This window comes from Gymnodraco acuticeps, unplaced genomic scaffold (genome assembly GCF_902827175.1).
Source record: "Gymnodraco acuticeps unplaced genomic scaffold, fGymAcu1.1, whole genome shotgun sequence".
Lineage (NCBI taxonomy): Eukaryota > Metazoa > Chordata > Actinopteri > Perciformes > Bathydraconidae > Gymnodraco > Gymnodraco acuticeps.
In genome coordinates, this window is record NW_022989747.1 from 403740 (window position 1) to 475828 (window position 72089).

Here is a 72089-nt window from a genome sequence, read left to right on the forward strand (position 1 = left end):
CTTTGCCCAGTGTCCCCTCATTTCATGTGCAGTGTAGTCATGTGTTTTTGTGATTCTGATGCATGGTTGACAACCAAGATTGTTGCATATAATATTATCTTATCCATAATAGTTAATGGAATACATTCTAATGATGTTATTTTCTGCCATATTTAAATAATACTTGTTTGGGAGGAAGTGCCATATGTGTTCATAGCGATAACTCATTGCTAATAAACATCAGGCGGACCCACCAATCCAAACATGGACCCCACCCTTATCAGCTCATAGCAGACTGTTTCCCCACCCAAACATCTCGTACCACCCAATCACACACCACAGGGTGTCACATCAGAACTGGTGGTGGTGCTGAAGAGATCAACACTGTTCAGGTTCAGATATGCACCGACCAGAACATCTAAGCAGACCTTCCAAAATACCAGCTTTTCTCTGGACCAAAGAGACATGAGGTAAACAAAATATTTTAATATGTTAGTTATATTGTTCATTGTGCTAGTTTACCAGAATTGTTCAAATTTATATAATTCCAGTCAAATTTGTGATCATATGGGAAACACCAGTTTTAAATGTGTATGTGGATATGTACATATATATTTGGAAACCATGGTATGGGAGAGTGTGGTAAGATGAGCCAATTTTAAACATGTTGCCCTCAGGGGTTGGGCTTTCAACTAAAGACACAGCCACGCAAAAAATGCGGCTTGTGTACGGCTCATTATGGGTACTGGTACTGCAATTTTTTAGGTGCCAGACCTGGTTGTCCTCTAGGAAAGGAAAAACCTTTACTTCAGGATGTCTTCTGTCAATCAAACTGAGAATAATGCATCTATCACAAAGGGCCATGAAAATATGACTTCTAAAAAAAAATTGTCTTCTGGCTTAACTTGCCCCATCATACATTGATCCGAGACAAGGTAGTACATTGAACAATTGACTTTATCAACTTTAAACCCGAGTTGTTTGGTACAGGAATGTTGTTTCTGTCTGTAATTTAAAGGCCAGTTCACAGCTATTCTCTGGAGTAAGACCATGGAACTGGTCAGCCAATTAAAAATGTTTCCTTCTCTCTCCTGTGTGAAGACCCTCTTTCCTCTGCTGTTCAACTGTACCTACTTTTTTAATTTCCTTTCCCCCTTCCCGTTTAAGTCTTTATGCAGGCTGTCGATATTTCTGTCTTTTGCCACTGCTCTGATGGATTTTCCAGCCTTGCCATCAGTGGCTCTCTCCATCTCCTCAGTATTTATTTTGGACTTTCTTGGCATGATAGCTTTTGTACAATGTTTAAAACATAAAAAACACATCAGTGGTGTAAAACTACATTTAGTTAGTGAGTTAACTTAACTTCAGTGCCTCAGGGGGGATTACGTTGAACCACTGATTCACTTTGCCCAACAGCCACTTTTTGGAATAAAAACGGTCTAATTTAGTCATTCATGCTAATCTTTGGCTAAATTATTGACATGGTTTTACACCTTGCTAAATAATATAATAATATGAATAATATGATATATATTTTCAGACCTGAATAGATTTACTGTGACACCACAGTTATCATACCTGACATGTTAACATTTACTTTGACAAGCAAAACATGGTTTATTGTGTAAAAAACACATTTACCACATTACCATCACGTTAACCTGCTGTCATGTCAACTTCCACATGTTTTACATGAAAATATACTCTGAAAACTGAAAGAAATGGTAAAAAGAGTATTCAAAGAAGAGAGCAAAGGCAGAAGAAACAACAACTGATAATAAGAATTATTGAATTGTAATGTTCTGGCCAGTGTGAGAGGAGTGGCCTGCTAAACAGAAAATGAGCTTGTTGTGATGCTAAATGTGTCATTCTGTTGTGAACAAACACCTGTGTCACCAAAGAAGACATAGATACTCTTTCTTAAATGACTCTGTACTTTGACCATCTCATTTGTTGTCCAATTGGAGAGGAGAGTTTCTGTGACTAGGTTTGACACAATATAGGATGCAGTGTTGAGTAATATTCTGTCCATTTTCTTGACTGACAGAGCAAAGCAACAGAAGATTTGGATGAGCAAACAGAACAGAAGTGGACAATGGAAAACTGTAAGCAATTAGAAGATGAACAAACCATAGTGGACATGAAAACCAAAATGGAGATTATTAAAAGACAAAGACAATTGACATTGGAAGTAATGGGGAAGATTGAACAACTTTGGGAAGAGGCACAAAGAGAAATAAATGAAACTGACTACCTGGAGAAAAAAGCAGAGCAGCAACAGGAGGACATCGTCAGACTGAGAACTGAAAATCAAAAGCAGCATATATTCATAAATAAACTGAGATCACAGATAGAAAATCATTTTGAGAAACTTGAAGAGGATAAAAATGAAGCGGCTCAAGAAAAATTGCTACTTCTTAAAATGAGAACTGAAATATATAGAGAAAAAGAGACCCTGGAAAAAAGACGTAATGAGCTCATCAATGAGCGACATGAGTTAGAAATGATCAAGGGTGATAAGACAACACAACAAAGTATTGATCTAAAAGAAGCCATGGAACAGATAGAAAGGAAGCAGGAGATAACAGACAGTCTGCTCAGCCTCATCAACAAAAATAACAAAGTAATGCTTGAAACAAAGCAGGAAAAAGAACATATGGAGAACATCATTTCAGACATAAAGCAAGAGTTGATTATTATTAAAAAATAATAATTCTCATCAACTTGAGCACATCAAACATAATATACATTTGAAAATGAACACGATGAAGAGAAGGTGGGCAGACATTCAAAGAACTGAGAGAGTTGAGCTGCAGGAAGCCACAGTCCCAGAGATGAGGCACAAAGAAGGAAGACACACATTTGGCATTGTGAAGATTCACCTCTGCAGATTCCAGAAGGAGATGAAGAAGCTTTCGGATGAGCTGGAGGTGACTTTAACAGAGGAGCAGGAGCTGAAGACAGAGAGCAGTCAAATGGCAAACATTCCATGTGACAAGTTGGCATGGGCCAAATCTGAAAAGGATGATATTGATCAAATCAAGACTAACATACAAACTGAGAGAGAGGACATTGAGAGAGAGAGGCAGATAGCTAGAGCCGAAATGATTGCATTGACGTGTGTGAGGGAGAGTACTGAAAGGCAAATGCAGGAGCTGGATGACAAGTTACAAAGGACAAAGAAAGAAATAAGAGAGAAGGAAGAGTTGAACACTGAGATTGAAATAAAGAAAAAGGAGCTAGTAAAAAGGATAAGAATGAGCAAGAGATAATAAAGAGTTCAGCAGCATGATGGAAGAGGCTGAGCCTGCTAAACAAGACATGCAGGAAGGACAATATAAGACTAAGGAGCAGGTGAACGTGGAGGACACATCTGATGAGCAGAAGAAACAACTTCCTCTGGCTGACAGAACCACAGACATAACACAGGAAGTGAATACTGACATGAAGAGAGTGATTCTTGAAGGAGAAGAAATCAGAAAGAGGCTGTGTGGGGTAAGAGAAGATACAGAGCGAAGCAGGGCAGACTCTACAGAAGAGAGGAAAATCCAATGGATGCATTTTCAATAAAAAACAAAAACAAAGACAGCTTGACCAACAGCTGGAGAAGACAAATAAAGAAAGAGATGAGCTGGATGTCACGAAGATAAAGATACAGAAACTCAGAGAAGAGGTTGAACAAAAACTAAAAGATACAATAACTGCATTTCTGAATATTGATGAAATAAAAGCTAGCATTGAAAAAGCTACTACAGAGATGAAGAAAACCAGGGAGGAGATGCTCAAAGTCCAAAGGGAGATGGATCAGAACAACAAGTTTAGGGTAAGTCAATAAGTAATAAATATGCCTTCTTAACATAGAATGTCTACACTTGTTGAATTCAACATAGTTAGATTCTAAGACTATGTACATCATTTATCCGTAGTTGATAATTGACAGAGTAGAAGGATATAAGTCGTCATCATCCATAAACATTCAATGCATTTATTAATCCAAATGGATAGATCATTTATACATGCTGCATATTACATTTTATAACTGAATCACCTAATATTTTGTCGTCACCATGTTTTGTCATAACTTCGTAAATGTCCCCCCAGATGCACCAAGATGTTCAATTATTGGTTATAAATCTTAAACTTACATCCAATAATTCTCCCCATTAAGCAATCAATTGCAAACGTGTAACTACTGGGCTATAATGTTTCATACTTCAAAACATCCAAACAGACCCTGCTATTAAAGTGGATTTACCTGCAGTTAGCCTTTGTTGAATAAGTGATAATGTGCAGCCAGCTGGTCAACAGGGTGAGCAGGATCAGGTTTTTTGGAATAATGTTCTCTTATTCTTCTTCTATTATTCAAATATTTGTATTGAATTGTCATTGTACAACATTGTATTAATGGCAGATAACTCAATCTCAAAATATCCAATCCAATGCACTTTATTTATATAGCACATATTAAAAACAGAGGGTTGCCAAAATAGGACAAAAATGGTTGCCAGACGTTATAATACTTCTGGATAGAGCCCCAGGCAGCGTGCTTTAGCTGTTCAAGCTTAAGATGGGACATTATTTCCTCCCAGCGCTTATGAGATGGTGGTGCAGCCTTCTTCAAACTAAGGAGTAGCAGACATCTAGCAAGTAAGGTAGAGAACGCCACAGCCTCAGCTTGAGCAGTTGTTATTCATGTCTCCTTTGGGACCATGCCAAATAATGCAGTCAATATCCGTATTACACATATACAAAAAGGTTCTAAATATACCAGTCCAGAACAGGGTCAATTTTGGACAGAGCCAAAACATGTGACTTAGGCTGGCTGGGTCCCGACTGCGCCTGATGCACACTGCTGCTATAACAAAATAATTTCCCAATTTGTGATCGATAAAGTGTCGGTCTGTCTATCTATTTATTTTACAGATAAAAAACACATCTATGTATTTTCAAGCTAAAGGTGATACACAATATAAACTGTATACTGTTATTTTTTCAAAGACATGTTACATTTCAAAAGCATATATTGCTATGTTTAGGACAAACAATTAAAGACGGCTTTCATTTAACAAATTCTACAATATAAAAGTGGCAGATTTGCTTTATGAAACAGACCAGACCTAGGCTGCATATTTAGGACCATGCTCACATCTTACTATGTTGGTCTGAAGAGCTGAAGCATTCATACACAATGGATAACAACTGTGTTGTCTCATTCTATATCCTGTGAGAAAATGATATACATTTAGCATTAAAAATTCGACATAGGCCTACTATTCCTAGCCTGAGGAAGATATGAATAATCAACAGATTTGAATGGAATCTCTAACATTTTCATGTAGAATAAAGACAAAAGAGTGATTATACAAATTACATTTATTGAAATTTGAACCAGAAGATGAAGTCTCAAAGAATGTTTGAAATAAAAGGACATAAAACAAAAAGGTGGATAATAATAAAATCTATTAAATGTATATGTAAAGACATTTGGTCAAATGAAATGACACTGAGCCAGTGATAACAGCAACGCCAGCGTGGATGAAGCTGGTGCAGGTCTTTCTTCATGCCCCCCCTCCTAGGATCTAATGCTGTCCCCTCAGAGGAAGTGGGAAACGGGATAAGACTCTGGACGCCACGCTGTCTCAATGATCCACACTGTTAATATGAGAGGAAAATAATGTTTTAGGAAATGAAAAATATGAAGTTAACAAATAAATGGTTTCCATATAAAACAAAAACAAATGAATTGTGCCATTAATTGAAACACATTTAAAAAATTGAATTGGAAATTAATAGGAAGAGAGCTCAAATATGATACTTAAAGGTCCCCTATTATACTGTTTTTCATTACTTTAGTATAGGTCTCAGGTATATACAAATACAAAACATGTCTGTGAAGTGTTTGACCTCGAAATACCAAACAGATCATGCATTGTTGCATCCCATAAACCCCCCTTTTCAGCCCTTTTTCCAAAGTGCTAATTCTCTGTCTGTTACTTTAGATCAGTGGTTCTCAAACTTTTTCTGTCAGGCCCCCGCTTTGGAGAAAAAAAAAAGTCGGGCCCCCCCAACACAAATAGTCAGGCTCAGTGGCGGCGCCAGAGATTTATTTTGGGGGTGCTGTGGGGTAGCTTGACGTTTCATAGAGGGTGCTCAAACATTTAGGGTTTCCCATTAATGTACCAGCGCTACAGTGGAATGTTCTACTGCAACACTCCCCACGCATATACATAATGTACGCAGGGGTCAAGTGCTTTTTATAGGTGGTGTGTGGACCTCACATAGGGTGGTCCGGGGGCATGCTCCCCCGGGAAGATTTTAAAAGCATCAATCTGGTGCACTTTGAGAGCAAAATGAAGAGATCTATGGATACATCTCTCAACACAGAACTGTAAACAGATTTACTATTTCTTTATGGATATTTTACAAATCACTCCCCTTTCAAACTTTATTCATTTTTTAATGTCATATAGTATTTCATACCTGTGTTTAATGTATTCTCTTATTTTTTTATAATGATCATATAAACGTGTGCCTCGGAAATAATTGTTTACATTAATGGTGACCAAAACGTTTGAGACCCACTGAGATAACACTGAGAGAGTCCTTTAGTTCACTGAGTCTCTCAGTCTGACAGGAGAGGACTCTCCTCCACTTTGTTGTTGAAAAAACTCCTTATATCCGTTAGCGTAGCTCGCTAGCACCAGAAGCTAACATCAACGATCTCTGGTACCGGTGCTCTCTCTCTCTCTCTCTCTCTCTCTCTATCTCTCTCTCTCTCTCTCTCTCTCTCTCTCTCTCTCTCTCTCCTCTCTCTCTCTCTCTCTCTCTCTCTCTCTCTCTCTCTCTCTCTCTCTCGCTCGCGCACGCACACAAAATGGCTCGTTCCACACACACACAGAGCCGAGCTTTAATGAAACACAGAGACCCAGACGTAATAGTACTGTATCATATTATTTTCGAATCAATAATTTTTCAAAATATGTTTGTTTGTTTTTTTAATCTTTTTTTTTTTTTTTTTTTTTAATAACCATTTTTCCTCCTGGTCTCTCGCGACCCCCCCTGTCATGCCTCTGCGCCCCCCACTTTGAGAACCACTGCTTTAGATGGAAATAAGGAGCCCCTCCCCACGCCCCTCTGGGGGGCTACGTTGGTTGGTTATTGGCTAATGGTTACACAATGGGCAAAAAGTGAGCGAATCTTTTTTCCTGAAACTTTCAGAATCTCCTTACACAGAGACAGGAAAAAGTGGATTTTACATAAAAGGTGACCTTTAATACGAGTATCCTATGTGTAGAATTTTGCAATTCATAGAAGAGAAGCCAAAGCTCCGGAGTGCCGGAGCGGCGTTCTGGTGCTCTCCGTCAGCACTACACCCCTGTCAGACGAGACATACCACGTGTTGACACGTAAGGCTCGTGTTGTGTTTCAAGGACCCTGACCAGGCCAGGAAAAACAGGCACTCGCTTGTTAATTATTTTGCGGTCTGGATTTCTTTAATTTTTTTCTTTTTTGCGTGTGTTTATAAATTACCTCGAGGGCCGTACCAAATGGTCTCGCGGTTCGTATACAGATGTAGCGCTTCATTTCAGACAGTTTGAAACGCGAGGGCCGTGATTGGTACGTGATCTGCCCTCGCTCAAGGGAAAACCTCCAGCTTGACTTGAGACCTCCCCCGTGATAAATAAATGTAATTATTATGAAGCCAGCTGCAATGGATCATTGATCCACCAGGGGGTGCAGTGGGGTTCCACACTGGAGCTCATGTGAAATAAAGTCAGATACAGTACGCTGGATGTACAGCGGAACTTTGTTAAGATCCATATGTCACGGATATCATACTCTGTGCTAAATAAGAGACATGTAATCATTCACAAAATATCACCATGTTGTTATTTAACAAAATAATGTTGTTTAGTCGAAAAAACGGGAGGAAATGCAGCCCAGCTCTCGATTTTTAATCCTAATTTAATCATCATCTTCACCACGATCATTTATGTTTATGTTCACCGAATTGACATGAAATCACTGACACATATGAATATACTGTTGTCAACTTCATTAAAACGTTATTAACGTGCCTAAACTCAGTAATTCACTAAAAATATTTATATTTTAATGGAGCCTCGTCGGCAGATCAGGATCCCAACGCGTAGCGGAGGGATCTTGATCAGCATGAAGTGTTATTTTCCCCATAAGGAACAAGTCGCTGCAAATTATCCCGCTTATTACATGGCCACATTCTCAACAAAGTAACGACATGACTCCCAATATTAATTGAAATGCTTTTATGGATTTAGAAAATGTTTTTATTGATTAAAAAAATAGTTGTATGTTGTAGTGCCGTGAAAAGAGAGTCGGAGGCTGTGTATTAAGAATGGAGTTCCAATCTTTATTATCCATTAATATCAGAGAGGTTAACACATGAACTGCTCTGCCTGATGAGCTAGCAGGAATGGCAGCTAAAGCTCAGGTGTTCCCCACTAAAGGGTCCGTGTGGCAACACAATAAGCAAGGTGAATTATGGTGTCACCACACAAGCCCCCCCAGAATTCACACATAAACAAAATCAGCATGGCGGGGAGGAACGACACGCCGACCCCCACGACTCCTGAGCACGGGAGTCGGAAAAGTGACTTCCGCCTGTGCGGCCCCCAGAAGGGGAGGGACCGGAACAACAGGTCTTAAATCCGTGACAGGGGTCGAGGCCGGGGGGCGGCCCCGTCGCGGAGGTCGAGCCAGCACCACCGGCTGGTCCAGGTAAGCAGCCTTCACCTGGTCCACCGAGACGTGCTCGGCCTTGCCACCCAGGTCGACCACCAGGTGCTTGTCACCGTGCTCCAAGACCCGGAAAGGCCCATCGTAAGGGGGCTGCAGGGGGCCTCTGTGCGCATCGTGCCGGATGAACACCTGCCCTGGGACACCTGAGTATCGTGCTGAGTAGTAGGGATCGGAGCAAAAGCCTCAGCGGCGTCCTGCAGGAAAGCCCGCTGGGCCGACGCCGACCAGGGAGCCGATGCGTTAGGGAGGAAATCCCCTGGAACTCTCAATGGCTGCCCGTAGACCATCTCAGCCGTAGAGCACTGCAGGTCTTCTTTAGGCGCAGTCCTCAGGCCCAGCATCACCCAGGGCAGCCTGTCGACCCAATTCCCGTCCGTAAGGCCGGCTTTGAGGGCCGCCTTCATGGAGCGATGGAAGCGCTCGAAGAGGCCGTTAGCCTGAGAGTGGTAAGCGGTAGTCCTGTGCAGCTTAACCGCCAAACCGCCTGCCACGGTGTTCCAGAGTTCGGACGTGAACTGAGAGCCCCTGTCTGAGGAAATGTCCGACGGGGTGCCAAAACGACACACCCACGTCGAAACGAGCGGGACCGCCTCCGGCCAACGGGTCGTCCTGTCCACCATGGTGAGGAGGTAGGAAAAGCCCTGAGAGGACGGCAATGGACCAACCAGGTCGATGTTGACGTGGTCAAACCTCCTCTCAGGCACCAGGAAACGCTCCAAAGGGGCCTTCGTGTGGCGGTGCACCTTAGCGCGCTGACAAGCCACGCACTCACCAGCCCTCACGTCCTTTTTCAGCCCATGCCAGACGAACTTCACAGCCACCAAGCGCACCGAAGGCTTAACGCCGGGGTGTGACAGTCCGTGCACACCGAGCGCCTCCAGCTGGCGGGAACGACTGCCCGCGACAGGCCCGTGGAAACGTCGCACAGGAGGGTAACGCCTGCGTCGCCGAACACCACGTCCTCCAAGCGCAGCCCCGCGCCCTCCACCTTCAGAGCCTGGACGCCGGGGTCTGTGACCTGGTCCGCCGCCATGCGAGTATAGTCCAGGCCCAACTGGACGGCTCCGATGACGACTCTGGAGAGGCAATCTGCAACCAGGTTCGACTTCCCAGCCACGTGCTTAATGTCTGTGGTGAACTCAGAGATGTAGGAAATCTGCCGCTGCTGACGTGCTCCGCCACTTTAGACATGGCGAAAGTGAGTGGCTTGTGGTTGACAAACGCCGTAAACTCCCGGCCTTCCAGCATGAAACGGAAGTGCCGCACGGCCAAATAAAGACCCAGGAGCTCACGGTCAAAAGCGTTCTCTGGGCGTCAGCTGGCGGCTGAAAAAAGGCGAGCCGCTGCCAAGCGCCCTCCACCCACTGCTCGTGCACCTCAGCAAAAGCGACGTCCGCCTCTGCCGTCCAGTCGATCGCCTGGACGGGGGTCTTGCCCTTCAACGCTTCATACAGCGGCCGCATGATGTGTGCGGCCCGGGCGATGAAACGGTGGTAGAAGGTCACCATCCCCAGAAACTCACGGAGCGACCGGGCTGTGAGCGGGCGAGGAAAAGCCGCAACAGCCTCCACCTTCGCCGGCAGAGGTGCCGCACCGCCCTTGGTGACGCGGTGCCCCAGGAAATCAATGTCAGACACCCCGAACTGGCACTTTGCAGGATTGATGATTAATCCATGTTTGTTGAGCCGCGTGATAAGGGCTCGGAGGTGGGACAGGTGCTCCTGCAATGAAGCGCTGGCGACGAGTATGTCGTCGAGGGTAGACAAACACAAACGGCAGTTCCCGCAGCACCGAATCCATCAGGCGCTGGAACGTCTGAGCGGCATTCTTGAGTCCAAAAGGCATCCGCAGGAACTCAAAAAGTCCAAAAGGCGTTATCACTGCTGTCTTGGGAATGTCCAGGGGGTGCATGGGCACCTAGTGGTATCCACGCACCAGGTCCACCTTGGAAAACACCCCCGTTCCGGCCAGATGCGCCGAAAAGTCCTGAATGTGCGGCACCGGATAGCGGTCAGGCGTAGTGGCGTCGTTGAGTCGGCGGTAATCCCCGCACGGGCGGAACCCGCCGTTCGGTTTGGAGACGACGTGCAGGGGGGAAGCCCAAGGACTGTCGGAGCGGCGGACAATGCCCAGGCGCTCCATGGTTGCGAATTCCGCCCTCGCTACAGCCAGCTTAGAAGGGTTCAACCGCCGGGCCCTGGCATAGACAGGAGGCCCCTCGGTAGTGACGTGGTGCTCCACGCCATGCTTAGTGGTAAGCGCAGAGAAGGTGGGCAATGACAGGTCTGGAAACTCGGCCAACAGTCTGAGAAACGTGTCTGCCCCCGACAGCGAGCCCGATAGCCCGTCATACGCTGCACTGCCAAGTGTGCACACGAGGGAAGAAAACGTTAAGGCATCAACCAGCTGAAACGCTGTCCTCCGATGCACAAACACATAGGCCTCACGCCGTACGTGCGAATGGGACCGCCGTTAGCCATCGTCAATCGCGGTCCGTGCCCACCCCGGGTGACGTCTTCACTCGACACTGGAACTACGCTCCGTTGAGCGCCCGTGTCACACAGAAACGGGCTCCCCGAAACGCTGTCGCTGACGAAGAGGAGCCTGCACGTGCCGCCGACGCTCAGGGCCACTACTGAGCGCCGGCCCCTCCGTTTCCCGGGGGTTTGTAGCTGCACGGAGCGATGCATATCTTCGCCATTGTCCCGAAACGCGCGTGGTAAAAGCACTCTCAGGTGTCTCCACGCCGGCTCGATACAGACGTGTCCTGCCTCCGCCACGCTTTCTTGACTGCAGATGGGCCGATGAGCGTCGCGGCTAACGTCTCTGCACCGGGCTGTTGTGTAGCCAGGAAAAAAAACGATCCGCTTCCTCAGCCAAGGCACGGGGCTCCGTGACAGTCGTGTGGGCCAGCGCCGTCTGGACCCGGGGAGGCAAGTGACGCAGGAAAATCTCCGTGAATAAAATCCGGGGATCTTCCCCCCCTAGCAGATTTAGCATTTTCTCCATTAGCTGGGAAGGCTTGCTGACTCCTAGGCCTTGAATGTCAAGTATCTGGCAGGCCCTCTTCTTAGCAGATAAGCTAAATGTCTTAAGGAGAAGGGCCTTAATCGCCTCATATTTGCCATGATGTGGGGGGGGCTGCGATGAATCCCACCAACCTGGACGACGTGGAGCTCCCCAGTGCTGCTACCACATGGTAGTATTTCAGGTCCCCGTCACGGACCTGTCGGCAGGCGAAGTGTGCCTCCACGTGTGCGAACCATGCCTCCTCGGCGTGCTCCCAGAATTCCGGCAGCTTTATGAAAACATCGCGCTCAGCCGTGTTCGTTAATTGTCCGGAAACTTACTGGGAAAAGTCAGGGTCACCAGTGTAGTGCCGTGAAAAGAGAGTCGGAGGCGGTGTATTAAGAATGGAGTTCCAATCTTTATTATCCATTCATATCAGAGAGGTTATCACATTAGATTAGATTAGATTAGATTACTTTATTGTCATTACAAAAATGCAAGCACAGTGTAACGAAATTTAAGGATGGTCTAACCAGAGTGCAAAACAGTCAGTTACATACACAATTATCAGAAGTATGTACCAAAATAAATGATACAAACATAAAGGTAAATAGATGGGAAATAGGAATAAATATTATATTTATATAATAAATATATAATATATATAAAAAATTATAAACAGATAATAATAAATACAGTGAATACAGAATTGCGCTTCAGCACAGCACACGACAACAACTAGGCAGTATGGGACAGCGTGGGGTTCATTGTCAGCAGTCTGATTGCTGAAGGGAAGAAGCTGTGCGTAGTCCTGTTGGTTCCACCCGGGAGGCTGCGGCAGCGTGTCCCAGAGCGGGTGCCACGTAGGGGGACAAACAGTGTATGGTTGGGGTGGGAAGAGTCTCTGATGATGTTTCGTGCCCTTCGCAGGCACCGCTTTTCATAGACTGAGGCTATGGAGGGGAGTGGCATCTTGATGATGCGTTGTGCGATCTTCACCACCCTCTGCAGTGATTTCTTGTCCTTGACCGTGCAGTTACCATACCATACTGATATGCAGGTGGAGAGGATGCTCTCGATGGTGCAACGGTAGAAGTTCATTAGCACCTGGGAGGATAGGCAGAGTTTTGCCAGTTTCCTCAGGAAGAAGATGCGCTTGTGAGCCTTCTTGACTAGGGCTGAGGTGTTGGTGGTCCAGGAGAGGTCCTCCGAGATGTGGACTCCCAGGAACTTGAAGCTGGTGACCCGCTCAACCTCTTCTCCACTAAGATGGACTGGGGAGTGCGTGCCGTCTTTGTTCCTTCTGAAGTCCACAATGACCTCTTTCGTCTTCTTGGTGTTGAGAGCCAGGTTGTTGTTAGCGCACCACTCTGCCAGATGCTCAACCTCTTCCCTGTATGCCGTCTCGTCATTGTTGCTGACAAGCCCGACCACTGTAGTGTCGTCTGCAAACTTAACGATGGTGTTTGAGCCATGTACAGGTTTGCAGTCATGTGTGAAGAGGGAATATAGGAGGGGACTTAACACATAGTCCTTTGGGAGACCAGTGCTAAGGATGAGATTTGAGGATGTGAGCTTGCCTATTCTAACATGCTGGGGTCTGTTTGTGAGAAAGTCCAGTATCCAGTTGCAGAGGGAGGGGTCGATGCCAAGGTCACTGAGCTTGGTAATCAGTTTTGAAGGAATGATGGTGTTGAATGCCGAGCTAAAGTCAATGAACAGGAATCGTACGTATGTGTTGCTCTGATCCAGATGGTAGAGGGCAGGGTGTAGTGCTGTGGAGATTGCGTCATCCGTACTCCTGTTCTGACGATAGGCAAACTGGTAGGGGTCAAGTGTGGGTGGGAGGCATGATTTAAGCCGAGCCAGGACCAGCCTCTCGAAACACTTCATGATGGTCGATGTAAGTGCCACAGGTCGGTAGTCATTAAGGCTTGTTGGAGAGGCGTGCTTGGGAACAGGCACAATGGAGGTGTATTTGAAGCACGTGGGGACTTTTCCTTGGGCCAAGGACAGGTTAAAGATGTCAGTCAGGACTCTGGTCAGCTGCTCAGCACAAGAGCTGAGTACACGTCCGGGGATGCCATCGGGGCCAGCGGTGTTATGGAAATCTGAGACCCAACACTGTGGAGAGTACAAGTCAGAGTGATCAAAACAAATAAATGGTGAATCAGACAGAGTTGTCTTTCTGGTTATTTATTTGAAACTTCAAATACATAAGATACAATAAAAATAGACACAGGTCTCACAGAGTATAGAATAGTCTGCGCGAGTGTGCGCAGATATAATAGGAAAGCAAAGCTTATATACAAGAAAGAGTGGGAAGTTCAGAAATCTGTCTTCACACGGTCATATTGTTATTAGACACCTGTCCTTGAGCTGTAGATAGTATAACGGTTCTTGTGTGACTTTGTGTGAGTCTCAACCTAGTAGCCAAATTAGCTCTGTGGCCTTGAAGTGTGGCCTTGAAGTGCTTGGGAATAAACCCACAGTGGAGTATAAGAAGAAAACAGCACATCTCAGGAAATGATATAGGTGTTTTACAATGTGTTGAGAAGCATTTGGTTTAAGCATATAAGGATATAATAAAAATGTCCACTACATTCTCCCCTTTTGATCATACTTGATCAATAAAAAACAAAAACAAATGACAGGATAGACTGATATAACACATCAATGAATACACTCCATCGCTGGTTTGAGTAAACACATCACAAATATATCATAGAAAACTGGCTGTTTTTGTGGAGGACAGACTCCAATATAATGTAAGCCTAAGAGGAGGGTACTCGATTCACATGGATTATTTTGCAGTGTCGAAACCAGACTCTTCTGATTCTAGCTGGTCTATCTCACTGTGGCGCAAAGGATTGTCGTGTAATGGAATAGCAGTATACTGAACGAAAGCTGAGGATACCATGCTGGAAACGCACTTCTTCAGTATTGGGATAATCAAACAGGTACAACTGATTAATAGGCCGAAAATGATCGCCAGGGCAAATATGCAGAGGAACCATTCTATGATTGTCCAGGCTCTCCAGTAGTATCCGCACATTGCACACGGTTGCATTGTCGTCTTTCCAGGCAAGCCCTCATCACGAGGTGGGAATGCTCCATGGGGTGTGTGTGTGTATTCCCTCGGTCGATTTTGTGACACGGACAGTCAGACTCCGCACACCGGTAACACAAACGAGGAACCAGAGAGCATATGGAACCGCTCAGCTGGCACTCGCTCGTGACACCTTGTGTGTAGTGTGTTTTGGTGTATGTAGTGCAAGTGTGGTGCTGGTGGTGACTTGGACACGTCACTTGTTGTCGTCTGCTTCCGTTGGTGACTAGGACATGTCACTTGTTGTCGTCTGCTTCTACCGTTTCTCCTTTCCTGTGACTACGACCTTGCAGTGGCTGGCGTGGACCCACGTAGCTCTCTCGGCGTCCTTGACTCGCTGTCTGGGTGACGAGAAGCACCTGGTAGGGACCTTGCCAACGATTGGATTTCCAGCTCTTTCTCCGGAAATCCTTGACCAGCACGAAGTTGCCGGGTTGGAGATGGTGAAGTGGACCAGTGGCAGTCGCTAAAGTGGATGGCAGGTTAACACAATATGACAACATAGCATCCTCACACAAAGTTGTGGAGGGAAGAGGACATCCTGGAGCCTTAAGTCCAATCTGTGGAGGAGCCCCAAAAGGATTTCAAATGGGCTGAGTTGGCTCTGTGTTCGTTCCCGCATCCGCATGTACATCAGCACAATGGACAGAGCTTGTGTCCATGACAGACCTGTGTCTGCACAGCATTTTGCTAGTTTGTTTTTTATTGTGCCGTTCTCTCTTTCCAACCCACCCCCACTCTGTGGATGGTACGCACAATGCTTTCTGATGTCCATGCCCATGTATTCTCCTATCTGGGTAATGGCCTCATTAGCAAAATGTGAACCGTTGTTCTAATTCAAAGGTTTTCGCTAGAAATGTTGTCTGGTAGTCCCCATCTAGGAATGATTTCCCTCAGTAGTGCCTTTGCCACAGCATTTGCTGTCTGTGCTTTTACTGGGAAAGCTTCAACCCATTTGGACCACATGTCAACCACCACCAGACAGTGCTTCTTACCCTCTGATGGGCTAAGCTCAATGAAGTCCAGCATTAGGTGCTCAAATGGCCTGGTGGGAGGTGGATGTGCTCCGGGTCCTGTAACCTTTACTGGTCTACCAGAATTTTGCACAATGCAAATTAGGCATGCTTCACAGTGCTTTTGAGCTGTTACTGTGAACCCCCTTGTGAACCACTCCTGATTGATAGACTCTAACATCCTCCCTTTTGACACATGGTCTAACCCATGTGTCAACTTAGCAAAATGAGGGAAGAAATGTCTTGGGAGACATGGATTGGAATTTGGACCAACCCAGATGCTGGAGGTTGGGTCAAAAACAGCCCCAACAGCCTTCCACTGAGCCTTCTCAACTGGTGTAGCTAGCTGCTGCATGGAAGTCAGTGACGACATTTTGTCAGTGAAGGAGGACACAGGGATTTTAACAAATGAGTGTGCGTGAGGTGCGAGAGTAATCAGAGCAGCTGACTTTGCGGCTGAGTCAGCAGCTAAATTAGCGGACCCAATTTCTTAGGGAAACTGGGTCTGTACTGCTTGCGTGTGCGGCACATTTACAGACTGCAACTTCAGATGGGAGCAGAATGGCGTCTAGTAAGCCTGCAACCAGTACATGGTTAAGTACTGGTTTGCCATCAGATTTCAGAAATTGTCTACACTTCCAAATAGCCCCAAAATCGTGTACTACCCCAAAAGCATAGCGTGAGTCAGTGTAAATAGTCACGGTTTTGCCTTCTGCAAACGTGCAGTCTTCAGTTAGTGCGATGATTTCTGCTGCTTGTGCTGAGAGGTGACATGGAAGTGGTCCAGAACGGAGTACAGCAGAATCTGAAACAACAGAAAAACCCACCCGATTAGTGCCCCCTTGGTCGCGAGAGGCAGATTCATACAAAATCTCGTCAACATACAAAATGAGGTCAGCGTTGGTCAGAGGAACGTCTTTTAAGTCCGGTCTAGGTGTGCACACAATGAGACAGTCGTGTTCGTCACCGTCTTCAGGCAAAGGCATAAGAGGGTTCTTACACCTTTTCCAAAGTCAAATTCAAGCACTTTTCAAGCATTTTCAAGCATCTTACAGCTGTTGTAAATTACATATTTATATGCACATACTCAAATGATTATTTCCCTACCTCACATTAACTCAGATGTTCTTTATGATATAAACAACCAAATGTGTGTTTCGTGATAGCATTGTACACGAGGATGAAAAATTAAAGAAAATAAATCTAAGTTTAATATTAATATCAAAATGAGTGATCTGTACGTCTAAAAACGAATTCAGGCGACTTTTCACCTCCACTTAATTAAATGCATGGTTGCAAGATTAAAATGTTAGTTAATTGATTTAGATAAACAAGTTGCAACATTAATTTATAAGTTGTGTTGACGTAATAATGTTGGTAATTACATCAACTTAATATTGTGTGTCATTTGAACTCTGATTTCTGCATTAATTGATTTCAAACTAAATTCAAGTTGAAGTATTGTAATGCAATTGGCTTGATAACTTAATTGTTCTACACCTTGAGTTAAGGATTTCAAGTCCACTCCCACTTAAGATGCCTGGACAATTTCCCACAGTTAAGACAAATAGAAATATACAAAGGACATTTTAAGGTGAGTGTCATCTTTTGTCATTCAAATACAACTTGAAATTCAAACTCTCCTGATTGAAACATCATGTGTTAAAATAACCAACTGCAGTTCAAAAATAAAAAGTGAATTGCCTAATATTTTTGTTGTGGAATCAATTAATTTATTTCTTTAAAGGCAAAACATGGAAAAGCTAAGAGAAAAACCCTATTGAATACAATATTATTTGGAGCAACTTAATTTACAAATGGCTGTCAACTTAAAAATATCTGTCCATGTTCAACATGTGGTAATTAAGTATACACAACTTAAGATTACATTTAAATCATACGGTAAAACAAGTTGGAACGTTTGGAGTAATCAATTTAAAACTTGTGTTTATGCTACCAATTATTAAGTAAGTGGTAATTGAAAACACCTGATTGTAGAGGAAAAGCCTTCTCCCCTAACTCAAATAACTTTGTTGCTTTAACAAAATTTCATTAGAAGTTGTCTTAACTCAATAACCATCGATGCAACCTATTGCCTTGATTTTCTTTGTTAAGCCAAGCATTTGTTTTTAGAGTGTACGTAGACTGGGCCTCCCATATAACCTGGCTGAGCCGATATAAAAACAATCAGCCAAATAACATTTCAAAACATCATTGATTACTATTCTTTTAGGTACTTTTAGGATGGCAGTGAACATAAGTCAGAGGTACATGGTGTACTTTTACTCCACTACATGTATTTAATCCCTTTAGTTACTTCGCAGATGTGGATGAATGATGTGAAATCTAATCAAGTGTTAAATCAGATTTGAGTTCCGCCTGGAGTACATCCACAAGCTACCCTGCAGTATACAGAGTCATTCAAACTAGCTGCACCTTTACCAGCTTTGAGAACAGTTTAATGATCAATCATTATAAAACATATCATATATATTATTCTGAAATGGACCAATCTGCACAATGAATACTTTTACTGTCTTTAACTATATTTTGATGAGAATACTTTTCTACTTTTACTTGAGGAACATTTTGAATGCAGGACTTTTACTGTAACACTCTGTTACTTCTACTTTTACTCAAGTACAATATCTGAGTACTTATTCCACCTCTGGTAGTGTATTAGTCTGAATTGTAGCTACAAAATCACGCAGAGCTGCATAAAAATAGCCTCACAATGGTAACAAGTGGAAAATAATATTTACAAATGTGTACAATGATTTGTAGGTAATTTTGACTACTCAAGACACCTGACTTATACAAAGGAAGACTGTGTTCATTCTACAATTACATGGGATTAAAGCAACATGTAGTTTTACTTGTATAGTACTTCCATTTTGTATAAAAGACAGTTTGTTTTCATCTGTTTTCGAATAAACAAAGTATTGGCTTTCAGAATATTAAACTTGTTTTTCAGCAAATTCAGATGATAAATACAACTTTGAAGCTTGTAACGGCATAATTACAAGCAGAGAACGGACTAATGTAACATCACAGCAAGCATAACAACAGCCGTGTGTTATGAACACATACGCCAAAATGACATCATCTGTCGCTTAGTGACAGGTTTTGGCAGAGCAGCCAATGATGCAATATGCTTATCTGAAAGCGCTTTCCCCTCTCCTGAAATGACATGACTCAAAAATGTAACTGTTCTTTGTACATATTGGAGTTTAGACAAACTAGCCTTCTGGCCTTTGGCTGCGAGGTATTTTAACAAGGAAATGGTATCAGCTCCACACTGTTCTGCTGTGGGTGCGCAAATCATGAGGTCATCAAACTGGCCTTGTATGAGAGCGGTGCCTTTAGAAACTTGGAGAGAGACCAACCTTGTACACAATGCCTGGTTGTACACAGTAGCCTTGACACAAACGTGTGAATGTGTAAGGTTTACCCTTATATTCAAATGTTAACAAAATTGACTGTCTTGGTGTACAGGAACACTGAAAAATGCATTTGAGAGGTCTTATGACAGTAAAAAATGTTGCAGAGGCTGGAACTTGGGAAATAATCAGATAAGGAGTTGGGACGAGCGTGCATGCACAGCTGCATTTACAGCTCGTAAATCCTGGACAAATCTCCACTCGTCAGGAGGTTTTGTCTCTGATCTTTTTTACAGGAAACACTGGAGTGCGTACCGGAATCGTTACACGGAATAATGACCCCTTGTTTAAACAGAGAGGTAACACTGGCTGAATGCCATCAACAGCTTCACGTTTCAATGGGTACGGGGGTTGATTTGGACGGAACGTGGACATTAAACCTACGTCATATCTGTGAGCTGCCCAGAGTGAGTATGGCACATCTGAAAGCGCGGCAGGAAGCTCAGAGATATGAGAATTACCTCATCATCCTCAACCAACAGCAATGTGCGCAGAACAGCTACGTTCGTGCACATTTTCATCTTATCCACGTCACATGACATAGAGTACATGACATATTCTGTGTGTGTAGGTGCCCAATCAGTGACTGACTCCCAATCTTTAACGATTGGACCCAAATCCCTCTATCTATCAGTGGGGCCCCTGGCTAGTGAATTGTGTAGACCGTCCCTGGGATTTGACACAGTTTGTGTTGTGTGGGTGTGAGTGCAACAGGAACCAGCACTGCGCAGCAAACTCCAATACATAGTTTTAAACATGAGCTCATTATTCACACATTCCAACAGAAAAACTCTCATCATAGCATTTACACGGATCATCAACAACATTAGCAGTACAATGCAAATGAGAAGCCTCCATGAACACAGCAGGTGGAAAACCACGTTGATCAGTCAAACGCAAACAACGCCTGAGAATCAGGATATGTCAGCAGCCATTTGATACACATTCACCAGTTCTTTATCATCAAATGCCAGTTTTTAACCATCGTAGGAGATGGCTGCCGGACTTTAAGACCCTCATTTGTGGAAAAATGAGGTCTAAGCCGAACCGGAGAATAAGATCTCTGCCCAGTAAATTTATTAGGCAGACAGATGATAAAAGGAAACTGTTTGTGACTGATGTGGCAAATGGATGACTATCATCACCGTTATCTCCACTCTGAAGTGATACACAAACTTCTCCTTTACAGTCACCCCAGCCGCTCCTATTGAGTGAATAAATCTACCACTACATTTGCAATCAGGCAAATCTGCCCTTTTTACCACAGAATGTGTAGCCCCAGAATCAACCAAAAAATGGAACATCAACACCCATGACAGCCAAAGTCAGTGTGGGACATTTCTCAAATGCTGTTTCACTGTCATATTTCATATATATACCCTCTTTAACCACAGACATGTCTTCTACATTTCCAATTACTCAATAGCATGATGTGTTTGTGTGTGTGTCACTTCCCTGGTTAGATGCTGCTGGCCTGAATTTCCGTCTCGCTCAATCGGGCCCCTTCCTCCCCATCTGGTGTAGGTCAGTCTGATTGTGAATGATGGCCCCGTCCTTGCTGTCCCCCTCTGCCTCCACTGCCAGTGTTCTGTGAGCAGTCCCATAATCCAATGTTCAACACTGCAACACTTGAAACATCTTTCGTCAAATGAAGGTCTTGCTTCTCGTCTTCTGCCTCGGAAAACCTCTTCTGCCTCTCCCTCGGTAATGTGAGCGGCCAGCATTCTGCGTAGCTTGCGCTGTGTCTGTGAGTCCGTTGAGAAAGGCATTATCTGAGGTGTGTCCCCCATCGGGTTTGTTTATCCCGCTGTTGTCCCCATCTACTTGGGGCTGATGGAGGTGGACGAGCTTACGGGGAGTCTGTTGACTGCATGGCTGGGGCTTGTAGTGGTGGTGGAGGTGGTTGAGGTGGGCCAGCCGGATTGCCAGGGTTGTACCCCGGGGGAGGGAAAGGATACCCAGTCGAGGAGAGGTCATTCAGGCCTGCAATGGAAGGACATAGAGATGTCTGGGGTTTACATGGTTTTGGAAATAATTTATTTTCCTTCTTTTCTTCACATTCATCTTCAACCTTAATGTTTTCTTTAATGCCCAAGGACAACTGCCTTCTTTCACTCCCCAGTATTATAAACACTTTCTGTGAGTGTCCAGTTTTCTATAAGTCTTTTACTTTAACTTTATTGTTACCCTTCATTCCATCTTCATGTTCTTGTAATTTATTCTTTAGATTCTTGATTTTTAATTTACTCAAAAACCCTCCCTTTGGAAATCCGAACATTTCCGTCCAGATATTTAATTTAGACAGACTGTTTTCACCATTTCTGCTCGCATGACATCCACAATCGGACCCTCAGGAGGGTGTACAAGCCCCCTACTCTGCTTTGCGTTCCATAACAAAGTCTTTAAGTGTTTACTCTAAACACCCCGTGTTACCAAAACACTATTTTTCACCCGTCGGTGATGTGATATTTTGTTCCTCAGTACAAATCACACAAAGACTGATCGTAAACCCAGGCTACGATGGATATCCCAAATATCCTACTTTCGAGCAGTCCCTCTCATAAATGTCATGGAGTTTAATTACGTTTAACTTTAAACAATTTAGACACTGTACATCTCACCGAGTATTGAAAGCCTTTTGAGTTCGTTGGATCTCGTGAAGTCAATCGGTTCCACCCCCGGCGCTGGTCCTCTCGTCCCGTACGGTTTCTGTCGAGGTAGAGGAGGATCCGAGGATCCTGGAGCTAGCGACCACCAGCGTCCGTAGGTGTTCCCAATCGAACTTGCAGAGATCCTGCCGACAACGCCAATTGTTATGGAAATCTGAGACCCAACACCGTGGAGAGTACAAGTCAGAGTGATCAAAACAAATAAATGGTGAATCAGACAGAGTTGTCTTTCTGGTTATTTATTTGAAGCTTCAAATACATAAGATACAATAAATATAGACACGGGTCTCACAGAGTATAGAATAGTCTGCGCGAGTGTGCGCAGATATAATAGGAAAGCAAAGCTTATAAGAAAGAGTGGGAAGTTCAGAAATCTGTCTTCACACGGTCATATTGTTATTAGACACCTGTCCTTGAGCTGTAGATAGTATAACGGTTCTTGTGTGACTTTGTGTGAGTCTCAACCTAGTAGCCAAATCAGCTCTGTGGCCTTGAAGTGTGGCCTTGAAGTGCTTGGGAATAAACCCACAGTGGAGTATAAGAAGAAAACAGCACATCTCAGGAAATGATATAGGTGTTTTACAATGTGTTGAGAAGCATTTGGTTTAAGCATATAAGGATATAATAAACATTTCCACTGCAGCGGCCTTACGTGTGTTTGTCCTGCTCAGTTCAGCATGCACATCTGTGGTGGAGAGTGTGAGGGGCAGATGGTCTGCAGGGAGAGTGGCCCTAGTGGCTACCTCATGATTGACCCTGTCAAAACGAGCATACAAATAATTAAGCTCATCTGGAAGAGAGGGGTCAGTGGACGGGGGGGAGGCCCGGGTGGGTTTGAAGTCTGTGATGGTCTGTAACCCCTGCCACATGCGTCGGGGGTCAGAGGTGTTAAAGTGCTCCTCAATCTTTAGCTTGTGGCAGTGCTTCGCCCTTTTGATGCCCCGTTTTCACATGAACTGCTCTGCCTGATGAGCTAGCAGGAATGGCAGCTAAAGCTACAGGTGTTCCCCACTAAAGGGTCCGTGTGCCAACACAATAAGCAAGGTGAATTATGGTCCCACATGGTGTCACCACAATGTATTGATTTAAATTGACATGCATCCGCTAAGAAAAATAGTCCGTTGTTACCGTTTTTTAAACAGTCTGAATGAAACGGCAGCTCTCAGCTGTGTATTTACACAACTAATGGCCCATCAACCACAGCTCTCTCCCCCCCCCCCCCCCCCCCCTGATCTTTCTTCTCCAGCAGCTAAATGAACTGTAGGTTACTCTGAGTGACAAGCTTACAGTTAGACACAACACTGTCATTGCAAGTGACCCTCAGTTAGTTGACTTTCATGTTCAACTGCTAAATTCGTTACTGATAAAAAAGGGCTTCTACTGTACCTAATTACCTTAACACTAGAACAACCAGAGGTTATTGTATAGGCCTACCTAACACCGTCAAATCCCGCTATTAGAATGCAATCTTTAACAACATAGGGTGCTACATAACACACTTTCAGGAAAAGTCACGGACTGGGAGACTTTAATATTTTATTGAAAAAAAGTTACATTGCACACACACAACACACATCACACAAATTGACCCGATTGGCGGTTCTAGTGTTAAATAAACTCACTAATGAATGAAACCAGTTCAATACGCATTATTATTATTCTTATCATTCTTTATGAGCGCAGAAATAGTCTTAAAATTACACCTGTTTTTTAAATGAAATCTGACGGCAGGCAGTTAGCTCTGATCACCTATGATAAATGCGCCACACCTAATCGCTGGCCATTCAGCCACAGAGCTCCCTCTATACAAATCAAATTGTAGACGGTGTGAAAGCACCTATTGTTTTAAATAATGGTCAGAATGTGACCTGTGAGTCTTCTGAATTACCGTAGGACAGCACATTATAAACTAAAATGTTCAATCAATAAAGTAACATCTTATCTTAATAATATATTCATATTAATAATAGTAATAATAAATCATACAGTATGTGTCCGAAAGGGAGCAGGAGGAAGCAAACACAAAAATATACAAAACATATACTGCATATTAAAGCAAACGATTGTAAAGGTAAAAGTATGAGCATAACAAATAAAGAAGTGTAATGTAAACATTTACATTAATATTATGATTATTTAATATATGAAGACTATATATTATTGAATTACAAGATTATATATACTTTAGTTGATCTAAAATATTGATGTGTTTAAATGCTCTTCAAAACACAACTGCAAGTCCATGAAACTTGTCTTTCTGTATTTGTGAATGAAGCGCCATCTCCTGGTTAAAACCTGAAATTGAAAATCTGGCAACGCCCTCTTGGAAAATACTGGGAGGGCTTAACATTCCTCGATACTGGTCTTTGGCAGGTCGTAGGCAGGAAGCTGTAAGCTGGAGTCTGAAATGAGGTGCTACATCTGTATGGCCCGGAGGCCGGAGGTTCCCCACCCCTGTCTTAAACCCTTCGTTTTGCTTGATTCTGAGAAAGTGTTGCTTTATCTTAATGACACAAAGGTGATCCCATATTTATTTAGGCAACGTTTATTTCCAAATAAAAGTAGAAGACATTTATTTCGGGCTAAATTATGGCCCCACCCACTTTCCGGTGAAAACAAGGAATTAGAACGAAGCGAAAATGATTGTTTCTTCAAGTCGTAAAGCTGTTGAGTCCTATATTGCACGTCAAACAACAAATAAATCCCGAGTTACGGATTCTTCACTAGCTCTACAGAAAAAGGACAGTAAAATAAACGATCTGATTTAGAAATCACAGTTTCAGTGCAAACCTTCATGCCTGCCACTCTTACTGACCGGTCATCCATCCCCTACTGATTTAAATTAAACCGTAAAACAACGCCGGTCAATGATCTCCAATAACATGGTTTAATAGTTTGCCTGTCTGACCATCATAGCTGGGCTGCTTGTAGATCAAAAAGGCGTGGTATTAATTTATTGATGTGATTGCCATAAACGTCAGAGGCTGTATTTACAGCCATTCAAGTGACAGCAAGTGTTTTCACCCAAAAGGGGCATGGCCTTGCGTAGAGGGAAAGTACCTGGATGCGTTGCTCCCATCTATACACTGAGAGGTAACTACTAGAAGTCATCATTTAAGGGTTATTTTTCTAAATGTTCTTCCGGACCCCCCAAATATTGCTTGGTCACCAAGGATATAATAACCTCTGGTTCGACATGATTGGGCTGATAGATGACATTGAATACACCTGCGTCATAGATGGGGGGGGAGATCCTTCTTTACCAGGACCTCTTCAAATACCTTTACTAATAGCGGTGATAGTTTAGTTCACTTTTTATTTTTTATTTACTTGGATACCCATCAGGGCCTGGTGTTTTTCCGGGCTTAATTTTTTGAATTGCGTTATCAATCTCTGTTAGTTATTTTTCTTTCCTGTCCAGATTTGTCTGATTCATCTAAGGAGGGCATTTCAATTTAACTAAATAAGTCGTCGATTAATTATTTGGTACTTGTTTGGATTTCCTTTTAGTTTCAACAGCAGTATAAGATATCATTTACTCCTTTGCCTTTGCATATGCTTTCATGGTTTCCCATATTGTGAAATAGCTTATCTCAGAGGACTCATTGGTTTCGAGAAATACATCTACAGTGGGGCAAAAAAGTATTTAGTCAGCCACCAATTGTGCAAGTTCTCCCACTTAAAAAGATGAGAGAGGCCTATAGTTTTCATCCTGGGTACACTTCAACTATGAGAGACAGAATGGGGGGAAAGAATCCAGGAAATCACATTGTAGGATTTTTAATGAATTAATTGGTAAATTCCTCGGTAAAATAAGTATTTGGTCACCTACAAACAAACAAGATTTCTGGCTCTCACAGACCTGTAACTTCTTCTTTAAGAGCCTCCTCTGTCCTCCACTTGTTAACTGTATTAATGGCACCTGTTTTAACTCGTTATCAGTATAAAAGACACCTGTCCACAACCTCAAACAGTCACACTCCAAACTTCACTATGGCCAAGACCAAAGAGCTGTCAAAGGACACCAGAAACACAATTGTAGACCTGCACCAGGCTGGGAAGTCTGAATCTGCAATAGGTAAGCAGCTTGGTGTGAAGAAATCAACTGTGGGAGCAATTATTAGAAAATGGAAGACATACAAGACCACTGATAATCTCCCTCGATCTGGGGCTCCACGCAAGATCTCACCCCGTGGTGTCAAAATGATCACAAAAACGGTGAGCAAAAATCCCAGAACCACACGGGGGGACCTAGTCAATGACCTGCAGAGAGTTGCGACCAAAGTAACAAAGGATACCATCAGTAACACACTACGCCGCCAGGGACTCAAATCCTGCAGTGCCAGACGTGTCCCCCTGCTTAAGCCAGTACATGTCCAGGCCCGTCTGAAGTTTGCTAGAGAGCATTTAGATGATCCATAAGAGGATTGGGAGAATGTCATATGGTCAGATGAAACTAAAATATAACTTTTTGGTAAAAACTCAACTAGACGTGTTTGGAGGAGAAAGAATGCTGAGTTGCATCCAAAGAACACCATACCTACTGTGAAACATGGGGGTGGAAACATCATGCTTTGGGGCTGTTTTTCTGCAAAGGGACCAGGACGACTGATCCGTGTAAAGGAAAGAATGAATGGGGCCATGTATCGTGAGATTTTGAGTGACAACCTCCTTCCATCAGCAAGGGCATTGAAGATGAAACGTGGCTGGGTCTTTCAGCATGACAATGATCCCAAACACACTGCCCGGGCAACGATGGAGTGGCTTCGTAAGAAGCATTTCAAGGTCCTGGAGTGGCCTAGCCAGTCTCCAGATCTCAACCCCATAGAACATCTTTGGAGGGAGTTGAAAGTCTGTGTTGCCCAGCGACAGCCCCAAAACATCACTGCTCTAGAGGAGATCTGCATGGAGGAATGGGCCAAAATACCAGCAACAGTGTGTGAACACCTTGTGCAGACTTACAGAAAACGTTTGACCTCTGTCATTGCCAACAAAGGGTATATAACAAAGTATTGAAATTAACTTTTGTTATTGACCAAATACTTATTTTCCACCATAATTTGCATATAAATTCTTTACAAATCAGACAATGTGATTTTCTCGATTTTTTTTTCTTCTCATTTTGTCTCTCATAGTTGAGGTATACCTAGGATGAAAATTACAGGCCTCTCTCATCTTTTTAAGTGGGAGAACTTGCACAATTGGTGGCTGACTAAATACTTTTTTGCCCCACTGTATTTGTGCGTTTATAAAGTCAACAAAGTTTTTGTTTTGCAAGTAGTGTGGGTTAAGGCGCCATACACATTGGTGGAGTATATTTTCGGGAAAACGTAGCTTCAAAAGTACTGGGAAATGATCTGATAGGACTATACTGTTGTTCCCCACCTGTGTAATTATGGGCAATAGTTTTTGGTCTAATACAAAAGTAATACATTCTAGAGTAGGGTTGGTGTTCAAGCAATGTGTTGCTGATTTATTAAGCTCGTTGACCTTACTACTGGAACGATCCAGTACTGCATCTAGGACACAATTAAGGTCCCCTCTAATATTAAATCATGTGAGTGAAGTTCTGGCCACAGTGAACAAATATTCCTTAAAAGGTCTCCTGTCATGCAAAATGCACTTTTTGATGTCTTTTATACATAAATATGTGTCCCCGGTGTGTAAGGAAACTCACAAAGTGTCAGGAATTACCCTCCGTAAACCACATCTCTAAAAACGGGGGAACAATGGAGCTGATCCAGATTTGCTGCCAATATTACGTAATATCTGAAATGTGGGCTGGCTTTCCACTGTAAGAGTTGGTGTGGGCTGATAATTTATTCCGGCAAATTACTCAGACCTACTAATTGACCTAACCGAAGTTGTTGAGTATATGTACGTTTACTGCTTGGCTCAGATCCACCAACATCAGCAATATCTCACCTCTATTAACTCCTGAAGAACCAGGTTCAATTAACTGCTGTTTCAATTCAGACGACACGCTAAATCTGTTTAAGCGATCCAGAAGGATTTTGATATCAGTAAATGAGGTGTGGCCCTACCTAAGCGTGAGTGTGGCAGGGTGAAATCTTACCTTTGAAGCAGGAGAGGAGAGCACACATGTCTTTTAAGTTATCCCAGTCCAAAAGGTGGGATCAGTTTATTTGAAGAAAAATAGGTTCAAACTTATACAGGGTTTTTACCTTCTCTCTTTACAACATTATAATCATACTAAACATATCATGCTGTGATCATGTTCTAATATGAAACTTTAATTCACAGTTTTACATTTTTTACCATAATTTTCATTTCAACTGCCCAATTCAGTTGTGACATTTAAATCTCCCGATAGAATTTAGAGGCATTTCCTCATAAAAGACCGGTGATAATAAAAAGCACATTCAAACTTTCATTCACCAAATCAATTCACATCAATTCCATACCTTTTTTCTAACACAGGTGGCGGGTACTAACATTCACAAACACATACCTATCTCCCGCAGGTATATGGAGGAAGATCCTCACAGGTGGCGGTTACTAATACTCACAAACACACTCCTATCCGACACAGATGGCGGGTACTAACATTCACAAACACATACCTATTCTCCCGCATGTATTCGGGGGAAGATCCTCACAGGTGGCGGTTACTAATACTCACAAACACATCTCAATTCATTCCACTCATTCAACCCAGTAATTCAAGAGATATTTACCAAGTTTTGAGAGAATCTTACAGAGAGCAAAAACCCAGCTCTGAGGGACAGAGCTTACAGAGAGAGAGCATACCAGGGGAACCCCCCCCCCCCCTCTCTCTCGCTCTCTCCCAAAAAGAAAGTTCCTATCCATCCGCCAGAGTCTTTATGCTCGAAAACAGGATAGAACAACCTAAGACACCTCCTCCATACCCATATTTGTGGAAACTGGGCATGGCCTCTGATGTACAGGACTGGACATGACCAGACATATTCTATTGGCTATGGCATAAGACACACCATGTTTGTGTAAAAAGGACATGACCCCTACTCTGCAGGACTTGCAGGGGTTCTCGGCTATGACATAACCAACCTTTTTGAGGCCTCAATGTATTTCTCCTTAAGTCAGGAGCCCCCCTCCCTGTGTACTGCTGTGAGGGGAGAGGGAAGAAACTGCCTCGTCTCTTATCAGTGACACCCATTAATCATAATAGGCCTCACACTCAATTTAACAAACCACTTGTGTTTTGTTTATACTGTACATTTAGAACATCATAAAATATGAAGCATTTTCATTGTGGGTTATACAAGAATATAATTGATTATATATGATTAAAATGAACTTTCGTTTTAAGTATTCATCCTAATATGAAGATCTCAACAACACCCAGGGTCCTATCAGAAACATCCTATCAGAAACAATGCGCAACGTGTTTTGGACGAAATATGGTCTGTGGGTGAGCTGTTTGGTATTTTGGGCAAAACACTTCAGAGACTTGTTTTGTATAGATATGGCCCTATAAGATAAGATAAAATGCAACTTTATTGTCATATAGTAACATACTAGTAACAAAACTAGTTCCCTCCTCACCTCATACCTGAAAGACCGTACCTACAGGGTGACTTGGAGAGGGTCTGAGTCCGAGCCTTGTCAATTAACTACGGGGGTCCCTCAGGGCTCTGTTCTTGGTCCCCTCCTCTTCTCCCTGTACACAAACTCGCTCGGATCAGTCATTAGCCCGCATGGTTTTTCTTACCACTGCTACGCTGACGACACCCAATTAATTCTGTCCTTTCCCCGCTCAGAGACCCAGGTCGTCGCACGCATCTCTGCTTGTCTAGCTGACATCTCTCAGTGGATGTCTGCTCACCACCTCAAGCTCAACCTTGACAAGACTGAGCTGCTCTTCCTCCCGGGAAAAGATTGTCCAACTCTTGACCTGACAATCAACATCGGCACCTCAGTTGTTTCCCTGACTCAGACTGCAAGGAATCTGGGTGTGACCCTAGATAACAACCTGTCCTTCACTGCAAACATCGCTGCTACAACCCGTTGCTGCAGATACACGCTTTACAACATCAGGAAGATACGTCCCCAGCTGACTCAGAAAGCGACTCAGGTTCTGGTCCAGGCTCTCGTCATCTCACGCCTAGACTACTGCAAACTCCCTCCTGGCTGGTCTACCTGCATGTGCCATCCGACCTCTGCAGCTCATCCAGAATGCAGCGGCTCGTCTGGTTTTCAACCTTCCTAAATTCTCCCACACCACTCCGCTCCTCCGCTCCCTTCACTGGCTTCCGGTAACTGCTAGAATCCACTTCAAGACACTGGTACTTGCTTACCATGCTGCAAATGGATCTGGCCCTTCCTACATCCAGGACATGGTTAAACCGTACACCCCAGCGCGTGCACTACGCTCTGCATCAGCCAAACGACTCGTTTGCGCCCTCGCTGCGAGGGGGACCCAAGTTCCCATCGGCGAAAACACGTGGGTTTGCTGTCCTGGCTCCAAGATGGTGGAATGAGCTCCCCATTGACATCAGGACGGCAGATAGCTTGCACATCTTCCGGCGCAAACTGAAAACTCATCTCTTTCGACTCCACTTCGAGCGTTAGAACTATTAACGAAGCACTTTTATACTAATAAAGGACTGGCTTACCTAAAGCCAGTTGAGTAGCACTTGAAATGTTTGGCTCTATGAAACCTGATGTACTTATATGATTCTGTTTTCTTCAAGGTTGTGTCTTCCTGGTCGAATGTACTTATTGTAAGTCGCTTTGGATAAAAGCGTCAGCTAAATGCAATGTAATGTAATGTAATGTAAAAACGGTTTCTCTGCATTTGACCCATCCTAGTGTTAGGAGCAGTGGGCTGCCATTATGTACGGCGCCCGGAAATATATTGTTCAAATAAAGCATAATAGGTGAGCTTTAACACAAATATTTTTATTTGTTTTCATACCTCAGCCTGTCCTCCTACAAAAAACGACCATATAGGCCGATTGTTCATGCACTTATTACGACCCAGAGACACGTTTTAAAGTGTATGTTGTTTCTTACACGACCACTAGAGGTGCTCTGGTCGTGTAAGAAACAACATGCTCCCGGCCCGTTCATTGCAAACGCTCCGGAGCGACGTTTATTCACAAATAACCCTCTCTGGAAAATCCTAAATTGTGGAATAGTTTGGCCATTAAAATGCTTTTTGATTCGATTTCTGGTGAGAAGTGTATATTGTACTCTTAGAATCCACGTCCAGTGGATGTGTAGGATCTATAGTTTGATAGATATTACGAAGATGATCTGAGATCTCGTCAGGATAACGTGTATGTAGATTCCATGTAAAGTTAGCGTGGGTGAAAACAGTTTTTCGGGTCTCGAAGTTTTCATAATAAAACCGGATATATTCCCCTCACTGTCAAATGATTACACAGTGATATCTGCATTACTCATCCACTAACAAACATCAGTTTATCCTTGTTAATTACACAATATTGATTGGTTTAAATGGTGTACAATGCTTTTGTGTTTTTAACCTTCGATTCAGAGAAACAAATAGTTTTTTGGGAGTTTAGACACTACAGTTTCCGAAGACACTACACTACCCAGAATCCCCAGCTATCGTTTGGGACTACAATATCCGCCTTGCTTTAAAAACCCTGTGATTAGTCATCAAGCCCTGTGATTGGATGTTAGAGTGGCAGTGCGACAAGGTTACGCTGAGCGTCAAACAGCTCTATGAAATGGAATGGAACCACGGCAGACTATCCAAAACTGGAATTGGACGGGTCCAGCCCCCGTCTCTTTATAAGACGTTTTCGTATTTCCCACAATTAGAAGTTGCCAGTATTAATCTGTGTACACCCTGGAGGTTTAGGGGATACAAAACACAGTGGTGTTATCACATTTAAAACATATAATTAATACATGGGTGAATTAATATACCCACATGACACCTAAGTTCAGAAGAGCTTTATTTAACAGCTGGTCTTATGTCTGTGACCCCTCCTGTTGGTAATTGATAAGCCTGAAACATGCACTTGTCAAGGTTCAGAGGCACATTTTGCACATATGGCAGTAGCCATCGATCATCTTAACATAAGATACTTTATTGATCCCAAGTTGGGAAATGTTTTTGTTACAGCAGCATGTACTACTTTGTAATTCTATTCCACTACAATTCAGAGGTTAACCTGGTATTTTTACTCTACTACATTTATTTTAGTTACTTTGCAGATTCTGATTAATGATGTGAAATATAAACAACCCTTAAATCAGACTTTAGTTACACCTGACTCAAATTCAGGGAAGGTGATTGTCAAGTGCCAAAATAAACTATGCAATATATTGGACGTTCAGTACTTTGTCAGACTTCATATTTATCTGTGGATAACCCCAACGTTTTTTTCTTATTCAAAAGAAGACCTTGACTTAAAGTATTCTTTAATGTTTAAATAAAGCCTTATTAGTTTGTCTGTTTTGCACATCCTCCTGTTAATATATTTGGATGTCCTGCACTAAACTGTTTTATTGTAGCGATCACTACAGTATCTTCTTGATACTTTCTATTCTATATTTCTATCATGCCTTCTACTTTCCCCCAATTTTGTATGTAGGCTACTCTTAATATTTAAATGTTTTCATCAAATAAAACTCATTCAACCACAAAATTCAATAACGTGCTTTAACCACTAGGCGGCACGGGTTAAAAAACCAGTGGTGTAGTTAATAAAACATAATAATATCAAACATAATATGACTATTAACTTCATTGTGAAATTAAAACAGAACGGTAAAGGAAAATACAGTTTGGCGGCATTTCTTACAGTTTGTCAAAAGGTCTTCTGATCAGGGCTCTATAAATACATATCTACGGCAGATATGTAATATTTAATGCAGCAGAACTGTGTATTACAATGCCGTCATGTGATGACTTCCAAAAAGAAAAGCAAGAACACTCGGCATAAAGTATTATTTTATGTTTTAAAAATGTTTTTCCGATTTCATATCACATAAACACCATATCCCGACATGCATTGCAGCTAAAACAATGGATATTTTCATCAAAACCTCTGAAAAAAGAAAGCTGTCTCTCAGAATCGAAAGAGAAAAACCTATGGGAAAAACACAAAAGCATTGTACACAATTTAAACCGATAAATGTCGTATAATTAACAAGGATAAACTGATGTTTTTTAGTTGATGAGTACTGCAGATATCACTGTTAAATCATTTGATCATTGGTTTTATTATGAAAACGTTGAGACCGGAAATACTGTTTTCAACCCGTAACTTTACATGGAGGCTGCCGCATACCTCAAATCATCTTCGTAATATCCATCAAACTATAGATCCTACATATCGACTGGACGTGGATTCTAAAAGTACAATATACACTTCTCGCTAGAAATCTAATCAAAAAGCGTTTTAATGGCCAAACTATCCTACAATTTAGGATTTTACAGAGAGGGTTATTTGTGAATAAACAACCATCTGTAACGTTTGCATTCAACGGGAGCACTAGAGGGCGAACACTTTAAAACATAATTATAGAATGTATTAAGCGCTTGAACAAACGACATATTTGGTCGTAATAAGGGCCTGAACAATCGGCCCATTTGGTCGTATGAGTTGGAGGACTTGTTGGAATACCTAATCCACTACTCCCGCCCGTTTTAGGAACATAGCAGTGGGTGATTATTGGATGTATAATTGCAAATAAAACATTTTAAGGATCTATTTTACACTCACATCTGTTTTTGCTCTAAATATGACTGTTATTACAACAAAGCATAATATAAATGAATAGAATAAATGTCTCAAGGAAAGGCATTTTTTAGTTTGTTGATCTACTATATTTCATGAGAATATTTATGTAAAACACTGACAATTATTTCTTTTTTGTAAAGGATATGATGACTTCCATAAAAGTTCAGGTGAGCAAATCTACCAAAGACGCCTTTTCAGGCCAAAACACAGCCTCTATCAAGGATCAAACTTTTGAAATTCTATCGGACAGAGACGGCATGGAAGATGCAATTACAAAATAAACGATATCTTTGCAACAATCTAAAACATTTGCAGACCGGCATCTAATTGAGGATATAAAGAAGCAGATGCAGACAGAACTTCAAGAAAAAACAATAATGGATGAAGAAAAGACAAAACTTGCAATACGTGTAGGAAACGAAAGGGAAGTGAAGAACCAGATGTGCAAACTCAAGAATAGAGAGGAGGAAATAAGGGAGCAAATAAAGTTTGCTATGGAAAACATGGAGGAAGAAAGTCAAGAGATTAAAAAGCTTATTATATATATAAATGACCTGCAGAGCCAGAAACCAGAGACTGAAAATTGGTTACGAATTACAGGCAGGGAAAGCACCACAGATGAGATCGTCAAATTTGAAGTAAAAGTTCAAAAACAGGAGAACGGCAAAGGGGTGGAAAAAGAAGTTGTTAATAATGTTCATGAGCAAAAACAAAGTCTGGATTCAACACAATATATGCAGACCAATACTGATAAGATAAAGGAAGGGTTTGGTACAAAGGACACAGGAAGTGATGATATTCAAAGATTTATAAAACACAAAAAAACATTAGACTAGTTAACCTAGATCTTGACAACCAAGCTGAAGAAAGCCATATCAACCAAGATCATAAGGATAAAGACGGCACAATTGAAGGATTGCTACAAGAACTGAAAAGATTCCAAGAGCTTTTAAAAATGGTACAAATAGCAATAAGGCAAAGAGAAATGCATCTGAAAGAAGAAATCAGCAACATGAAATCAAGGAAAACTACAGCAAAAATACAGGAAAGAAAACTGGATCAGAGGTTAGAGAAAATGATGAGAGACCGAGATGAATTTGAAGTTTTAAAAATAAAAACACAGAAACAAACTGAAGTTAGAAGAAAACTAGCTAAAGTTAAGGGCACCATAGAGAAAGTCGCAGCTAGGACTAGACAGAAAAGTCAGGACATAGATATTGTTAGGAAGGAGACATGCTTTCAACACTGAATTCAGGCAGCAAGAGGACAGAGAATTTCCCTTGGAAAGTATTGAGACACTGAAGGGAGACAAAAATAAACATGACAGAATGGAAACAGACACACACATGGACAACATGCCAGAGAAAATAATGGGTAAGGATATTGAGGAAATGAAACATGACATCATTAGACTTATATCAGAACAGGAGAAACGTGAGAAAGAAATGAAACTGACACTGGATCAGAAAAACTGTGAAATTGAAAAACTGAAAGAGTCTGTAACTGAACAAGTGAAACTAGAGACTGAAAGTAAAGAGATTGAGATCCTCAAACAACGGATTCAAGTTGAGAGGGAGAGTGTGATAATAGAAAGAGAGCAAGCTGAGGCAGAATCATATGAAATTAACTGTTTAAGGGAGAGTATAAAAAGAGAGAAACAGAAGCTTGTTGACAGAACAAAAACTACCAAAAGAGAAATAAGAGAAATGGAGATTCTGAGGTCAGAGCTGGAAATAAAGAAAAAAGAAAGTGACCAGATATTTAGAAGAAATATGCAGAAAAAGTGGAATCTCATACAAAGAGAAAAGGGAGAATTGAGAAGAGAGACCAAAAAGATGAGAAGAGAATTAGACCAAAGACTGGAAGAAATCAAGAGAGAGAGGTATGAGTCAGAAATATTCTGGATAAAACTGCAACGGCAGAAGGATGAGATGGCTGAGGAAAAGCAGAGAGTCAAAGAACAAACCACTGATAAAGGAAAAGTAGAGAGTCAAAGAACAAACCACTGATAAAGGAAAAGCAGAGAGTCAAAGAACAAACCACTGATAAAGGAAAAGCAGAGAGTCAAAGAACAAACCACTGATAAAGGAAAAGCAGAAAGTCAAAGAACAAACCACTGATAAAGGAAAAGCAGAGAGTCAAAGAACAAACCACTGATAAAGGAAAAGCAGAGAGTCAAAGAACAAACCACTGATAAAGGAAAAGCAGAGAGTCAAAGAACAAACCACTGATAAAGGAAAAGCAGAGAGTCAAAGAACAAACCACTGATAAAGGAAAAGCAGAGAGTCAAAGAACAAACCACTGATAAAGGAAAAGCAGAGATGGATGAAATGGTCAGCATGAAAGACAGTATCCAAAAACAAAAAGAGGGGCTTGAAATCCGACTAGAAGAAGTTAAGAGAGAAAAAAGGGAGGTTGAAGCGTTGAAGTGTGAGTTGGAGAACAAAATAACTGAAAATCAACAGATGATTCGACGAAGCATTCAAAAAGAGCAGGATGTAAAAAATGTGTTGGCTCAGCTCGAAGAAGAAAAACATGCTTTCAAGAGGGAGGTACAGAAGAGGAGAAAAGAGCTTGACCAGCGATTGGAGAGAATACACAGAAAGAGGGATGAACTGGAGATCATGCAACTGAAGCTGCAGAGAGAAAGCGAACAGAGCAAAGGTGGAGCTGTAGTCTCCAGCATGGCCACAGCACCACAAGTTCAAAATTCAATTCAAAAGCACTGGGAGCTAATTCAGAAAAGTATTGAGAAAAAACTGATTGAAGAATGGAATGGAGAAGTGACAGATGAAAACCAGCACATAGTGGACCAGGCGGAAAAAAACATAACCCAGAGAAGAGAAGACGTAGGAAATATCAAGATTGGGATTAAAAGACAGAAAAAAAGAATATGTGCTTTAAAGAGCATGAAAAAAAAGCAAAGACATTTGGAGCAGGAGGAGGTGAGTATCATACAAGAGAGAAAGGAAGAGCTAGGGGAAGAGGATCTCAGAACTGAGGCATTGATGGTCAAAGATGAAGGCCAGAGAGAGAAAAAAAAAAGAGAGAAATTAAAAGGCCGAATAATGATATTGTAAATCAGAAAAGACAAAAAATCCCGAAAACTTCAAATCTTCAAAAGGAACAAATTGAGCCGGAAAAGAAAAAATAACTGGAATTGGATGAAGAGGGGAACAATTGTGCAAATGAAATCGAGCTTCTAAAAAAACAAGCACTGATAAGAAATTCAAATATGGAGGGTGAAAATGTGACAAAGCAGAGTAATCTAAACCTTGCTGAAAAACATTTAGATTAAAAAAAACTAGATGAAGAGCTGAAGAAAGAAAGAGAGGACCTGGATAGAGAGAGTGAGGTGATGAACAAAGAGAACCTGGACTTTGATTTGATCAGGTCGGACATCCTGAAACAAAGGGACATGTTGGAACAACAGAGACAAGATATTAAAGAAGAAACAGAGACATTTGAAATCACAAAGACTGATCTTCAAGTGTTGAAAGAACATGAACGAATTCAGTTTGATGAGATTAACAAAGAGAAAGAACTACTGGCTCAAATCAAGACAACCATTGAGAGTGAGATGGAATTGTTAAGTGAAAAAAGGAGGATGGAAGGAGAACTTTCTGATACGAAAACAAAAGAGGACTGGCTTATCAGGTCCGTAGGAGGTATAAGAGTACAACTCAAACACCTTAATCAAGTGAGCAATGAAGTCTTTACAAAGAATATTGAGGTGTTAGGGCAGAAATATATTGACATGCTCCAATTAAACTTACTATTGGAACACAAGTTTAAGGAATTTGATAAAAAGAGAAAGGAGATTACTAATTATTATGATCTGATACAAACAGATAAAAACAACATTGTGAAAGTGAAATTTGACAAGGTTGTACAAACAGAGGTGGCATGGCAAAAATTGCATGAGCAAGAGCCATGTGTTGAGAAACAGGTTTTGAATAAACGTGAAGACTTTAAATGTCATGTTGTTATGCAGCCAGATTTCACAATCCAGACTGAAACAATTGATCAGCAGAAGTTCAAAGGAGATAAACATGATCTTAAAATAAAAAATAAATACTTGAAAACGGATATCGATGTTCTAGTGATGGATAAAGAATATGAAAAAAATAAACAACTATCAGCTTCAGAACAAGATTATTTTACAGACAAGAAAAGATCAAAAAGGGATTGTTTGCGAAAGATCTGGAAGGACACTAAAATGGAACGAAAGGAGATCTATCAAATGAAGATCATGAGCCATGAAATGAGAAATAACCTAGAGAAAAGACTAAAGTTGATCAACGAGTTTGTGAGGAGGCCATGGTTACAAGAAAATGAATCATTGGAGAAGGAGCTCAAACAAGAACTAGGTAAGGACATGACATCCCAAAGTGACTGGAAGATAGACCGCACAATGCTTGATTTAAGACACACACAGCTCCAACAACTTAAAGCTCAAAAGCTCACTAAAATTGTCAAACTCTCTGACAAAGAAAAAGTGTTGAGGCCAAAGAGAACTACCAACAATGATCAAACATTAAAGGTCAATGTAACCACAGAGGACGTACAGGTAAAAAAAGGAGAAGCTTCTGCAACAATGTATAAAGAACAGACAAAAGTAGGAGAGAAGAAGGCAGCTCCAGAGACTTCCAGTGGACTCCTCAGTCAGCTGCAGCAATACTACCGATGCTGCTGCCACTGCTGCTGCAAGCAAGTCTGCCAGGAGTAACACTGAGAGACACGTCTGTGTTTCTGTCATGATAACTTAAATGTAGATAGCATGATATATTATTTATACTTTTCTTACTTTTGCCGTAACACAAGGATGAAACCTGAATATTTGTTACATTGGCTGCCAGCAGTTCTGGTCTAGCAGTCCAGATAGAGAAGACATTGAAAATGACGGCTTGACGTTTCCATATATATAACAATGACTTAAGCGAGATTAAACTACTCGTTCAACCCTTTTAAAACCATTATATACACCAGGGGTACTCAAATACAAATCTTAAAGGTCCAAAATAAATGTTTCAATAAGACAAAGGTCCGTTTATTACGGTCATTCAAACTTTTAAACAATTGTAACAAGATTCTTAACACGAGGTTGCAAAAACTAAAATAATCTGTATGCAGCAGTTTTCATTGTTATTGTGTCTGTGCTTGATCCCTCAGAGTCGCAGTGTAAGAGCTGCACAGTTATGAATAAAGGCAGCTGCACCCTCTTTCATTCAGCATTCCCATTAGTGCTTTATAAATGTCTTGCCCCCCCCCCCCCCACCCCCTTGTGTGTCCACTGAGGTTCGTCAGGCCCAACACATCTTCAACAAACTCCCCCTTTGCCTCATCATAAAAACTCACAAACACCAGCAACTGAGCATTGTCAGTGGTGTCAGTGGACTCACCCACAGCTAAGGAAATGCACTGTGCATTTTTTATTCCATCACAAAGCTGATGAATCAAATCACCAGCCAGTGTTTATGTTCTTCTGGTTGCTGTGGAATCTGAGAGGGGGATTTGCTTGACCTGTTATTTCCTCTTTGTGTTTGCCTTCAACATGGTCTCCATCACTTCAGTCATGCATTCTTTTATACTTCAGTTATTATCCAGTGGAAAGTCCTTACCTACTGGTCTAGTTAAATCAAAGTGGTTATTTTTTTTTGGCTGGGCAGTGTAGTTTTACACACCGTCTTATTTGACTTTCTCAGGACTTAAAACAGTTTTTTGGGGGCAGACCCCCTCAAAGAATAAAATATATTTACACACGTAAGGTCATCATCTTAACAGTTGTGTATGCTCATCCGTGAGCAGAGCATCAAGTTGACATGTCTGTTACAGCTGAATGCGGCGATTACCATTTTGTTCAGCAAAACGCCTCACAAACGTATTAAGATCAACAGCTTTAGTGCGTTTTGATTCAATGCTGAGTACAGCCAAACTGACAGTCTCTTCTCTGTCATTGTAGACCGCAAATACCTCATTCAGTGCTTGGGTCCGAATGCTTCTCGTTTTGCGCCGTCCTGTTCAAATGAAATCGCCGCCAATCATATGTCCACGCTCACGCCAGGACCGGGGGAGGGGTTACATGACGTGCATCTTGTGCTGCATTCACTTGCACTCGGACATTAGAGACTTTCTCTCATAAATGTCCGATGAGCCACAACTTTTCTTTCAAAACAAAGCTGCCAACTGGGGTGGCAGCTGGGGTGGCAAGGCCTATTTTTAGGGTGTCAGTTGCCACCCCGGTAGGTGAAACTAGGCTACTAGCTACAGTACAGATGGAACTAGATGAGCTGTTAACTCTCGCTCTGAATTTTTTTTTTAAACTCTCGCTCTGACTCAGACAGGTTGAAAGAGACACACACATTTTTCCCACCCGCATTCCGCGAAGACCCGCCCTACTGTGCCTCTGATTCGCAGATTGTTTGGGGGGGGGGGGGGGGGGGGGGGGACGCTGACGGGATGCTGAATGTGATTGGACCAAAGCGTTGACAGACACACACAGACAGTGGAACAGGACATGCAGGGTGCTGTTTGCAGTCTATGGACATAGCGGATCATTTTGACTCGTTGCGTTGTGGCGATGTCTCGCAGATAACACAGATAATACAGATAATCAACCCAGTCTCACGGCATTTCGTGTTCACCAACACGATTTTGAATCTATTGATTCGTGTTCACCAACACGATTTGCCCCTTTTTTTTCGTGTTGCACAGCACGATTTTAAAAGCAATGTATTTCTACTGCCTGCAACACGTATTTTTCTCCGGTCGGGTCGAGGAAGACCGGAAGCTGTGTGGTTCATAAAAACATGTTCTTACTCAATATCAAGCCACAATTATTGCTTTTATTTGAAATCGTATAATTTTGGACTTTGTTGCCGTCTGTGAGGAAAATAAATGGGGCTCAGAGCCTCAGAATACGGAAATCTGTATTTTTAAATATTCTTTTCCTTCTAATTCGTTATTCTTTTCAAAATAACACACTGTTATTTACTCACCAATAACACACAATTATACTTGCTTTTATTTATTGGTTTAATTCCATAATCTCTGGCTTTTTTGGCTTCCGTCGGGAACTGAATTTCAAAATAAAAATAACCGGAAACAGATGTAGGCCTATAAGGGACATTTCGAGCATCATTGCGATTGTCAACATTTCTGAGTTTAGGATGGCCGAAGACACTACACTACCCATAAACCCCAGCTATCGTTTAGGACTACAGTCCCCGTAAGGTTACACAGAGCGTCAAACAGCTGTGTGAAATGGAACGAAACCACGCCAGACTATCCAAAACTGGAATTGAACGCCCCCCCAGAACTACACATGCTGGCTATTGTGTTTCACAAAATGTTCTATGGGACGTCTCTACTGAACGTTTTCGTTTTTCCCACAATTAGAAGTTGCCAGTATTAAACACATTGGTGTTATCAAATGTAAAACATATAATTAATAAATGGGTGAAAATCGCTTGTGTCCATAATGTGCAGCATTAATACCCACATGACAGCTCATTGTTACTTTGTAATTCTACTCCACTACAATTCAGAGGTTAACCTGGTATGTTTACTCCACTGCATTTATTTGAGTTACTTTGCAGATTCTGATTAATTATGTGAAATATAAACAACCCTTAAATCAGACTTTAGTAACACCTGAGTAAAATTCAGGTAAGGTGATTGTCAAGTGCCAACAATCAGGAGAGATATTTGATAGTTGGTGCTTGAGAAGACTAAACATGTATCTGCAATTGACATGAATGGAAACGAGTAATAAAGTATATTCATTACTCGTTATTCTCTACTAATAGTTAATTAAAGACTGTATATTATGGCTATTTTGCACATCCCTTTCAAGATTTTCAAAGGTTTATTGACATATCATATACACAACTACGGTGTAGTTATGCAATGAATGAAAAACTTGGGTCACAGGTTCCTCAACAGTGCATTACAAGACATCTATCAATATGTGTGTACCTCCACCATTAAACTGTCATATTCTGCACATTTCTTATTCTATCTACATACATAAGAGTATAATTCATATGTATAATATCAGTTAAAATAAGTGCTTCAACATAGTTAACATTGCAGGAAAGCAATATATTAGACGTTAAGTACTTTGTCAGGCTTAATATTTATCTGTAGATAGATACCCCCAAAGTTTTTTTCTTATTTAAAAGAAGACCTTAATCTGTTATTTAATGTTTAAATAAAGGTGAATTCGTTTTTCTGTTTTGCTCCTCCTCCTATTAATATCTTTGTACATTCTGCACTAAACTGTTTTATTGTAGAGATCACTTATAGTATCTTCTTGATTTTTTATATTCTATATTTATACTTTCCCCCTATGAAAGTATGTACTCTTAATATTTTTTAATCAAATAAAACACAATAATTCAATAACGTGCTTTAACCACTAGGCGGTGCACACAAGGTACACACAGCCATAATAACTTTGTATTATTAGTGTAGGACACTTTTGTTTCGTACAACATCTGAAGATGTGTAGTTTTATGCATGCTTTCACATAATTTTACAGCATATTGCTATACTATTTCAGACTCAGTATTTACATTCTTACATTCAAAGAAAATCAGTAATATCTTTAAAAACTACAGTCCTTTTATATCAGCTGTGCACCGTTATGGTGTAAATATAACCTATCTGTGAATTAGATCAAATGTAAAAGTCAGCCGAATTAGTGTTGATACTGCAAGGAGACGTATTGTGTGAAGTGAAATTGAAGATGTTGTTTAATTGTTCAATATATTTATGATCCACGTCAAGTATTCAGTTTCGGCGGCATTTTCTCAGTTTTTCCAAAGGTCTTCTCATCAGGGCTCTATAAATAAAGAACTACGGCAGATCTGTAATATACAATGCAGCCGAACCGTGTATTACAATGCCGTTATGTGATGACTTTCAAAGAGAAAAGCAAGAGCGCTCGGAATTAAGTTTTATTCTTTTAAAATGTTTTCCGGATTTCATATCATATAAACACCAAATCCCAGCATGCATTGCGGCTAAAACATCCAATAAGCGAGCTTAAAACCATAGCTGAGGATCTTGGGTAATCGCTCGAAATGCCTATGTCTGTTTCCGGTTATTTTTATTTTGAAATTCAGTTCCTGACGGACGCCAAAAAAGCCCGAGATTATGGAATTAAACCAATAAATAAAAGCAAGGATAATTGTGTGTTATTGGTGAGTAAATAACAGTGTGTTATTTTGAAAAGAATAACAAATTAGATGGAAAAAAAGATTTAAAAAATACAGATTTCCGTATCCTGAGGCTCTGAGCCCCATTTATTTTCCTCACAGACGGCAACAAAAGTCCAAAATTATACGATTTCAAATAAAAGCAATAACTGTGGCTTGATATTGAGTAAGAACATGTTTTTATGAACCACACAGCTTCCGGTCTTCCTCGACCCGACCGGAGAAAAAGACGTGCGGCAGGCAGTAGAAATACATTACTTTTAAAATCGTGCTGTGCAACACGAAAAAAAGGAGCAAATCGTGTTGGTGAACACGAATCAATAGATTAAAAATCGTGTTGGTGAACACGAAATGCCGTGAGACTGGGTTGAGATAATACATATGAAAAGTATAATTTGCTCAGAGTCCAGAGACAGTTGTGGTTCGGTCCGGATCCGGACCGGAGTCCGGACTTTGAGGATGCCTGATATACACTAACAAAAATTATAATAACATTGTTTTAGGTAAGGTAACATCAGAGTGTGGAAATGTATTTTGAAAATGCTTTTCCTTAAATTAGCTTTTGCACCATGTTGGTTTGCATATTTACAAATGTATAATTTATAGGAGAACAAAGTAAGATTTAATATTGTTGTTATTTGTGAACCAAGAATGAGTGTTTGATTATAAAGAGTGAGTGCTTTTTTCAGGTTATATTGCAGTATTACATGTAATGCATTAAACTTCCGTATTAAATACTATTTAAATACAGAAAATGCTAAACACTTAAAATGTTGTTGCTCCTGCTCTTTAGTTTTTCTTGCTGTTTCAAAATGTTCATTAATTAACATTGATATGTAACAATAATTTACAAAAAAATAAATAAAGCATTACAAAATTGAAATGTAAATAAATGTTATAGACATTTTCTGATTAAATACATTAACACACATAATGCTTTCCGATGCTCTAAATCACCAAACATTAACATTACAGATTTGATCTGTAATAAACTAAAAGTGTCTTTCGTATGCTATTGACTAGTTATTAACTAGAGGTTGACGGACGGCAGTAGCATAGGCAGACATTTACTTTAGGACGGGCCTGTATGAAATAGGGTGGGCCAGCTTTTTCCAGGGGGAAAAATGACTTTAAGGTAGGCCTGGCCTATAATAATAATATATAATAATGCCCATTGCCAAGCATCGTTGTAGCATTTCACTCCGAATAATGGTCGAAGACTTGATTGATGATATGAATTTATTGAAATCTCCAATATCAACGTAAGAGCTATAAAGACACAAAAATAACAAATACATTTAGGCTCCATCCGTATTAGAATTATTTAGCATACTAGCAAATGTTAACTGTAAACAGACAGCAAAGTTACAAAACAGCATAGCCTACAAATGAATTAGGACACAACCCACATTTGTATATTATAGTTAATACCAACCTTGTGCCTCTTCGGGGGGTGCTAAAGTTAAACATAAACTTTATCCTTTACTTTCTCCATCTTTATATGTAGATATTACTTTTCTCCGTTAATCTCCACTCCTTTTCTCCGTCACGTTGTTTCCATAGAAATAACAGCTTCCTGTCAACAGCGTAAACTCGCCTTCAAAATAAAGGCATCTAATTAAAACAGGAAGTTAACCTAAATTACATTTAATACTTACAACTGCAACGAAAGTAACAAAAACAATGTAATATCCTTTTCAGTTTCACAGAACACAAGTTGGGTTATTTAAAATCGTTAGGTCGGTGTTCAAAGCCTCTATTGCCGAAGCCGCGGCGGGGAGCTGTGGTCTCAAGGTCCTAGGTGCCTCAAGGGGCGGTAACCCTCGAACCTCCTGGTGGACACCGGTGGTCAGGGAAGCCGTCCGACTGAAGAAGGAGGCCTTCAGGGATTTGTTATCCCGGGGGACTCCCAAGGCAGTTGCAAGGTACCGACAGGCCCGAAGGGCAGCAGCCTCATCCGTGGCCGAGGCAAAGCAGCGGGTGTGGGAGAAGTTCGGAGAAGACATGGAGAAGGACTTTCGGGCGGCACCAAAGTTGTTCTGGAAAACTGTCCGACACCTCAGGAGGGGGAAGCAGGGAACCATCCAAGCTGTGTACAGTAAGGATGGGACGTTGTTGACCTCAACTGATGGAGTGTTAGGGCATTGGAAGGAACACTTTGAGGAACTCCTGAACCCAACAACTCCGCCCTCTATGTTAGAGGCAGAGCTGGTCAAACAACTCCACAGTGGCAAAGCCCCGGGGGTGGATGAGATCCGCCCGGAAATGCTAAAGGCTCTGGGTGTTGAGGGACTGTCATGGTTGACACGTCTCATCAACGTTGCGTGGAAGTCGGAAACAGTACCGAAGGAGTGGCAGACCGGGGTGGTGGTTCCCCTTTTTAAAAAGGGGGATCAGAGGGTGTGTGCCAATTACAGAGGCATCACACTACTCAGCCTCCCCGGGAAAGTTTACTCTAAGGTGCTCGAAAGGAGGGTCAGGCCGATTGTCGAACCTCAGATTGAGGAGGAACAATGCGGATTCCGTCCTGGTCGTGGAACAACGGATCAGATTTTTACTCTCGCAAGGATCCTGGACGGGGCCTGGGAGTACGCTTATCCGGTCTACATGTGTTTTGTAGACTTGGAGAAGGCGTATGACCGAGTTCCCAGGGAGTTACTGTGGGAGGTGCTGCGGGAGTATGGGGTGAGGGGGTCTCTACTCAGGGCCATCCAATCTCTGTACTCCCAAAGCGAGAGCTGTGTCCGGGTCCTCGGCAGTAAGTCGGACCCATTTCCGGTGAGAGTTGGCCTCTGCCAGGGCTGCGCTTTGTCACCAATCCTGTTTGTAATATACATGGATCGGATTTTGAGGCGTAGTCATGGGGGAGGGGGTCTGCAGTTCGGTGGACTAAGGATTGCACCACTGCTTTTTGCAGATGATGTGGTTCTAATGGCTTCATCGGTCTGCGACCTTCAGCACTCACTGGATCGGTTCGCAACCGAGTGTGAAGCGGCTGGGATGAGGATCAGCACCTCAAAATCTGAGGCCATGGTTCTCAGCAGGAAACCGATGGACTGTCCACTCCAAGTAGGGAATGAGTCATACCCCAAGTGAAGGAGTTCAAGTATCTCGGGGTCTTGTTCTCGAGTGAGGGAACAATGGAGCGTGAGATGGGCCGGAGAATCGGAAAAGAAAGTGTGGGGCTCTCTGCTGGAACTGCTACCCCCGCGACCCGACCACGGATAAGCGGGAGAAGATGGATGGATGGATGGATGGACAATCGTTAGGTAACTCTTTTATTGCACTAGGTCACAGCAACAATAGGTTGTAGCATTCAAACCTGCTCATGGACTTGCAGTGGTCCTCACTTTTTTTTATGTCTCTCCAAGTGTAACAACCAGTGTTTATGTGACCGGTAGTCACTCACAGTAACGCCCACCCAGCCAGTGATTCGCTGTTGGTTGGCGCCTCCATTTCCTTTTCCCCCTATTTAGTTAGACGGAGCCGGAAGGGAAAGGTGTGTGCAGCAAGAGGGATCGGTAGTGAGGGCAGTTTGACACTGAAGCTTCGAACGGAGCTTCAACCCTGGACTTCCTATTCCATAGAAGCAGTGCTTCGAAGCTTGCTTCAAATCACGTGACATGTGACGTCCGAAGCAGCAACTGCTTCATTTCCTGAATGAATCACTTGACTGGTTCGCGGTCCATTCACGCGATTCAATGCACTGCCTCGTCTCGATTCTGACAGGTGACAGGTTGAAACAGTTTCAAATTTGAGCGCTTCAACACTGTTGTCGTAGTTTGCGTTGTTGCTGTTGAGTTGTTGTTGGTATTGCATTTGATATCATTATAGAGCAAGCCAGGAAGAAAGATAGGTCGTTCGGGAAACACTTCAAAATGTGGAGAAGTTGTGAACAAAAAGACAATTATCAGTAATATAAAAACAGTTCAATATTTTAAGGAATAGATAGCCCAGTGGGTAGCCGGGGGCCCGAATGCGGCAATGTCCTCCGCGCAGCTGGTTCAAAGCCCAGAATGGATGTATTTTAATCATTGCTTTTCAACTTTAATAACTGATAAAAGGCCCTCTCCTCCCAACAAAATGTCCAGCACTCTCTAGTCTCTTCTCAATAACCCAATACACACAATTATCAATCTTTAATTGCACATAGAACATGATATTCAGTGTGTGTGTGCATCGAATATTTTTCAAGGCAAAGATACGTTAAACCCACTGCAGCCTTGTACTTCGCCAGGAGAGGTCGCTGTAAATGAAGCTTCGAGAAATGAACCTATTTCCGACACAATTGTCCAAGTGGTTCGATGCTTCATTCAAAGCTTCATTTTGCCATCACTAGGGATCGGCGCAGCAGGTGTGTGCAGCAAGAGGGATCAGCGGAGCAACACGCTCATCCGTTTAGAAACCAGCAGTTAGGTCGTCTAACGTCCGTGTTACCGTTTGTCTGATCCACCGTCCACCGTCATCATACCCTTCTGTCGCTTCACGTTCCCGGATTATTGTTTACAAAACTGAAAGGAGCCGCTCATCTCCCAACCACCTTAAAAACCAGGACTGGATTTTCAAAACCGACTGGATTGCTAAAACTGACTGACATTCTCCCGTGGTAAATTGACTGTTTTTATTTATTTTGAAGAAAACCCGAAGTGGAACGTTTTGGATTTAACATTGAACTGTGGGAAGACGAATTGTTTGGGGGGGGTATTCAAAAATACACTTGCTATTTGTGATTATGATTTTTCGTTGTGTCCTTTCTTATATTTTCTAATGTCATTCAATGTTGGGTGTTGGGAACACGGCGTGCAAAAGTATACAGGTCGTTCTGCAGCTAGATTTCCCTGTCCTCTGTCAGAAGGTGTTGGCGACGGACGTGCAAGGAAGAGTGGGTTTCCACAGGCTGTTCCAGTTTAACTACTTTATTGATTTCCAGGGTAGTACATTATACATGCAATTGTAGTTGGATGGGTGTGTGAATGGTGTGGTATCTGTAACATAAAGATAAACAGGTATGAACAAACATGTAATACAGAGGGACAATGACTAGTGACATACCTTTACACAGCAAACCAGGCAGACAAAGAAATGGCACAATTAGCAGGCCTATGCTGCCCTCTATTGGCCAAAGGCCGCAACAGAATGGCGATTGAAGTGACACGTTATTACATAAAGTAATTAACTATTACGATTGTCCGATAGCTACTGGTGTCTTGGCGATCTCGTTATGACAACAAGTGCACGTTAGTGCTGCAATGTGGTTGAAATCATTCGGGCTTATGCTAGGGGGTGCAAGGTATAGTCCAAGTAATTGGGGAGTTTTATACAGCTGCCCCCTAATGTGTGCAGCACATTAGGATCCAGTAAAAATCCCTGTGACTACGATGTATTATCCTCAGCAGGCATCTCCAGCAGTATGATGAGCTTAGCGACCGAACGACGATAGGTGTGCTTTCCTATAGACACGTCTGCCACCCTGATCCTTCCATCAGGGCTCGGCACCACAGTTAAATCCGCAGCGGACTGCTGCCATGTCTGACGCTGCTGCAGGCTTGGGAGGTAACGCTGTGTGAACTGAGTCCAAAACTGATCTGCGATGACTTGGCTGTGTCTCCATTACCTGGTGTGTGTGTGTGTGTGTGTGTGTGTGTGTGTGTGTGTGTGTGTGTGTGTGTGTGTGTGTGTGTGTGTGTGTGTGTGTGTGTGTGTGTGTGTGTGTGTGTGTGTGTGTGTTGGCCGAGGAGCTCTCCTGGGCCATATGTTGCCTGAGGGAGAGAGGCATCTCGTCGCCCCATGAGCAGCAGATTTGGATCCTCGTCTGCGATGTCAGATGATACGTAGCCGAGTGGCTTTGAATTAAGGATTCCCTCCACCTTGATGAGGATGGTGAGGAGCACTTCCTCTGACACGATCTGACCCTTTAGGATCACCGGGAGTGCAGCTTTGACGGATCGAATCTCACGCTCCCAGGTGCCACCGAAGTGTGGAGATAGTGGGGGATTGAAGCGGAAAGTGATACTTTGTTCACTCAGTTGTTCTTGCAGAGACGGTTCCAGAGCAGCAAAAGCCTCTTGCAGCTCCCGGTTTCCACCTCTGAAGTTTGTACCTTGGTCACTTATTATTTCAAAGGGCTTTCCTCATCGTGAAATGAAGCGACGCAGGGCCATAAGGAAAGAGTCTGTGTCCATGCTGTTGTGAGTTTTCATAGTATGTTTAATACTTAAAAACGAAAGTTAGTTATAATCAATTATATTCTTGTATAACCCACAATGAAAATGCTTCATATTTTAGGTTTTTCTATAGTTACAGTATAAACAAAACCAAGTGGTTTGTTTAGGTTGAGTATGTAAGGTGTCTCTGATAAGAGAGTAGACCGTTTTCTTCCTCTCCTCTGGCAGCAGTCCACAGGGAGGGGGGGCTCCAGGCTTAAGGAGAAACACATTAAGAGGCCAAAAAGAGTTCATGTCCTTTTCACACTAACATGAGAAGGTGTGTCTCATGTCATAAATCTATGGAACATGTCGAGGCATGTTCAGCCTTGTACATTAGAGGGCATGCGCAGTTTTCAACTGAATTGGGTGTAGAGGAGGAGTTTGTTTTTTGGGGTTTCGATCCAGTTTTTTTAGCATAAAGAGACTGGTTTTTTGAGAGAGCGCGAGAGAGAGGGGGGTTTCCCCTGGTAGACTCTCTCCCGGTAGGCTGTGTCCTTCAGAGCTGGGTAACTAGCTCTCGGTAAGGTTCTGCCAGACGGGGTAAATATCTCTCGAATTTCTTGGTTGTTGGCTGAGTGGAATGATTTGATGAGAGATGTGTTTGTGAATATTATAAATACCGCCACCTGTGGGGAAAATCTCTCCCCCGAATTATTGCGGACAGGTATGGGTTTTTGAGTGTTAATCCGCCGTCTGTGTCGGAAAAAACGGTATGAAACTGATGTGAATTGATTGGTGAATGGAAAGTTGAATGCGCTTTTTATGGTCACCGGTCTTTTTACGAGGAAATACCTCTAAATTCTATCGGGAGAATTTTAAAATGTCACAACTGAATTGGGCAGTTGAAATTAAAACATTTTGGTAATAAATGTAAGACTGTGAATTAAAGTTTCATATTTGAACATGATCACAGCACCAGGTTTTTAGTATGATTATAATGTTGTAAAGAGAGAAGGTAAAAACCCTGTATTAGTTTGGACCTATTTTTCTTCAAATAAACTGAATCCCACCAGTTGGATTGGGATAATTTAAAAGACACCTGTGTCCTCCTCTCCTGCTTCAAAGGTAAGATTGCACCCTGCCACACACACTTAGGTAGGAGCACACTCCATTTACTGATATCAAAATCCTTCGGGATCCCTTAAACAGATTAAAAAAGAGTTGTCTGAATTGAAACAGCAGTTAATTGAACCTGGTTCTTCGGGGGGTTATAGAGGTGAGATCTTGCTGACGTTGGTGGATCTGAGCCAAGCAGCAAACTTACATAGACTCAATAACTTCGGAAAGGTCAATTAGTAGGTCAGAGTAATTTACCGGAATAAATTATCAGGACCTCTCCGACTCTAAACAATGCTGGCCAGCAGGTCCAGGTGAACACATCTGGTAGTGAGGCATTTGAGGATAATGCCCCAGCGTTTTTCCTGTCGTCTGCCTATTTTGATGCTAAAAGGCCCGAAACAGTTGACACCCGTAGGCCAGAATGGCGGCTGGTGCAGACGCAGCCTGGCGGCTGGTGCAGACGCAGCCTGGCGGCTGGTGCAGACGCAGCCTGGCGGCTGGTGCAGACGCAGCCTGGCGGCTGGTGCAGACGCAGCCTGGCGGCTGGTGCAGACGCAGCCTGGCGGCTGGTGCAGACGCAGCCTGGCGGCTGGTGCAGACGCAGCCTGGCGGCTGGAAGGTCAGCCATTTTAGGGACGACAGGGTTTCCACGCCATTTTCTGCATTCCAGGCACTGATATTCAAATCAAATCAAATCAAGTTTTATTTATATAGCACATTTATAAACGATTTTTGGTCGAGCCAAAGTGCTGTACATATAATAAAATTAGCCTACAGTAGAGACACTTTACAGCAAATACAACAGCACAGATTGTTCAGAATATCAGTATGAGAAAAAATGACACCCTCTATACTTATGTCCGCTATGTTGATGTTTACGAACAGCCTGTGTGCCTTTCAGTATCCAGTATATCCGTCGCAGCTCTGCAAAGACGCGCTCTGGGCCCGGATGCAGTAGGCGGTGGTCATAATCCTTTATGATGAGCTGGGTGGTAGGATGATCTGGTGACAGCAAGATGGGGTGGAGAGTGTCAGCTGCTAGATTTTCTGCCCTGCGAAGACGTCCGCCTACTCTGATGAGACTCAGACTGGCGTCATATTCTGGTGACAGGTTACTCAGCTTGCTGCTTGTCCTCACTTCCTTCCCGGTTTGTAGATCATTTACCTCTTCCGGAAAGCTGTCAAGCTGTGCTTGTCTCAGGAGTTGAACTTCGGTGTCTAAGCGCTGTGAGGCTGACATGGATGGGCCATTGGCTCCGTGTTCAGACTGGTATGTGGTCTGCACCAATTCTGCCCACGTCTGGGGTTGTGCAGTGATAGGCAGAGGGGAAATGTTGATGGCAACGTGAGCACAGAATGCAGACTTCTTTAACTCACTTTCATCACTTGTTCTCTGTGAAGGCTGAATAGGCCAACATTCCGGTGCCTGTTTGAGGAAGTCAGGGCCTTGGTTCCACTGACTCGGTGCAGAGAGATCCAGGAGTGTCTTTCCCCAGGTCAGATCATCTGCAGGATTATGTTTTGTGGGCACATATCTCCATTTATCTGCCTCTGTCAGCTCCTTAGATCGAGTGACTTCTCTTTCAGGCCGAAATGGCAGTACATCTAGCTGCCATAGTCTTTCAACGCTGTGTCGCAGGTCTTGAGAGGGAAGAGGGAATGATGAGGTGTGAAGCCAGGTGGCTTCAGCGGGCTGATGGAGGAAAGTAGCTGGTCCCTGTATAGCCCAACCAAGCTTTGTTTTTACAGCGACAGGGCTGCCAAGGGGCCCCATCCTGATAGGCGATGTTGGAGTGATAAGCTGTGGGTTGTCTGAGCCTATCAGAAGCATAGGTTGTACACCTTTGAATGCTTTAACTGGAATATTTCCAAGGTGGGCATACTTCTGCTGTAGAAGATCCATTGGGCAGGATTGCTTACCAAGGTCTAGCTCTTTAGCAGTGAAGGCATGGCTGATGTAATGTCTCACCTGAGGACATCCTGGTGCTGACACATCAAATGACACAGAGGCTCCCTGCAGCTCAGACACTTCCTGCCTGATAGTGTGAAGTTTGAGGGACTCTTCTGCCCCGTCCAGTTGCAGGTAGTGCACTGCAGATTGGAGAATTATGGTTCTTTCGGACCCATCATCCAGGATAGCATGTGTGGATAGTGTTTTGCCTTTACTGTGGAGTTTCACTGGCACCACCTTTAACATCACTCGGCCAGAGTGTGTGACTTGATCCAAGTAAATGGCGCTGGATACTGTACTCACTGCAAGGACACTTTTATTTGTGCTGGATATAGACTCGTGCAGAATCTGCAAATGCTGATCACCACAGGTGGCACAAGGTTTCTTCAGAGTGCATATGTCAGGTTGATGCCCCCTGCCACACTTCCAGCATCTTTTATTGTCTTTTATCCATGCTGAGTGTTATTTGTGTGGTTGTCAGCTTGCTGAAGTCCAGGCATGAGCTCAGATAGTGCTCTGTACTACTTCAGAAGGGACAAAAGGGCTTGAAACTTTCCCTTTTCTTGCCTTTAGTTGTCTCTTTCTTCCCAGAAGAAGATGTGTTAGAGTCAGTAAAGCGCTTATCTGGGACTCGATCAGTGCCATAATAAACTGAAGATTGAGGTTTTTAGGGCTTGAACGGTTTCTGTTCCTTGTGCTCTGAATGTGGCTTGTCCGCAGTGTAGCTCTCGGTGGCTCGTCTGAATATCTGGATTGCTTGTGATTTCCTCTCTAACCACACAGCAAGATCAGGGAGTGTGTAGGTGTTAGTAGTGCCACTCTGCAGAATGCCTTTTGTTAAACAATACTCTGCAAAGCTGTCCCTGTATGAGGATGGGAGTTTAGCAAGCAGTCTATCCACATGAGAGCCACACAAGAGTTCACTTTTAGCTGCTCCATCCAGGCTGTTAAGCAGACCAACAAGGCTATTTACTGACAGAGCAAAGTCCTCAAAGCTCCCTGCATCTCCATATTTCACAGCAGGCGCATTAAGGATGGTGTTTATTTCACCTTGCACTAATTGTCTGTGCTGTCCATAGCGCTGCTGCAGCGCCTGCATGGCCTTGGTGTATGGCATGGGGTCATGGACATACCTCTTGGCTATTTGGAAAGTGCTGGGGAATTTGAGATGATCTAACAGCACTTGGAATTTATAGTCTTCAGACAGGTGATAGTGTGGACCTAATACCCCATCTAGCCCTTTCTTCAGCAGCAGGAAATCACTCACTTTCCCAGTCGTGAAACTGATTAGCTTGGACCGCGCAATACCATATGAGGAAGATATGGCCATCTCCATGAAGTTTGGCATATGTGCCGCTGGCTGGGACTGAGTGTGCATAGGCACATTATGATGAACTGGCTGGAGAAAAGAGTTTGGATAGCTAATAGAGTCAGGCAGATGCGTATGGAGAGCTGAGTGCGGAAACGCATGCTGTTGGCCAGCCGCCTGAGTGGGATGCTGTGATTGGAGAACAGGAGGCTGCCCCAAAGGAAGTGAGTTTATGCTGGGAATCATGGCAGGCCCGCGCCGTGGGTCCTGTATAGGATTTGGATGTGCCTGAGGAGGAGCAGGTTGCCAAACAACAGGAGACGTAGGTGATGGCCATGCAGTTGAATGTGCTGGAGGCTGCTGCTCCCTGTACTGCTGTTGCTGTAGAAAAGGTGGATATGATAGGCCAGCTGGAGCAGATCCAGGCTGTGGTACCAGAGGGTGATGCATAGCTGAGACATGCATTTGAGGAGAGGGGACTTGATGTCCTGGGGAAAGAAACCCAGGAGGCAGTTGGACTGGAGCTTGTGATAGACTGAGGAGGGATGCTTGTTGCTGACGAGGTGGCTGGAAAGAGAAGGGCTGTACATTTGGAGGCAATGTGTGGAACACAGCAGGTAATGACTGCATCAAGGTAGGTGATGTAGGTGGAGGCATATCCATACGGCCTTCATCAATGTTGTTTGCAGGTCGTCTGGTGTCTGAATAGAGGGGAGGCGAATCAACAGCACGTCCAGGCGTAAGCTGGTGAGCATGTGGCGTACCCCTACCGGGCTCCAACGACATCTGTAGTGTGCTCTGTAACATCCTGACCTGCTGCTGTACATCCCATACACACCGTTCCATTCGGCGTAATCTGTCCGTTTCATGGTCTTCTCTCATTTCAATCCAGCGTCGTTCTGGTGAGGATGTTTGATAGTTCAACCCTGGTTGACAGTCAACGTAGCTACTTTGTATGTACCCTGTGTGTCAGTCTAGGACGAGCACCTCGCTCCTATTCCTCATCATGATGTCGTGATGTCGCCATTAGGAAAAGCTGTCAACACAATCCGGCTCGAAGGACCATTTGTTGGGAACACGGCGTGCAAAAGTATACAGGTCGTGCTGCAGCTAGATTACCCTGTCCTCTGTCAGAAGGTGTTGGCGACGGACGTGCAAGGAAGAATGGGTTTCCACAGGCTGTTCCAGTTTAACTACTTTATTGATTTCCAGGGTAGTACATTTTACATGCAATGGTAGTTGGATGGGTGTGTGAATGGGTGTGGTATCTGTAACATAAAGATAAACAGGTATGATGAACAAACATGTAATACAGAGGGACAATGACTAGTGACACCGTTACACAGCAAACCAGACAGACAAAGAAATGGCACAATTAGCAGGCCTATGCTGCCCTCTATTGGCCAAAGGCCGCAACAGAATGGCGATTGAAGTGACACGTTATTACATAAAGTAATTAACTATTACAAACAATCACGCATGAACAACATACAGGAATACACACAATGAAGATGTCATATAGAGATGTCTCTATAATGACTACAATATAAAGAACACTGCATACATTGGGCCCTGCATCAACTTGGCGTTCATTATGCAATGTGAGGGAGCGTGCCTGGTGCTGCCGCACCTCGTGCTGTCCCATAGTCAGCATGACAAAGTTAGCGGCTATTGCTAACTGCCGTCTATTGCAAAGTAAGCTCTGTATTATGAACATTAAACCACCAATAACAAAAACTAGGCAAGAATATATGCACTTACATTTTCATGCACGCACACATGTCCACAACACACAAATTGAACAACACTCCCGATTGTCCGATCGCTACTGGTGTCCTGGCGATCTCGTTATGACAACAAGTGCACGTTAGTGCTGCAATGTGGTTGAAACCATTCAGGCTTATGCTAGGGGGTGCAAGGAATAGTCCAAGTAATGGGGGAGTTTTATACATTGGGTGTTTACAGTGAGATGTATACACCTTTGTGCAGACTTACTAAAACTGACTGACTAGCCAAATCTGAAACGTCAGGAGAGAGACCTGACTGGCACCCCAAAGAACCTAAATAAGTAAACTGTCACACAACGAGTTACGCAGGTGCTTCCAGTCTACATATCCATCCCTCGTAAATGCACCTTCAGCTCCTGGGCTGGGGAAAAACAGAAAAGCGCGTCCCTACTTGCGCTGTATTCCACCATGGGAAAATCTTCATACCACCTCGATGAGAAGCACCTTGCTTTTCCATGATTAACAGTGTAGGGGAACTTCTTCAGTTTTGGCTCTGAAGGCGGTTCATCAAGTGCAGACAGATCAGCGGGTAGGCCTACACCTGCTTCATGCTGACAACCGGGAGCGCGAGGGAGCACTGCTAGCGCCGTGGAGCAAGCGGCCGTAACAGTATAGTCTCAGGAGTCAGAGAGCCTGGCCCTGGATCGCTGCTAGATGAGAGCATAATTTGCAAGCAGCTCTCTCACGTTACTAATTGGGCGCGCGCCGGAACCAACAACCAGTGTTTACCGGAAATTAGTTCCGTTCAGAGGATAAAACACATGCAACATTAATTCTACTCGATATTTGTTCACTTAAATTTCACTTTGAATGCTTGTATATTCTCAATCGGTGAATAAAAAAATGTATAATAATAAAAAAAAGAATTACACCAAAGCTTTCTCAGAATGGGCCAATGAGTAAACTGGGCCCTATGGTGCTACTCCACTGTCGGACGGTGCTTATAATTTATTATGACTACCTCTACTGACCTATACAAAGCTCAACAATTAGCTGTGCTAAGAAGGGTGAATCTCGGGACTTCCGGTTGAGCGCGGGAACTAAATAGCTGCGTGACTCTTGAGCTCCCCGACAACATCCCACTATTATTATACATTTAAGTCATTTCACGCAAAATTATCTGTTGAAAAGTTCTAAGAATGCCGGAGGCAAAGGGAAAATCGACTAAAACGTTGAAAGATGAAGATATTAAATCCATCGCCGAAGTGGTAAGGACCTTGCTACGTGAGGAGCTATATGCTAGCCTCGATTGAGTAGCTAACAAGATTGATGCTATGCAGTAGGGCTGAACGATATACCGTGTCATGGCGATAACCGCGGGATGCGCATGCGCGGTATTTACACCGCAGGGACGTGCGATTTTATTCATTTAAAAAAAAAAATGCTAACGCACTTTAGCACAGAATTCAAAATAAAGATACCCTTATTACTTATCGAAACTGCACATACAATATATCCGATTAAAGCTGAGACTCCACAGATTATTTAAGTATAGTATCTAAGCGATCCGATCTCGCAACAGGGGAGGCAAACACAGACATCACAACACGTACCTTTTACGGAGCTTTTACGGGATATCGTCTCACCGGAGCTGTCAATCTGATCAAAAGACGTGTTCAATGGCATTAAAAGGAGAAAGAAAAAATAATGTATAATGTATCTGTGGCTTTGAAGCAATTGTTTATAATCCATAATTCCATTTTTATGTACAAATCGGAGCACAACAGTTAGCCGCTATTACTAGTGTATGCAGCTTCCGGTTTTGGCTATGCGTCACTCTCACTCCTTATTTGGTAATGTGTGTGTGTTAGACTGCGCTGGACTGCCGCATAGCCAAGACCGGAAGCAGCAGCCACTCTAGTAGCTACCATTAGCAGCTAACTTTTGCTCTGCGATATTTACATACAAATGGAATTATGGATTATAAATTAAATCATTTTTGTATACAGAGACGTTAAAAACCTATGGATTAACCGATTCAGCCGCGTTTTTTCTTTCTCGTTTTAATGCCATTGAACACGTCTTTTGATCAGATTGACAGCTACGGTGAGACATCTCCCCTAGAAGCTACGTAAAGGTACGTGTTGTGATGTCTGTGTTTGCTTCCCCTGTCCAAGTTCAGATCACTCAGTGATGATACTATATACCTAAATAATCTGTGGAACCTCAGCTTTAATCGGATATCTTGTAAGTGCAGCTACGATAAGTAATAATAAGGGTACTTTTATCTTGAGTTCTGTGCCAAAGTGCGTTAGCATTTTTCGCTCAGGGGTCATTTAGATGCTTCTTATGAGACTTGTGTTTTGTTTTGGTAAACATGGTTTATATCGTCAGTTAGCTGAGATTATTTCCGTTAATCTGGTATAACACATTAATAGGTTCTTAAATATTACGATCCTCTGAGACACTGTCGTGAAAAAAAAAAGTAAAGTACCCGCCAGTAGTTATACACATGCCACTTTCGTCTCATTAGTATGCATAGAAAGTGACAGGTCACACCTCTAAGCCCCGCCCCCTCAGCCGGAAGTCCCGCCTCCATAAACCCCACACACTTCCGGTATACGCCCCGCCCCCCTCCAGCGGAAGTCCCGCCCCATACGCCCCGCCCCCTTTCGGCGGATGTCCCACCCCCACTTCCGGTTTTCAAAATAAAATATAAAAATAATTTAAAAATGAGAAAAATTCAATGCTGCCCCTACCGGTTTACAAAATAAAATAATAATTTAAAAATGAATCACATTAGTATGCATAGGATCAATGTACCGCCTCCTAACCACTTCCTGTGCCCCCTAATCCTGTATACAGTATTGACAGTAACTTACAAATACTTGCAAATAACATGAAATAAATCAAAGTAATGTCAGCCTCTCTAACCCCTCCTTGCTCTAAAGAGTTCCGTGAAAAGTTTTAGTGAACAGTCTAGACATGTCTGAAGACAAGTCAGGACAAGTGTGAGAGAAATCATAAAACCCCCTGACATCCTCTACAGTCAAATGGCGGGCGAGGGGAGGGGTAACACACACACACACACACACACACACACACACACACACACACACACACACACACACACTTCCCCCGCCCCTCACCCCTCTCCCGTTATGGGGGTTGGATAAATAAGAGCCAGTAGTCTTTGTCACTCTTCAATATTTTTCAAGTCGAGAGAAATGACAAAGAGACGTCTTGATATGGGTGTAATCTGCGAGACACCACTAGATTTGATTCAGTGTTTGTTTTAAATGGTGTGTGCTGGCTAAGGATGTTTCTTTTCAAGTGTTTGTGAAACTGTTAAAGAAGTATCTGTTTTGCAAAGAGGTTATTTTCAAAAGATCTTATTTAGGTTTTAATAGTGATACCTAAGGGTATTCTCTTTTAGTATATGGATTTTGTGAACTAATGTGTAATTACTTTTATTAACTATAATTGCACAGGATCATTCTAAGAAGAGTGAGAGGGCTAATGAGCCAGCACCATACCTTCTCTATGCATTTTCTTGACCTGTATCTGATCTTGAAAAACTTGACTCTTTTAAAAAAAGTTATTTTTCATCTATCATTTTCAACCATGCAGCAAGAGATCAAATTTAAGAATAAGTAATAGTTTGTCACGATTTTACGGGAAATAGTCAGTGCGCGATGTCACATCTTAAAGACAGTTTGAACTGGATAAAGGGTTAGTCTTTTTTCAAACATACCGTATGTTCTGCATGTTAGTATATCTGGTCAATCGATTTAGACCCTACTGCCCTCAATAGGGAAGTCACACTTTGGGAAGAGGTGTTTCATTTCACAGATCCACCTTGATTTGTTGTTGTGAGGGGTGAAGGAAGGGGGACGGGGGAGGAAAATTCAGAGGATGAAGAAGAAGCAGAAAACATAACTTGTTTTGTAAAACGGACAGCACGTCAGTTTCAAGAAAGACGACAATAATTAGTAGTTAGACATTTTGGATATCGTTCGTTCTGGCAGTACTATTCCGGGTCATTGGGAAACTTTGTGGGACCCATTTAAAACCATTTAAAAGAGAAATGTTCTCTGTCGTTCTTAATGCAAAAACAAATCATCTCTACTCCCTTTGGGTGAAGTCCAGGAATGTTCTCGGGGGGAGTGGACACTTGCTGTTACATGGCATAAAGCTTCGGCAGTGTGCCAATAAATGTATAGTTTCCCTAAAGCTCCATACATTTACACATATTGACTAATGACTCAGCACATGAGGGGTAAATACAAAACAAATCTAAATATCACCAATTATTCCAGAATGTGACTAGAATAGAGTCTAGAGAATGAACCCAGGCTTTGTCTTCAGCCTCCAACTAAATAGGGGCGTGCTTTATTGAATCACCAGTATGTTACTCACCATTGAAGACAGTGTTGAGGGGGGCAAGCAAAGTGTACTCAGCGGCAGATTGCATGGAAGCAGATAGGCCTAGCTCAGACACCATGTCTCCAAAGGTTGACTGGGAACTTCCAACCAGTTCCATCACCTGTTTAGCTTGAGGCACAAAGGGAATTTAAACACCATTAAAAATATGGATTACAGAAAAACAATATATGTATTAATGTAGTAAATCGGGTAATCATTAATAAGGGGAAAATGTGCAAGTCTAACCTGAGTCTGGCATGAGCACTTGATCAATAAGGTGGATGACACCATTGGTGGTGACAATGTCCTTCTTGAACACCATCTTGATGCCATTGACTGTTAAACTCTCGCCATCACAGCATTGAAATCAAAGTAACGCTTCTAAAAAACATATATTTTAGAAAAGTAATGTTAGTCATGTCAAGTTATCAAGACTGCTGTGTTTCATCGAAACAGTGTTAAAATCACAAACATAAAGAAAACGAATTCCTTACAAATTAATGAATATTTTACCCGGTTAAAAAGGTTTGCATCCATTCAAGTGTATCTTACAGTTCCTTTTGTGAGAGAATTACACACAAATCTGCAGAGTGTCACTAAAAAGTTTTACACAGGGACTGACATTCTGTATGGGGGTTTCACACCTGAGCTGCTGCGGGGGGGAGGGCGTTGAAAAGGGGGTGAGTATGTTTGGCTCTCGGGGGGATGGTGTGTTAAGAGTCACAGTCTTAAAGAAAAATCTGGTCAGAAAAAGTACTTAACTTTCTACCAGTTGTAAGTTGTCATACATATAAAAAAAAGTAAGAGACTTACTGTTTCCTTTGTGAGAGAATTACAGATAAATCTGCAGAGTGTCTGTAAAAAGTCTCAAAATCACAAACTGCAGACGCCTCAAGGAGAGACTTGAAAATATCCATGCCGAGTGGGGGGAGAAGAAGAAGACTAATAACCAGCAGTTGACTGAAGCCAGGGACTTGTTCGATACATTGACTTTTTTCTTTAAAGTAAAATAAAAATGGGAAACTACTATGCAAAACGCTCTGTATATATTGATCAGAATGTAGTCAATACCCTTTTAATAAGTGTGGTGATGAGGACGATTGAAAACAGAACGGGTAGTGACCCCTGTGTAAACAGAATGGCTGAAGTTTGTAAACTGGATATCGGATATCGTTCGTTCTGGCAGTACTATTCCGGGTCATTGGGAAACGATTGTAAACGAAACATTTAAAGTGGTCCTGGAATCTTCATTTTCCGAAACATTCTGTAACATTATCTCAGAAATGAAACAAACATAAAAAGTGTATCATGTGCTCTCAGTGTATGCTCTGTTTGTAATATATATGTACAATCTTCTGTGCTTCATCCACAAAAATGCCCTGGCTGTTTGTTAGGGAGAGTTTTTTTGCTCATGAAAGAGATGTACCTGTCCATAAATCCTTCACATCGCTTACAATCTGGCTGGCAGATATAAAGTCTGGATGGCTAGTAAATTCCTCATGTTGAATGTAGATAAAAACTAAAATGAAGTTGTAAAGCACATAGGGAATACATAAAGCAGGCTCCAATCATTTTTGGAATGTTTTGGCCATTTGGAATTTGAAATGGTATCATTATTCAATACATTACCCCATACATCAAATACCCTCACTTTGTATGAAATACTGCTGACAAGGGCTTACTTCTCTCTACATTTACCAGCCTAAGGTCTGTTGATCAGATTTTGTTGACTTACCCCAGGTAAAGGCTGAGCCAGAGGGTAGTATGGTGTTGGCAGATATGATCAAGTTATGCAATTCAAATCATTTATTGTATGTGCTGACATTAAAGTTTTAATGTAGAGCAGGTCTCATTACACCCTGAAATAAAGTAATATAAATGGTCTCCAAACAATGGTTAATATAACCTTGACAGGCTGATGCAATTTATTTTGTATTCCCTACAAGAAAAAGTCATTCAGAAATGACATGCAGGCCTCAAGCTGTGATTATTTCCTCATTTGTGGGGAAGGAAAAATTGTCAAAAGAAGGAGGAGTTTCAGAGGCTGAAACTGGAGCAGGAGAATATAATCAGAAGATGTACTTTGAAATGTCAGGAGCCCTGTTTGATACATTACCAAACATGCTGGAAGTTCACATCAAAAATAACTGGACCAATTACTGCAAGCCACTTGATCTTCGACACTAGCTGGCTGGCAGAATGATAGATACACACACGGCTACACAGCACTTTGCCTTTGCGAATCATCAACTAACAGAATGCTCACGTTTCCTACACAGCTAAATTCATTTATTACCACTGTTAACCCTTTTATTATGAGATAGGAAGGGCACAGAAAGTCAAGACTTGTGATACGATGGCTGCCAGAATCAGAATCAGAATACACCACAGAGGGAGAAATGTACGTTGTTACAGCAGAAAAAGAGCAACAGACAGCTTAATGTTACATATGTTAAATATGTTACATGCATTAAAAAGTATTAAAGTGAAAACAATTTAAAATGTTTTATGAAATAATAAAAAATATAATAAAAAAGATTAAAAGTTACACAATTTACAAAATACACATCCTGTAACAGTTCATAGGATTTAGCAGCCATGTATATATTGCACAGTTATTAACAGAATGTATATATATATATATATATATTGCACATATAGCACATATTGCACATAGTTGGTTGGTATTTAACAGCAAGGGGTGTTGTATAGTCTGGCCGCTGCAGGAAGGAAGGACCTGTATGAGGGGCCGTGTAGGCCAAAATTCAAACTCACCTCACACACACACTACTGAAAACATCTGGCCTTGCACACACACACTACTGAAATCCTCTCACATTCACTACTGAACACCTCACACACACACTACTGAAAACATCTGGCCTTGCACACACACTACTGACATCCTCTCACATTCACTACTGAACACCTCACACACACGCTACTGAAAACATCTGGCCTTGCACACACACTACTGAAATCCTCTCACATTCACTACTGAACACCTCACACACACACTACTGAAAACATCTGGCCTTGCACACACACTACTGAAATCCTCTCACATTCACTACTGAACACCTCACACACACACTACTGAAAACATCTGGCCTTGCACACACACTACTGAAATCCTCTCACATTCACTACTGAACACCTCACACACACACACTACTGAAAACATCTGGCCTTGCACACACACTACTGAAATCCTCTCACATTCACTACTGAACACCTCACACACACACTACTGAAAACATCTGGCCTTGCACACACACTACTGAAATCCTCTCACATTCACTACTGAACACCTCACACACACACTACTGAAAACATCTGGCCTTGCACACACACTACTGAAATCCTCTCACATTCACTACTGAACACCTCACACACACGCTACTGAAAACATCTGGCCTTGCACACATACTACTGAAATCCTCTCACATTCACTACTGAACACCTCACACACACGCTACTGAAAACATCTGGCCTTGCACACATACTACTGAAATCCTCTCACATTCACTACTGAACACATCACACACACGCTACTGAAAACATCTGGCCTTGCACACACACTACTGAAATCCTCTCACATTCACTACTGAACACCTCACACACACGCTACTGAAAACATCTGGCCTTACACACACACTACTGAAATCCTCTCACATTCACTACTGAACACCTCACACACACAATACTGAAAATGTATCTCACACACACACTCCTGAAAAACATTTTACTGAAAGGTTCTCAGTAGGGAATGTGCATGTGTTTCACCTATGTGTGTGTGAGGGGATTCTTGCTGTAACGGAAGTCATTCTAATGTAACGGAAGTCATTCTAATGTAACGGAAGTCATCTGCTAGTGGTCTCTTTGCTAGCCCCGTTAGCTTCATTAGCTCCAGGCTGCTACTCGGACGTGTTTGTTGTGTTGATGCCTGGTGGAGTATTCTTCATTGAAATATCGCACTTATCTTATGGCTCTGCGGTTCAAACAGACCGTCTATGAATGCAGTTTATTCGGTAAGTGAAATTCAAGCACTTTATTTCTTACTTGTCTTTTTATTCAGCTAACAAGCGAGACGAAGCTACATCTGTGCTAACGATGCTATCCGTAGCATACAAGTTAAAACATTAAGAAGGATTATACTGTAAAACATAAGGCTTCTCGGTGAGGTTGGTAAAATAAGGTCATGCTTGTACATTAGTTAGTTTGCTAGTTAGGTAACTGTATGCATTGTTATTGTTAATTTAAAATAGCTATGCTCGACGATGCAGACAGCTAGCGTCACATTAGTGTTGAAGAGCAGAGTACTGTATGAGATTAACCCATAGATTAACCTCACTATAAGATCTGTGTATCTGAACAATATGAATCTCACATTTCCAGTTGGTTCCAGAAATAACGTTGACGTAGATATTGCAATATGGTTTGTTGAGCTGGAGTTGATTATTGAAGCTTACTGGTTAACGTTCATCATATTAAACGAACGAACCCAAACGTTGTTGTTTTTATTAATATTATTACCAATACTTACTTAGCATTTTATTATCATAACACTGGAGAAACCGACTTATTGTGGCAGCAGAACGTGAACATGTAACTTAATGCCTGCATTTGAGGACGAAAAATAGCTCAGTCAATGCTTTAGGGACAAGGAAATGATTTGTTTAAATATTAGATATGACGTTATGTGTGCTTCTGTGACAATGAAGCTTATTCATTGCATTCATTTGTTGAAGATGTTTGTCTTTTACCCTTACGTGTGTGTTACAAATGAATGTGAATATGGCATAGTACAAATATTTAAATTGACTGTCTCATGAAAAACGATTCTAAAATAAAAAGGACCCCAAAGTGAGTCAACAAAACTTTCAATAATAATCTAAGGTATTGAGTTTTGGGATGTTACTTGCATACAAATCTATAAATGCCTTAAGGTTTCTAAAACATACAATATGTGGTAAATTCAACAGTGGATCCAGCAAAGATTCACATTTTTGCATGATTTGTTGCTGTTACTTAATTTTAATAAATTCAAGTCAAGCTTAGTTACATGTGATGGGAGCTATATGCTCTTACCTGTGTGCCTCCTCCGCAACCAGACTGTATTCAAACTCTTAAGTACCAGTTCTATCTACTTTAAACAATTAAAAAGACAAAATCAACTACATTTATTGATATACCAATCTTTATTTTTGGGGCCTCTTCTTCTTTTCAATTAAACTTTCAGACATGAGATATTGAAATACAGTAATAGTTTTGTCTATTTAAAAAATAATGAGCCATTCCTTACAGTTAACTTCATATTTCTTATTGTCTAAAGCATTTATGACACACATTTCCCCCTCATATTCACAGTGTGGATCAATTGAGACAGCGTGCAGAGACTTTGAGAGAAACCTCAGCATGACGGATGTCCTGTCTGTGGGTTTGGCTGGAGAGGACTGAGGTGGAGAGGTCTTTCTCTGGGAGGAGGCCCAGGCCTGATGAAGAAACCCCCTAACTGCATCTGTGAGCACATACTGGGCTCAGCTGTCACAAACAAATGATGGTCCTGTTTGACTTTGTGTTCACAATAAAAGTGTAGTTTCTTAGTGAATGTCCTGTATTGGTCTTTAATCTGAAATCAGCTTTTCATTTTTTTCTTGCCCCTCTGAGAAAACGGTGAGGCAGTTGTGTCCTTCAGGTATGTCCTTTCCTAACAGAAATGACAAGAAACATATGACATTATTGCAGAGCAAGTGTGTTATTTATGAAAGAGGTTTGTTTATTTAGCGGCTGTAGAAATAATGTATTTTTTTAATTTTAATGTGTTTTTTTAATTCATCACTTTGTACTACAAAGATAATCAGATTATGAATGAACAGTCTGCAGTTAATCAACATTAAAATATCTTATTAAATAATATTCAACTGCTCGGTTGTCTCACTGCAAGAACCACTTTTACCACATCTTTTACAGACAATATGTAAAGACAAATGGTAGCAATTCTCACGATGTAAAATAATAATTGCCTTAAATACATTGAAATGTGAAAGCTGATTATAGTTGTTACTTTATCTATTTAAACCAGAACGTTTCTCGATTCTTTGTACAGTATGAAAGGAGTCTTTGTACCTTTGAGTCCATGCTGAAGTTCACTGATGTTAGGAATAGCTCTGTCTCTCGTGGTCAGCATCCTCTGGTCTGTCTGCATCACCTGGAAACTTTAAACAAACAGATGTATATGTAAAGTAACAATGTGTTGGTCACAGACTTGTTTTTACATGCAAACGTCATGTGATAATCTTTTTGTTATCCTTAAAAAAAAGTGCTGGATATCAAAGCCCACACACACGTAAGGGTAAAAGACAAACATCTTCAACAAATGTAATGCAATGAATAAGCTTCATTGTCACAGAAGCACACATAACGTCATATCTAATATTTAAACAAATCATTTCCTTGTCCCTAAAGCATTGACTGAGCTATTTTTCGTCCTCAAATGCAGGCATTAAGTTTCACGTTCTGCTGCCACAATAAGTCGGTTTCTCCAGTGTAATGATAATAAAATGCTAAGTAAGTATTGGTAATAATATTAATAAAAACAACAACGTTTGGGTTCGTTCGTTTAATATGATGAACGTTAACCAGTAAGCTTCAACAATCAACTCCAGCTCAACAAACCATATTACAATATCTACGTCAACGTTATTTCTGGAACCAACTGGAAATGTGAGATTCATATTGTTCAGATACACAGATCTTATAGTGAGGTTAATCTCATACAGTACTCTGCTCTTCAACACTAATGTGACGCTAGCTGTCTGCATCGTCGAGCATAGCTATTTTAAATTAACAATAACAATGCAGTTACCTAACTAGCAAACTAACTAATGTACAAGCATGACCTTATTTTACCAACCTCACCGAGAAGCCTTATGTTTTACAGTATAATCCTTCTTAATGTTTTACACTTCTCCATTATGTTTTAACTTGTATGCTATGGATAGCATCGTTAGCACAGATGTAGCTTCGTCTCGCTTGTTAGCTGAATAAAAAGACAAGTAAGAAATAAAGTGCTTGAATTTCACTTACCGAATAAACTGCATTCATAGACGGTCTGTTTGAACCGCAGAGCCATAAGATAAGTGCGATATTTCAATGAAGAATACTCCTCCAGGCATCAACACAACAAACACGTCCGAGTAGTAGCCTGGAGCTAATGAAGCTAACGGGGCTAGCAAAGAGACCACCAGCAGATGACTTCCGTTACATTAGAATGACTTCCGTTACATTAGAATGACTTCCGTTACATCAAGAATCCCCTCACACACACATAGGTGAAACACATGCACATTCCCTACTGAGAACCTTTCAGTAAAATGTTTTTCAGTAGTGTGTGTGTGAGGTTAATTTTCAGTAGTGTGTGTGCGAGGTGTTCAGTAATGAATGTGAGAGGATTTCAATAGTGTGTGTATGACGTTAATTTTCAGTAGCGTGTGTGTGAGTTGTTCAGTAGTGAATGTGAGAGTATTTCAGTAGTATGTGTGCAAGGCCAGATGTTTTCAGTAGTGTGTGTGTGAGGATTTCAGTAGTATGTGTGCAAGGCCAGATGTTTTCAGTAGTGTGTGTGTGAGGTGTTCAGTAGTGAATGTGAGAGGATTTCAGTAGTGTGTGTGCAAGGCCAGATGTTTTCAGTAGTGTGTGTGTGAGGTGTTCAGTAGTGAATGTGAGAGTATTTCAGTAGTGTGTGTGCAAGGCCAGATGTTTTCAGTAGTGTGTGTGTGAGGTGTTCAGTAGTGAATGTGAGAGTATTTCAGTAGTGTGTGTGCAAGGCCAGATGTTTTCAGTAGTGTGTGTGCGAGGGGAGTTTGAATTTTGGCCTACACGGCCCTTCATACAGACCTGTGTCACGCACACTGGCGCCTCAGTGGGAATTGGCTTTGGTGTTACGCGCACTAAAGCAAAGCTCCATTTGAACCTGATCAGGTTCCCCTTAAACTGTTATCAGCCAAAGTAGTACTGCTTTTGGCTCTATCAGAGAAAAGGGTGGGTGATTTGTCTGCTCTCTCTGTGGCTCCGTCAGCTCTCCGGATCCAAGGAGATGGCAGTTCAGCTGTTTTACGCCCTAACCCGGCTTCCTGCCTAAGGTCATCACAACTCTTTTAGGTCAAGAGTGATCACCCTGGCTGGCTTATTCCCCCCTCCTTACAGGTCGGAGGAAGAAGCCACGTCTCATCTCCTCTGTCCTGTGCGCGCGCTGTCTTGCTATGTGGCGCGCACGGCGGCCTGGCGCCGTTCTCAGCGCCTGTTTGTGCACTATAGAGAGCGCTCGATCGGGCCCCCTCTGTCTGCACAACGGCTGTCACACTGGTTGTGTGAGGCTGTGTCGCAGGCATATGTCTCCTCTGGGGTGGAGCCCCCGGAGAACATCAGTGAGGAATTTCCTCCTCCACGGCTTTGCACGGCTTTGCACGGAGGAATGTCAGTGGAAGATATTTGCACTGCTGCATCTTGGTCTTCCCCCTGTTTAGTTTAGTTTAGTTTATTTATTTATAGTGTCGGGGACAGTCCCCATCGATGAACTGTCACAAAAACAGTAAATAGTGCAGCTTTAGCGGACATGGCTAATTTCCAGCTGTTGTCCCCGGCCAGATGGTAATAGACACCCTTACAATTACAATATATCAACAGCATTAGTTATAAGAAAATATATAAAATAAAATAAAAAGGAGGAAAGAGGATAAAAGAGAACAATAAACAACACATGTTACTATAGTACATGTCACATATATAGCACATCACAATCACATCACAGAAACGAGGGGCAACATCCATGATCACAACATGTAACACAACATATAACACTCACGCCATACTTAACACAGACTAGTGTGTACAGGTGTAGTTCTCAGTGAACCATGTTTTTAAGTGAGCTGTGAAGGTGGTATGTGTGTGTATGTCTTTGATTTGAGTGGGTAGAGAAGTCCAGTTTTGTATTGCTATGACCGAGAATGATGACTGACCAAAAGTACTCTTCCTGAATGGGACTGATAGGTCGCCACGTGTGGAGCTTCTAGTGGTCCGTCTGGTGTTGTTACGTTGAGTAACCAATGAGCTAAGAGGTGGAGGGGCTGTATTGTGCAGGATTTTGTAACCAGAACGATGTTCCTATACTTTATTAAATCTTCCCAACTCAGGATGTTATGCTTGTTGAGGATGGTACAGTGATGGGAGCGGTTAGGTTTCTGGTCCAGTACTTTGAGGGTTTGTTTGTACAGGGTTACTAGTGGCTTCAGTGTGGAGCTGTTAGTTTGACCCCAGCTTGTGAGACAGTATGTAAGATGTGACATGATCATGGTATTCATGTATAATTTGGCAGAATTCAATGTCATTGTGTTTCTTATGTATTTAAAATTTGCTAGGCTAAACTTGACTCTTTGGGTCACTTTTTTGACTTGTGTTTTGAATGTTAAATTAGAGTCAATAATGATTCCAAGGTACTTAACCTGAGGCACAATGTTAATATTTTCACCTGAGATGCTTATATTTGACACAATGTTGCATTTTCTTTTTGTGAAAAACATTCCAACTGTTTTGTTGACATTAAGCTGAAGACAGGAGCGGTGTAGCCAGCTAGTGATCAGCACTAAAGCTGAGGTCAGTTTATCAGCAGCCTTTTGCTTTGTGTTGGCATGCACATATATCACAGTGTCATCGGCATATAGCTGTGTTTCCACATCAGGACAGACAGATGGCAGGTCATTAATATATAGGGAAAAAAGAAGTGGACCAAGTATTGAACCTTGTGGTACTCCGGTGCTTAAGTCTAGAGCTGGAGAGAGTCGATTATTGACGATAACATGCTGACGCCTACCAATAAGGTATGATTCAATCCAACTGAGTGTTAATGGAGAGCAGTTAAAAGCCGACAGTTTGGACAGAAGGACCTTATGGTTGACTGTATCAAAGGCTTTGCGTAAATCCAGAAATACTGCACCAACAACACCTCCTTTGTCAACCATTGCTTTGACCTTTTCTATAAAAAAGCTCATGTATTCATTTGTATTTGAGGGATGTCTCCCATTCCTCTCTGACACACTTTGTACGGAGTGCCTGGTCAGAGTGAGTGACGTCAGGGAGCCAGCTGTGCGCCTCTTTCCTGCCTCTCGGCACGCGGAGAGCGGCCCTTTTTCCCTCTTATAGGAGGGATGTTTCCTTTTTTCCTCTGACACATTTCGTACGGAGTGCCTGGTCAGAGTGAATGACGTCAGGGATCCAGCTGTGCACCTCTCTCTTGCCTGTCTGCACGCAGAGAGCTGCTGTTCCCCTCTTTTTGTCGCTGGGCAAAATGTGACCTTTGTCTCTACTTTCTCACAGCGGCTGGTATGTATTGTTCCCAGCCTTCGTCCCCTCATGGAAAATATTCATGTTATGCTATATTCCAGGGACGGCGATGCGCCATTACTCATGGCACAATAGGCATGGGTTGTTATTGAGCAGGTGTGTCTGTGCTTCTAGTGCCGGGAGGACCCAATGGGGCGCAGACTACATCATGCTTCGCCCTTAACCGAAGAGGGCGAAGCCATATACGAAATAGAACTGAAGTTACCTACTGTAACTCTAGCTTCTATGAGTATTGGCGCAGCCCTCTAAGTGCTGGGCCCCACTGGCTCTACGAATAGCTGAAGAAAAGTTATTTTGTATGGGAGCAGATTATCGGGCCTCCTTCCTATTTATACCGGAAGGAAGCCCGACGGAATAACATCTGTATCTTTGGCCTGACAGAGGGAGCGGAGGGCACCTCCACCACGCAGTTTATCGAGCGGCTCCTGACAACCGAGCTCTCCTTGTCGGCTGAAAGTGACCTGCAAATTCAGCGGGCGCACCGATCCCTTATGCCGAGACCGGCCTCCGACAAACCGCCAAGACCCATCGTGGTGAAATTTCTCCAGTAAACAACTAAGGAGATGGTTCTTAAAACCTCTTAAGCCCCACGGACCCGAGTTCGGGTCCGAAAATGCTATATATGTAGCAACAGTGCTATATCTGAAGTGTCATTCATGAAACTATTAATATTCCATACCCATCTGACCGGAGGAAACTTGGCTAACTGACGATACGAAAAAAAAAATGTTTTTCGAAAAATAAGTCTCACAAGAAGCCTCTAAATGAGCCCATGGCAAAAACGGGCAATTGCTATTTATGCTCATAACTGACAAAAACGATCATTTATAATTCATACTTTCTGCACAAACAACACATTTTCTGAAAGCTGAGATTCCACAGATTCCATGGGTGTACACCCCATCACTACAGGCACAACATTAACCGAGCTAGCAGCCAGAACATAGCAAGTAAACAATATCAGTTTTCAAATCCATGACAATAATTAGGTCTTACCTTGGCTGTTTTGTGATCAAAAGTTGTGTTCAAAGGAATAAAAACGCTGCTCAAGGTTAATCCAATGTCTCTTGTCACTTTAAAATGATTACTGATAATCAATCCTTTCATTCACGGCAGAAGAGTAGGTCCAACGATTAACAGTCCGTGGCTTCAGCTGCGGGAGATGCAGTTTACGCATAGCTCCACCTCCGCAGGCGTAACGTATTTACGTATCTTGAAACTGCCACTCAATTCGATTGGCTCTAACGATTAAAAAAAGGTGTCAATCACCCAAATCGACCAATGGGTTCCAGAGATAGGATCTTGCGTAAGTATAAGTAAAGGCAGTATAGCTGGTTTACGCACAGCCCACTCTTTTTACGCTGCATCGCATAGCATAGCATGTCCCGCGGCGACAGGAGAGCAGAGAACGGCAGATCGATCAGCAAAACAGTAGGATTTGTTTTCTTTGGTCTTCATTGTAACAATGGCAGCCAGAAAGAAGACTTTTTTTGTCCATCGAGGAGGCATTGGACATCGTATTTCAGGACTCTCCGTCGGAAGATAGTGATCTCGTCAAGCATAAAGGGGACAGTAATGACTCTGATTATGAACCTCCGTCACCGGAAAGGTATTTAATCTCTCTGTTTGTATCTATTACTTATTTATTTGGTGTAAGAGTATTCATCTGTTTTTATCTTTTTGTTATTTATTTGGTGTAAGAGTGTATTCATCTATAGTAATTTCACACACGTGACAATAACATGACGGCATCCATCTTGTGATATAATGTTCTTTCACACACTCAACAACAAAGAAGATGGATGCCATTTCTTGTTCTTGTTGTTGAAATAAACAAGACATACATGTTGAATTTAACACGGTAATTACATTTCATTTAGCTGACGCTTTTATCCAAAGCGACTTACAATTATGACTTATATTATATATATATATATATATATACACACATGCATACATAATATGTATATACACAATATACATATATAAATATATGACAGACGGAATATTATTAAATATTGAAAAGATTATATGAACCCCGTCTTACATAATTTACACGGTATACAT

General features: G+C 42.2%; 1 protein-coding gene across 1 annotated transcript; it reads left to right on the forward strand.

The window, feature by feature from the left end:
- Window positions 1–313: 313 nt before the first annotated feature.
- LOC117544502 (uncharacterized protein PF11_0207-like) lies at window positions 314–38852 on the forward strand. Its single transcript, XM_034213622.1, has 3 exons — window positions 314–449; window positions 2027–3802; window positions 33864–38852. Exon 3 carries the CDS (start codon window positions 37082–37084, stop codon window positions 38450–38452), a length of 1371 nt encoding a protein of 456 aa, XP_034069513.1. The 5' UTR covers window positions 314–449; window positions 2027–3802; window positions 33864–37081; the 3' UTR covers window positions 38453–38852.
- The last annotated feature ends 33237 nt before the right edge of the window (window positions 38853–72089 follow it).

What these genes read in the sequence shown, in the direction of transcription:
- LOC117544502 (XM_034213622.1), top strand. Translation starts at nt 37,082, where the DNA reads ATGAACAAAGAGAACCTGGACTTTGATTTGATCAGGTCGGACATCCTG.